At 44.1% G+C, this 72,089-nt stretch overlaps 1 non-coding gene and 1 pseudogene across 1 annotated transcript; both read left to right on the forward strand.

Moving 5' to 3' along the window:
- The first annotated feature begins 10,923 nt into the window (after positions 1-10,923).
- LOC136156796 (U6 spliceosomal RNA) lies at positions 10,924-11,028 on the forward strand. The gene has a single exon (XR_010661265.1). It is a non-coding gene; the product is annotated as a U6 spliceosomal RNA (small nuclear RNA).
- A 28,564-nt stretch (positions 11,029-39,592) lies between these two features.
- On the forward strand, positions 39,593-40,689 carry LOC136149270 (PHD finger protein 11 pseudogene; annotated as a pseudogene).
- The last annotated feature ends 31,400 nt before the right edge of the window (positions 40,690-72,089 follow it).

A 72,089-nucleotide genomic window follows, 5' to 3' on the forward strand; every position in this document is an offset into this window, starting at 1 on the left:
TATGGTGTTGGCTGGGATTGTCTCTGCTCAGTACTTTTGCTCACATCTCTCTCCCTCACCCTCTGTCTGTCCATGTCTTTCAATTATTTCCTTAAAAAAAAATGAAAGAAAAAGGAATGTATATTTACACCTTTGACCCACTCTTCTACTGTATTTCATAATTTTTCTTACCACTAGGCATGATCTCTTTATATAATAAAGATTTTTTTAAATATCACATATGTGGCAAATGAATTGCACAGTCTATTTTTTGCCTTTTGTTTCTTAATGATGTTCTGACATATATTTTTAATTTTATATAGTTTGAAAATTTACTATAAAATTTAATTTTGTTTCTATAAATATAGTCAACTACAAACCCTTAAACCTCACAATGAGCAAAAAACTCAATATAGTTAGATCTTTTATACTATAATAATATAAAGCATATTATATTACATAATATATAATAATTATAAAACATATGTGATATATGGTTTATATTATAAACATAAATAATATATAGCCTACTATATTCTTGCTGATTTTCTGGGGTGATGTGTGCACAGAGATTTATTGCACTGTTCTCTCTTTCTGTGACTGTTTTAAATTTTCTCATGCTTGCATGTTTAGTCATTCTGTAGTATCCAACTCTTTGCAACCCCATGGACTGTAGCTGCCAGGCTCCTCTGTCTGTGTGATTATTCAAGCAAGAATATTGGGATGGGTTGCCATTTCCTCTTCCAGAGGATTTTCCCAACCCAGGGACTGAACCTGTGTCTCCTGAGTCTCCCGCATTGGCAGGTGGATTCTTCACCATTGAGCCACCTGTAAATTTTCTCATTGCTGTTCAGTCACCTAGTTGTGTCCAACTCTTTGTGACCCCATGGACTGCAGCATGCCAGGTTTCCCTGTCCTTCACCATCTCCCAGAGCTTTCTCAAACTCATGTCCACTGAGTCGGTGATGACTTCCAACCATCTCATCCTCTGTCATCCCCTTCTCCTCCTGCCTTCAATCTTTCCCACCATCAGGGTCTTTTCCAGTGAGTCAGTTCTTTGCATCAGGTGACCAAAGTATTGGAGCTTCAGCTTCAGCATCAGTCCTTCCAATGAATATTCAGGATTGATTCCCTTTAGAATTGACTGGTTGGATCTCCTTGCAGTCCAAGGGACTCTCAAGAGTCTTCTCCAACACCACAGTTCAAAAGCATCAGTTCTTCAGCACTCAGCCTTCTTTATGGTTCAACTCTCACATCCATACATGACTACTGGAAAAACCATAGCTTTGACTATACAGACCTTTGTTGGAAAAGTGATGTCTCTGTTTTTTAATATGGCGTCTAGGTTTGTCATAACTTTTGTTCCAAGGAGCAAGTGTCTTTTAATTTCAAGGCTGCAGTCAACATCTGCAGTGATTCTGGAGCCAAGGAAAATAAAATCTGTCACTGTTTCCATTGTTTCCCTACCTATTTGCCATGAAGTGATGGGGCCAGATGCCACAATCTTCATTTTTTGAATGTTGAGTGTTAAGCCAGTTTTTTCACTCTTCTCTTTCATCTTCAATCAAGAGGCTCTTTAGTTCCTCTTTGCTTTCAGCCAGAAGGGTGATGTCATCTGTGGTTATCGACATTTCTCCTGGCAATCTTGATTCCAGCTTGTGCTTCATCCAGCCTAGTATTTCACATGATGTACTCTGCATATAAGTTAAATAAGCAGGGTGACAATATACAGACCTGATGTGCTCCTTTCCCTATTTGGAACCAGTCCATTGTTCCATGCCTGGTTCTAACTGCTGCTTCTTGACCTGCATACAGGTTTCTCATAACAAATCTTCTCATAACAAACCATAAAACATCATTTTCATAGTCTTGACTATTTTCTGCTGTCTTTCAAGTTTCATGGACATAAATTTCCAATCTGTCACTTCAGACAAATTTTGAAATCTCTCTAAACTTTGGTTACCTCTGCTACTAAAAAACAAAATCAAACAAATAAGTAAAAATACACCAAAATGTTGAAAGGAGGAAACAAAATAATGCATTCCTAGTATATAATGTTGGGCTTTACCAGTGGTAAAGAATCCACCTAGCAATGCTGGAGATGTGGGTTCAAACCCTGGGTCAAGAAGATCCTCTGGAGAAAAAAAATGGCTTCCCACTCCAGATTGCCTATCTGGGAAAATCCCATGGACAGAGAAGCCTGGTGGGCTACAGTTCACAGGGGTCACAAAGAGTCAGACAAAACTTAGCGACTGAACAGCAACAAAGTATAGGATATAGTGCCTGGATCCAGGAGGTGTTCAGTAAAGGGTTTTCATTATTATTATTATAGACTCTTTACCATCTCAGCCACCAGGGAAGCCCATTATTATGATTATTATGGTTTTATTATTATATTACTGCTACCATTATTTCAATGTTTATGTCTCAGACTTCCTTACTGTTAGAATCAGAAATTAAGTTTATTTCAAAGATATTGGGAATGGCAGAGGACAAGTTCAAGGAAAGTTTAAGAAAGATACTTAGAGACTTGGCCTCAGAAGAAACTTGCTGTGACTGCTGCAGGCCTGCCGAGCACAAGTGCAAACTACCCTGGCGACAGCTAGCCTTACAGAACTGGTCCTGCCCCAGTCCTGGACACCTACCCCGAAAATGACCCTGACCAAGCCCTGCTTCCTCTAGCTGTTCCTTTGGGTAAGTCTGACTAGTGAATCCTTGAAGAGTCAGACCCATAAAGCTTAAACCTCTGCAACCAGGAGTTCAGAAAATGCTGACAACCGGGCAGAAAACTTAACGATGTCTTTTACAGTCTCCTTGCTAGCTGCCCATATTTCACAAAGATCTTCCTTCCATTCTGGAGCTTGACAATGACAACAGTTGTTATTACCCAACAACAAAAAATCTAACACGACGAGGCTCTCCATCCTTGGGAATGTCCTCACCCTCTGCATACAGGAGGTCAACCAAACACTCATCAATTATCATTTTGGGCGATGCATCTGGCGTCTCTGGGTAATGTTTCTTCTCCTCTAGTTTCATCACAATTCTATCTGAATGTGCTAGAACCTGTAGACAAATCTGTAAAATTCACCACCTCCACCATGTACCAGTTAAACCATAAGAGAACAAAGGGGGAAAAGGGAAATTTGTTATAATACAGCATGGCAAAAAAAAAAAAAAAAAAAATCCTAGAGATATCTTCAATAACTCGTCATGAAATTATAGTTAGGAAGAGTGAGGGAGAAAGAGAAAATTAAATACTGTGTTTGTTCCGCTCCCAGCTAGCATCTCAGCTGGTCAGAACTCTTGACTCTGTGGGGTGACCCAAACCAAATCTTCACTCCTGAAGGATCTGAGCCATTGGTGGTCTTAGCAGTATGGAGGCTTAGAAGTTGTTTGTTGTTGTTGTTGTTGTTGTTTGTTGTTGTTTTTTTCAAACTCCTGAACTTTAAAAAAGAAAAAAGAAAGAAACAACTGTAGAAGACCCCACAGAGGAACTTAATTCCAGATATACCCCTCCATGCCCAATTTCATTAGCAGCAACCTTATTTTCTTTTGGTCATCAAGATTAACTACCATAAAAGCACAGTAAACTCCTTTTCCACCCATTCATTGAGAGTAAGAAGGAGCCTGAAAATATCCAGGTGATGATTCAGCTTCCAGCCCCAGGACCCATTGCTGAGAACGCTGATGAAAGAACACCTCCCTTGGCACAAAGACCTCTGCACACACAGAACCCAGAGTCTCAGGGGTGGAAAGTACAATCCCATAATCAGAGGTCATTAGGCATGGTTGCTCTGACAGGTCCTGTCTGGGGAGACAGAAGCTCTAACAACTCAAACATCAGGGAACTCAATTCCAGACTGCTATGCATACAATTTAGAGTTTCGGGGTGGCTGGAGCTGGTCCCTTAAATCTAATTAATGTATGCTACTGGGTTCTCAAGGGTGCACATGCCTCTAGAAAATGCTCTGGGTAACTTGTTGGGGGAACCTGGGATTAAACAAATGTGTTTGACCAGCAAATCCTTACCTGTTAACCTGGAACTATATTCCAGGTAGAAAGGAATGTTCTAACAAATAGTTGAGGACATGCTGCTATAAAGAAATCCAGAGTTGGTTTTGCATCTGTCAATGGCATGGAATTGTTCTGAGGATTATATTAAATGACAGATGGTAAAGTGTGTCATATAGCAGGTATTCCATAAAAATGAAAATGTGTCACCCCATGCTTCTAAACCATGTTAGGGGTGAGGAGGCTGGGTGTTCATGTAGCCATTTTATAGATTAAAAAGCTGGGGCTCAGAAAGGATAGATTAATGAGGACACAGGAAGTGGAAGCAGCAATGGCAGGAACTGACCTTGGCCTCCTGGCTCCAATTCCAATTAATTAGACTCACCACTTCCTAAGACACACAGCCTCAATCTGGTCTTAATCACCCCACAAGTTAACATTTCACAAATACTGAGTCACAGCTTCCCCTCCTCTTGGCTGCCTGAGAATCCCAGCACACTCCATCCCAGGCCTGGCAGCTCCCACCCTTTTCTGGGGCCTCTGATGGGGATGCTCGAGGCCCAGCCTGCCAGGAACTGAGGGAGTAGGTGAGCCATCTGCGCCAGTGGAGGGACTGACCCGTGTGAGCTGGCAGAATCTGAGATGCTGCCAAGGACCACATCAGAAAGATAACATTTGAAGAGTGAAATGTTCTCCAAAGAATGTGAAATTCTTCAAGCAAGTAAGAGCCTGAACTTCTCTGGGCATGACTCACACTAGATGGGCCAGAACGTGAGCTGTAGACAGCAGGTGAAACAGGGCATGAGAGAGCAGGGTGTACAAGCTGAAAGGGGTTTGGGAGATTATCTGTCCCTTTAGCAAATAAGAAACTGTGGTTCAAAGCAGGCTGACACATCCAAGGTCACACCACTGAGGGATAGCCCTAGAACCTAACCCAGACTTTCTCGTTCATTTGTCCAATATTAATTGTGTGCTTCCAGTGTGCCTGGAGGACTATTAGGGAGCACTAAAAATCCAGCAGTAAACCAAGTCAGCAGGATTTCCGTCTCCCCAGAACTGACTTTCTAGACATGAGGAGAGAGAATGTAACATGTCACTGTGGTGAATGAGGGGTGCTATGGTGGGGTGGGGAGAGGGGTACAGAGGCTGTGGGGGCACAGGGGAGGGTGGTCTCATCCAGTCTGTGGAGTCAAGAAGGGTCTCCTGGACCAAGTGATGATACAGCTGAGATCTAAACACTGAGGAGGCGTGAATCAGGTGAATGGGGTTGGGGTGGAAGGAAGGAGCGCACCGCAGGCAGGAGGGAGTTATGTAAACTAGGCACAGAACTAGACCCTTGTTTCAAAGAAATACATAACCTACGGATGCCCCACACTGAACAAGTACCCAGGTACAAAGAGAGCATGAGAAAAGACCACCTGTCTACCAAAAGGAGGCGACATCTGCATCTTGACGGATGGGTAGGACTTCAGCAGGTACAGAGAAAGCAGATGGCTAGTCCAAGACCAAGGGATTATGTGGGAAAAGGCACTGAAAAAGAACTTATGACAGGATGTGCCTGGCACAGGAATTGACCTTTATGTAGGAGATCAATACATGTTTGTCAAATACTAAACCTCGGGACTAATGGTCGTTGGTAGGGCTCAGAGAAGCACAGAGGGTGTCCTGGTCTCCCGTGGCTGTTAGCAGCCCTCCCAGCTGTAGATTTAGAACAGTTGCTGCTTAAGCACAACACAGAGAAGGGGGTGACCCAGCATCACTGCCCACACCCAGTTCCCCATGCCGCTCCAAGGTCTGTACTGCCCCTGCAGCCCAGCAAGCAGCTGGTGTCCATGGATCCCAGGGTTTCTCAGCCCCGAGGACCCCAAGTGGGCAAGGAGTAGTAAGAAGGAACAGTCTTTCAGCTAACCAATTTTACTTTGATTATGGGATAAATCTTTTGTCTTTTCATACTTTCATGGAGTTCTCAAGGCAGGAGTGCTGAAGTGGTTTGCCATACCCTTCTCCAGTGGACCACGTTTTGCCACAGGATTGGAAAAGGTCAGTTTTCATTCCAATCCCAAAGAAAAGCAATGCCAAAGAATGTCCAAACTACTGAACAATTACACTCATCTCACACTCTAGCAAAGTAATGCTCAAAATTCTCCAAGCTAGGCTTCAACAGTTCATAAACCTAGAACTTCAAGATGTTAACCGTGGATTTAGAAAAGGGAGAGGAACTAGAGATCAAATTGCCAGCATACACTGGATCATAGAAAAAGCAAGAGAATTCCAGAAAAACATCTACTTCTCTTTCATTGACTACACTAGAGCCTTTGACTGTGTGGATTAAAGAGATGGGAATACTATCTTCTCCAGTAGCTCAGCTGGTAAAGAATCTGCCTGCAATGCAGGAGGCCCCAGTTCAATTCCTGGGTTGGGAAGATCTGCTGGAGAAGGGATAGGCTACCCACTCCAGTATTACTGGGTTTCCCTGGTGGCTCAGATGGTAAAGAATCCACCTCTAATGTGGGAGACCTGGGTTTGATCCCTGGGTTGGGAAGATTCCCCAGAGAAGGGAACAGCTACCCACTCCAGTATTCTGGCCTGGAGAATTTCATGGACTGTATAGTACATGGGATCGCAAAGAGTCAGACATGACTGAGCAAACTTTCACTTTCACTTTTTCACTTACCTGCCTCCTGAGAAACCTGTATGCAGGTCAAGAAGCAACAGCTAGAAACAAACATGGAACAACAGACTGGTTCCAAATTGGGAAAGGAGTATGTCAAGGCTGTATATTGTCACTCTGCTTATTTAACTTATATGCAGTGTACAGCTTTAGAAATTCCAGGCTGGATGAAACATAAGCTGGCATCAAGATTGCCAGGAGAAATGTCAATAACCTCAGATATGCAGATGACACCACCCTTCTGGCAGAAAGTGAAGAGAAACTAAAGAGCATCTTGATGAAGGTGAAAGAGTAGAGTGAAAAAGTTGGCTTAAAACTCAACATTCAAAAAATGAAGATAATGGCATCTGGTCCCATCACTTCATGCAAACAGATGAGGAAACAATGGAAACCGTGATAGATTTTATTTTCTCTGGTGCCATAATCACTGCAGATGTTGACTGCAGCCATGAAATTAAAAGAGGCTTGCTCCTTGGAAGAAAAGCTATGACAAACATAGACAACATATTAAAAGGCAGAGACATTACTTTGCCAACAAATGTCCATTTAGTCAAAGCTATGGTTTTTCCAGTGGTCATGTATGGATGTGAGAGTTGGACTATAAAGAAGGCTGAGCGCCGAAGAACTGATGATTTTGAACTATGGTGTTGGAGAAGACTCTTGAGAGTCCCTTGGACTGCAAAGAGTTCAAATCAGTCCATCCTAAAGGAAATCAATTCTAAATATTCATTAGAAGGATTGATGCTGAAACTGAAGCTGCAATATTTTGGTCACCTGATACGAAGAGCCAACTCATTAGAATAGACCCTGATGCTGGGAAAGATTGAGGGCAGGAGGAGAAGGGGACGACAGAGGATGAGATGGTTGGATGGCATCACCGACTCAATGGACATGAGTTTGAGCAAGCTCTGGGAGATGGTGAAGGACAGGGAAGCCTGGTGTGCTGCAGTCCATGGGGTCACAAAGAGTCAGACACAAATGAGTGACTGAACAACAACAGTGGGATGAATGGAGCAGACAAGATGAAATAGAAAGACAAGAATCCCTAACGTCCCATCCAAGAACACAGGGAGACACATCAAAGAAAACAGTGCTAAAAATAGCCTCCCTGTGGAAAATCTTTGTGGTACAGGGTGGCAACAGAATAAAGATGGTGTAGCTTCCAGTTCGTTGCTTCACCACTTGCTTCCATGGGAACTGAGATGAAACAGCTGAGCTGGGTCACAGCTTCATCTTTGAGGCCTGGGGATTGGAAGCCTGGGACACAGCCCCTGCACAACAGCCATGGCCTTTAACAGGAACTCAGAAGGAGGACAGACTGCAGCGTCAGTACCCTGTGGCCAGTCCTTGTGTGCCTGCCCCAGAGACAGAGTCCTTGGGCTGTGCTCGACATAAGATGCTGTGCCCAGATGCACTACTTGTGGAATGCTAAACATTCAGACTTGTAAAAAACCTTTTCTAGATTGGTTTTCATGTCATGATTGCTGTGTGTTTTTTGAATTTGAATGTCATGCTTATTTTACTGGAGGATTTACTTTAATTTTAAATAGAAATTGATGTTTTACTTAAACCAGTAATAATTACTAAGACGTTTGGAAGACTATGTTCAACTGATCTAGATGCAGCGTGACTCCTGTTTACAATAACCCTGCAAGAGAGCCTCCCATGTGTACAGGTGAGGCCTCAACAGGCACGGGAACAGGTCTCTCTGACTCCAAAGCCCAGGTCCCACGAGGCAGCACCAGACGAGGACATGTGTGGGTGGACTGCTGCCCAGGATCACAGTGGTCTGGTTAGTTGACATTTGAGGCATAGGATGGAGAGCAGTGAGGGATGCACTTAGAGAAACAGAGACTTATCCCAGGCCTGCACAGTCCTATGGAAGATTCTGCAGGGACCAGAGAGAGAAAACACAGGGTCTCTCCCCAGAGAGCTCACAGACTCAAAGGAGATAGACAGGAAGCCCAGCCTTGAGACTGAGGCTGAAGGCTCCCTTCAGGAAGGACAAGCAGCCCCACTTCCTCAGCCAGGCAGAGCCAACCACAGTGCCAATGACTATGACCCACAGGCAGTCCCTGCTCCATACTGCTCATATCATCTGGAACCCTGGTCAGACCATGCTGTAATCCTCTGTTTTCCTGTCCTCTGGGTCATTGCTCTTTCCCCCTGTCCCCACTCACCCAATATCAGGCAATGCTCAGGAAGCATGTGTGTGGTCCCACGGCCCTGACCACAGCCTCCACGTCAAATGTCAGCTGAGGACTTGCACACACCCCACACCCCACCCCACCCCCAGTTCTCCAATAACCACTTAAGCATGCTAAGCCTCTTGGTTTACATTTCTGCATCTGGTTCTGAGTGAATAGAACCTCTCTGTCTGGGAAGTAGGGGACAAGGCAGAGCAGCTTGTCCCAGCGGCCAGTCAACAGTCCCTAACCTGTGGAAAGTGAAAATTCGATTTTTTTTTTTTTTTTGGCCATACCAAGTGGCATGTGGAATCTTAGTTCCCCAACCAGGGATGGAACCCATGCCCCCTACAGAGGAAAAATGAGGTCTTAACCACTGGACCACCAGGGAAACTGCTTAAAGGCATGGCCCGCGTCTTGTCTCTGCATGCTCAGTGACCAGTTCTAGGTCTGACATTTAGTAGGTATCTAGACAACATTTGTGGAATTGAATTAAAAATTCATCCTGGGAATTCCCTGGCGGTCCAGTGGTTAAGAATCCACCTGCCAATGCACAGAACATGGGTTTAATCCCTGGTCCGGGAAGATTCCACATGGGGCAGAGCAACTAAGTCTGTACGCCACAGCCCGAGTCCGTGAGTCACAACTACTGAAGCCCATGTTCTCAGAGTCTGTGCTCTGCAATGAGAGAAGCCACTGCAATGAGAAGCCTGTGTACCACAATTAGAGAGTAGCCCTCACTCACTGCAACTAGAGAAAGCCCATGCAACAAGAAAGACCCAGCACAGACAAAAGTGAATTAAAATTTGTTTTTAATTTTTTTAATAAAATTTTTTTTAAAAAAAGAGAAAATTCACCCTGACTCTCTGAAATCTCTAATTTTTAGACAGTAGGGTCCACTTAACAAAATTCTTCCACATATCAGCTCTTTTGGGCAAAAGGAAAGGGGTGAGGTGGGAATTAAGCATTTATTGAGCATTTACTAAGTATCAGGACTACATGGTTTCCAAATGTGGCTTCATTTAATCTTCCAACAACTCTCTGAAGTAGTTCTTTTTCTTTTTATAGAAGCAGAAATAAATCTTACAACAGCCCCTGGTTACTATCCTGGCTCTGCCATTTATTAGCTGTGTGCCTCTGGGGATACTTCGAGTCTCTCTGGCCCTGTAATCTTTTTAGTTCATCACTTTGCCTCCTAGGGCTTTGAAGACAACAACTGCATTCCCTCTGAGACTTTTCTTATCTCCAAGCAGCACATCACCAGCTATTTTCAATGTCTTTCATGGTACAGTGGTCAAGGGCACTGGCTCTAGATTTAGAATAACTAGGGTTTGTCCCTAACTGTGTCATCTTGTGCACCTCTCTGAATGTTGACTTTCCTATCTGTATGACATGGGATACTCACAATATCATCCCACAGAGTTGTTGTGAGGATTAAATAAGATCACAAGTGTAAGTACCTCACACATGGCACACAGTAGGTCCTCGTGAGATGCTGGTGCTTCTGACTTTGAGTTCCTCCTCCCTCCACCATTTCAACTGAATTCAAGCCAGATTGCTGATGTCTGATTCCCATCATGTGACATCAGAACTGAACATTCTCGGGGGCTTTGTTTTCCAGAGAACATCACAATCTGCCATGTCAGCCCAGATCCAGCCTCTTGAGGAGAAGTAAGGATCCAGAGCATGTGAATAGGACTAGGGTCATACCACTTCCAGGAACCCACACAAGATCTGCTGATAAATCATGACTCAAGAACTGGTGATAAATAAACTGATGTTTACTCTAAACACAAGAGCTAAGACAGTGATTTGATCTAAATAGTTGGATTTTTGTTACATTAACTGTTTAAGAGCAACCATCAGGGAAGCCTTCTCCATCCCAGGAGATTTAGTGAATATAACACCAAGAAGCAGATCACCATCCTGGGGTGTTTTCTTAAGTCTCCAAGGACATTTTTTCCCATGTAAATGTTCTAAAATCACAATGTATCTGATAATCAATGGACAACAATAATCATTAAAATAGTGCCAAGTTCCTCCTTCTAAGAATTTATGATTAAATTGATGATGGTGCTCTCTTGGGCAGCACACATACTAAAATTGGAATGATACAGACAAGTTGACACAAGATTGCACAAGGATAATGAACAAATTTGTGAAATATTCCATATTTTTTAGAGAAGAAATATGGTTGCCAAGGGGGTGGGGGTGAGGGAGGAACGGATTGGGAGTCTGGGATTAGCAGGTGCAAACTATTTTGTGTAGAAAGGATAAACCACAAGATCCTACTGTATATCACAGGGAGTTATGTTCAATATCCTACAATAGACCATAATGAAAAAGAATATGGAAAAGATGTATAACTGAATCACTTTGCTGTATACCAGAAACTAACACAACATTCTATATCAACCACACTTCAATAAAATAAATTTCTTAAATAATAAAATAAATTGATGATGAACATTAGAACAGAAGAGGCAACCATTAATTGAGTACCTACTATCTACTAGATCCAAAGCTGTGTTCCAGATCCTTTCGTTTTCGTTCTTTCTTTTATGCTCTTTCAGAATGTATTTTCCCTTTATAAAAACTAATAAACATTGAAGAAACTTTAAAAATACAAGCAATTCAAGTATCCTGGAGTTCCCCAGTAAAGAGGCATCTAAAGAGCACCTTCAGAATCTCAGGGGCTGTAACACAGTGAAAATATTAACTTGCATAATTGTAGGAGCAAAAGCACACTCCACCCACAATACCACCTGCTATTTCTGAAGATCCCAGGATAACTTACATTCTTTTGGTAGTCCCCTCTCTCTGAGACCTCTGCTCCAAGCTTCTCTACCATTCAATTCTGCCCATCCAAGCTTCCCCAAGCTGCCACTGGATCTTCCCCAACCTTCCCACACCTAAACATTGATCTTCCCTTAATTTCCCAAAGTACAGGTGACACTATACCTGAGTGTTTGACCAAGTCTATTCAAGTCCTGAAGGGACTACAAGGGCACTACAACACTGAAAAGTAAAATGGAAAAATGAATCCCAGATGGCACTGAATCCAAAGACCGATGTCCTTAGTCTATATAAGGGACCACCATCCTCAACCAAAGCAGGGCGCCATTTTGTTCCATCTAGGCTAACCTCATGATAGAGAATTCCCCCTTACCTCCTCTCCCCTGGGTTCCGTGGCCCCAGTTCTCTCCCTCTGGATACTGCTGAAGAAGCCAAAATGTGTTACTATATTAGCTAAGATTAAACTAGCTACTTTAACAGCAAAACTCTGACATCCCATGGGTTTAAAAGAAGAATTTTGTCTACCCTTACAAAGTCCAGCCAATGAGAGGCAGGGGCTCACGGAGCTGTGCTCCATAGAATCGTACAGGGACCCAGGCTCAGAGGATCTGCTGTCTTCTACACAGCTTGCTGTGGGCATCAACACCCAGTCTGAAGACAGAGCAAGAGAAGGAATCATGTGTAAACCATTTATGTGGCCAGTGTTGCAAGTGGCATGTGAAATTTCCACCCATATTCCACTAACTAGAACACATGGCCATGCCTTATTGCAAAAAAAGGCTGGGAAACATGAAACAACTTGAGCCCAATAGGAGAAGGAAGCAGATTTCTCAAACAACAGTCACTCTCTGCCACAGGCACTATTATCATATGTCCTGTACCCAGGAAGCCGACAGCACCTTCTAGATGATGATGCAGAGCAATTTACCACCTATTCCCTTTGCTTCAGGGCTTCCCCGGTGGCTCAAACATTAAAGAATCCATCTGCAATGTGGGAGACCTAGGTTCAATCCCTGGGTTGGGGAGATCCTCTAGAGGGAGGCATGGCAACCCACTCCAGTATTCTTGCCTGGAGAATCCCCATGGACAGAGGAGCCTGGCGGGTTACAGTCCATGGGGTCGCAAAGAGCTGGACACGACTGAGCGACTAAGCACATGCTCTACTTCAAGATCTCCTTACAGACTGGCTTCTGGCCACACTGCTCCAGAATCAAAAGCCGAGTTCAGTGTTTTTCCTAAACAATAAAAAAATCTCCCTTCCATAAAAAAGGAAAAAATCAATTCTGCTGCCAACTCTAGAACTCAGAAATACTTGCTACTTTTTTTCATGTGTGCTTGTCCCCCTACATTGAAAAAATGTTTAAAGAAATTACTCGCAATCTTATAACTCTAATAATTTTAATGTATTTCTTTCCTTAATATTTCTAGATGCCCAAATCTTGTGTAAACTTCAAAGTCTTTTTCCAGTGATACATTTTTCTTGAGCCTGAGGCTCAGAGAGATTAAGTAACTTGCCAGAGGTCACACAGCTAGGAAACAGTAGAACCAGATTTTGAACCATGCTTTCACCCCAGAGTTGAGACTCTTGCCAATGCATCATGCTGCCTCTGCATAGTCCTTGTAACTGTCCCTGGCCTTTTACTCACTCATGTCTGCTGGATGGTAATTATCTGTGTCTAAAATGACCCCAAATTTGTGAAGCTTTCCATATATTAGGGTTAGGATTAGGGTTAGGGTTAGTGACTTCTGTAAAAAACCTTATCTTCCCAAATGTCACCTCCCAAAATTACATAGCTGTATTTGATTCCTCTTTGCAACCACAGGTTTCCCTGATAGCTCAGTTGGTAAAGAACCCTCCTACAATGCAGAAGACCCCAGTTCAATTCCTGGGTCAGGAAGATTCCATGGAGAAGGGATAGGCTACCCACTCTGGTATTCTTGGACTTCCTTTATGGTTCAGCTGGTAAAGAATACTCCTGCAATGAGGGAAACCTGGGTTTGATCCCTGGGTTGGGAAGATTCCCTGAAGAAGGGAAAGGCTACCTACTCCAGTATTCTGGCCTAGAGAATTCCATGGACTGTATAGTCCATGGGGTTGCAAGGAGTCAGACACGACTGAGTGACTTCCACAAGGCTTGGTTCATAATAGCTGTTTAATTCTCTACCGCCCAAAGAAGCAAACATCAAATTGGAAGCTACCTAAAAGGTTCTGCTCCAATCTACTGCCTAATTCACAGCCTTCCTTCCCATTCCACCCATGACCACAGCACAGACTTTGTTCATTTCCATCAGCACAGATCCAGTCCAAGTTCATCTTTCCCTCCACCACCGTGTGACTTTGGACAAGTTACTGAACTTCTCAGTTTGTGAAACTCAAATAAGTTAACACACAACACATTGATAAACGGTAATGATTGTACAATTATTGTATTGGCCAAGAAGTTCATTCAGGTTTTCCATACATCTTATGGGAATAATATTACTTATTAATATTATTACTTATTTTTAATATTAATTTATTACTATTCATACTATTACTTATTATTACCACCATTATCCACCCTCTGATTTTTCCAAATTGCTTACCATAGAAAGAAGTGAATAAAAATTTTAAGGGTTGGCAACAAAAAGGTGAGATTTTGAGTGGCTTCTCATGACCCTCGGAGAACAGATTGGTGCAAGTACACTTTGGGGGAATTCTTGACCCTTCTAAAATCCCATTAAACCTAAACACACATCTGTTAGCATACACCAAGCATGCAGTGTCTGCTTTCACCCAGCAATGAGTAGTGCAAGAAGGAATATTATATCCAGTAACTCATATGGAACTATTTATCCCCAATCACTTTGTGCTTTTCCTTCAACTTTTCCATAGTCTTTAGTTTCAAAGTCCATTTTAGAATGACTAAATTTCCTTGCAAAGTAAGTCTCCCCCTGCCCTCACCACACACAAAAAAAAGAGAAAGAGATTGTTTTAGGAAAATCTCCTCGGGGTGTAAGGGCTATGAGTTTCCAAACTTGCTTTCTCCTGCTTTCCTTTTTTCTTTTAAATAAAAATTGCCCAGGAAACCAAGATTCATTAAGAGTGATGGGGGAAAAAAAGACTGAATTGAAAGGAGTCTGAGGCTTCAGGTTTAGCAGGGAACTCACAAGCCTCTTTTAGGAGAATCTTTTAAGACCGGAGGATATGGGGACAGGAAAAGACTTCAGACGTCATATAGCTCCAACTCCTATTTTGGAAATAGAAAAATTGAGGTCTAGAAGAGAAAAATTATCCAAAGTGACACAGCAAGTCAGCCAAACAACTGAGATTTGAACTCAGGTCTCCCCTAATTCAGCCAAATTAGACCAACTTCTCTAGAAAGCAGAGTCTGCCAAATGCAAGGACTACATACAGGGTTGATGCTTTACCTGGCAGACACAGTCCAAGCAGTGAAAGTGAAGAAATGGTAAATGAGATGAAAGGTGGCCAGTCGTGCAAGGTGATGCCGTGAGAAGCCCTCTTGTGCCTGCACCAGTCAGAAGACCAGTTTACTCGGCACTCGGGACATCTCAGGAGCTGTAAGGAGAAACTGCCTCCCTAGGTTGGGCATCTAGAAACTGCATCATCCCTGACCAGTCAGAGGGAAATTGGTGGATTACGAACAGTTCGGTTTCCCCAACCTCAGTTGGGATAGCTTAAACATATGTGCTACACTGACTCCCAGACTGAGTGACCGATGTGTCTGCATTGGCCTGGGATTTCCCTGGATTCTGGTGGCTCAGCCAGTAAAGAACCTGCCTGCATTGCAGGAGACGCAGGTTCAATCTCTGGGTCGAGAATGGCCCCTGCAGAAGGGAATGGCAACACACTCCAGTATTCTCGCCTGAAGAATTCCATGGACAGAGGAGCCTGTGGACTCCTCCACCAGCCATGGATGGTGGCACAGTCCATGGGGTCACAAAGAGAAAGAGCTGGACATAACACACCTGAGTGACTAACACTTTTCTCATACTTTCCCTGGATTTTGCACTGAAAGTTCCTCATCTCGGCAAACCCCTTAACCCCAGGTAAAGTGGGTCAATTGTTCACCTTCTCCCAATGGATCCCTGTGTAACTTGGCTCCAGCTGTCCATAGTAACTCCCTACTGGTTTCCTTTCCTTCCCTATTGATTGTCCTGTGTGTGTTTCCTAGGATCATAACCCAGTTAAACTGTTTGCCTTGCAGTCTTCCTCTCAGGGGTGTCTGCTTCTAGGGGAACCCAAGTGTCTGGCACATAGCATGCGCTCAATAAATGTCATGAGAAATCATATTGAAACAGCATACACTGTCTTTTTCTCCCTTCCAGCTGCTTTGGGAACTCGAGCAATGCAGTCTTGTCACCACTGGTCTGCTCCTTGGGCACCCCACAAGTCAATAGTCTGAAGGAGAGCTTGGCTCTGGTTTTGCCTGCTCTAGACAGCAGCGTGGTAATGGAGATTGTCAGGCAGGATCTAACCTGCCTGAGCACATATTTATATACCACTGTAATTGCACAACTGCTTTAACTAGGGACTTTTTATACAGTGGAGAATGACTAAACTAGGCTATAACACTATATACAATTTATCATACAGTTAATTTAAGTCCCTTGTGTATATAATAATGCAGAGTTCCCTACAGTGTGATCAGCAGTCCACTACCTACATCCTAAACACGGGGCTGGCTGGCTTCTTCAAAAGATGGTCCAAGGTCCTATGCAGACGCCCCCTGTTGAATGCTGCCGGTGCAGCCCCATCATCTCCAAGAGATACTGAGGCCCGTTAAACCTGGAGCTTCACCAACCTGAACAACTAACTGACGGAGGCTTTTTTTCCTCCTTCTCGTGGGACCAGTGAACTTCCTCTCCAGGCTTAGTTTGACTCCCATGGACTCCTCCACTTGTACCACCTGATTTCTGAAGTTCCTCTTAGTGAAAACCCCTTACTGCTCTTGACCAATGATCCAGGCTGATACTGCCACTGCCTAGGGGTTTTCAATCTCTGCTTCAAAGCTTGTTCAAGGTTGACTGTAAGCACAAGTCTTTATCCATCATGGTGTCCAGAGTAAATGCCTACATCGTATGATGAATTAACCCAGCTGTTACTTGGCCAGTCCTTCCTGCCCTGGGCCTCTGTGTCTTCCTGGCCTCAGGTGCAGAAAAGGATCAGCATACTTTGAGCCTCAGTTGCCATCATCAAAGAATGTTTTATTCTACTGCCTGTGCTGGCAAAAGAATTTCATCTCTGGGGCCCAAGATGGAAATGGATTTTCCCCATTGGGTAGAACCCAAAGACCCCGATATCCCCACATGATGCAGTGAGTATCCCACCACTGCCCACCCCGTCTTGCCCAGTTGAAACAGTGCCAGTGTTCCTGATGAGCCACTTAGCTCCCATGGTGGGGTCTCCTCATGTATCTTCTTGTGTGTACATAGGTTCCCTCTACCACATTATGAATTTCTTAAGGGCAAGGATCATGCCTGAGGGACCTTGCAACAAATCTAAATGAGTCCCAGCAAAATACCTAAATCTTGGTTCAGAAAGGTGTTCCAGCAATATTTCCTGGAAAAAAATATATTTAAATATTTGCTATAATATACAGATAATACATAATAATGAGTGGTTAATTTCTATGCCATTATCTTGTTTTTATTTTCTTTACAATACTTATCATTATCTAAAATTGCCAAGTTTGGGGACTTTCCTGGCAGTCCAGTGGTTAGGAAGCTGCCTTTCAATGCAGGGGATGTGGGTTTGATCCCTGGTTAGGGAACTAAGACCCCACATGCCTCTAGGAAGCCCATGGGCTGCAACTACTGAGCCTCTGCACCACAATGAAAGATCCTGCACACTGCAACTAAAATCCAATGCAGCCAAAAATAAATAATAAATAAATTAATATTTTTAAATATTTTAAATAACATTACCTGGTTTGTTTATTTGTTTATTGGTATAGTCTTTTGTTGCCCCGCAAACCTGACACAGTCTGTAAAGAATCTGTATTGCTTGTAATGCAGGAGACTTGGGTTCAATCCCCTGGGCCAGGAAGATCGCTTGGAGAAGGAAATGGCAACCCACTCCAATATTCTTGCCTGGGAAATCCCATGGACAGAGGAGCCTGTTGGGCTAGTCTATGGGGTTGCAAGAGTTGGACACGACTAAACCACCCACCACCAAACCTGACACACACTAAAATGTAAATCCCCAGCAAGTGCTATGAGCCAAATCGTGTAGCCCCCAAAATTCATATGTTGAAGTTCTACCCCCAGTAACTCTGAATGTGACTGTATTTGGAGACAGGATTCTAAAAGAGGTAATTAAGTTAAAATGAGGTCATTACAGTGGGCCCTAATGCAGCATGATGGTGTCTTTATAAGAGGAGTAACTAGGGTAGAGATAAATACAGAGGGAAGACGCTAGGAGGACCCAGAGAGAAAATGGCCATCTACTAGCCAAGGAGAGAGGCTGGAGAAGAAGCCAATCCTGGGACTTCCCTGATGGCTCATCAGGGTAAAGGCTCAGTGGTAAAGAATCCATCTGCCAGTTCAGGAGACACAGGTTCAACCCCTGATCTAAGACGATCCCACGTGCAAAGGAGCAACTAAGCCCCTGCATCACGAACATTGAGCCTGTGCTCTCGAGCCTGGGAACCACAATGGCTGAGCCCATGTGCCACAACTACTGAAGTCTGCATACCCTAGAGCCTGTGCTCAGCAACCAGAGAAGCCAGCACACCGCAGTTAGAGAGTAGCCTCACTCACCACAGCTAGAAAAAGCCCACACGACAACAAAGACGCGGCACAGCCAGAAAAAGAAACCAATGCTGCCGACACTTCCATCTCAGACTTCCAGCCTCCAGATGTCAAGAAAATAATTTTTGTTTTTCAAGTCACCAGTCCACTGTACCTTATTGTGGCAGCCCTCACAAACTAGTACAGCAAGAAAAAGAAATCTGCCTTGGTTACTCCTGTATCCTGAGCACCTGGAACAGTTTCTGCCACATAGTATGTGCTTAAGAAATAATCAGTGGGGACTTCCCTGTAGTCTAGTGGCTAAGACTTCGCCTTCCAATGCAGGTGGTTAGTGCTCGATCCCTCGTCAGGGAACTACGATCCCACATGCCTTGAGGCCAAAAAACCAAACCATAAAACAGAAGCAATATTGTAATAGATTCAATGAAGACTAAAAATGGCCCACATCAAAAAAAAGAAAATATTAAAAAAAAAAAAAAATCATTGAATGAACACTCTGAAAAATACAAACTATTCACTGTTCCCCCTCAAATGTACAGGCTTTTCCATACATCTGTGTCTTTGCTGTTCCTCAACCCAAAACTCCCTTCTCCATCCAGCCAAAGAATTCCTATTCTTCCTTCAAAATTCAGTTCAGATTCATATTCTCCTTGACCCCACCAGACAGAAATGACTACTCTCTTCTCTTTGCTTTTCTGAACTTTGTAGGCATACATCTACGTCATTGTAGCTGCCAGGCTGCGAGCCTGACTTCAGAAACCATAGTTGGTTCTGATCCCTGCCATCCAGTTTGGGGCATGGTCCAGAGGACATGATCCATCATTAAACCCCCAAACCCTTTGAATCCTTCTTATCTGACTGCAAAGCAAACAGTCCTTGTCTGCTAGTAACCTTCTGTCTGAGGCAGGACAGATCCATAAACTCACATCTCTGGCACATACTGGTGTGGAAATAACTTTCTCGGTCCAAGATGAAGCCCCTCCTGCCCAGGGTGCCACATCAGGAAACCAAAATCTGGATAGTTTTCATGTTCCTACAAATGCCTCACTTGCCAAGAAACACAGTATACCTGTTCAGCCTGTCCCCAGATGCCAAGCCAGCTCTAGGCTGTCTACTTACTTCCTTGTTCCTTCTCACCACAAACAAAGTTGACAGGTGACCCCAGTCAATGAGATATTTTCTATTTTTCTCTTCCTTGTTCTTTATTCTTTACCCTGTAAGCTTCCCGCCTACTGCCCCCACTTTGCAGTACTATGGTTGGAGACTGTCCTGCTTCATAAAGTTTGTTTATCACCTACATTGTCTTCCTGAATCACTTTTAACATTATTGAGTGAAGTAAAAGTCGGTCAGTCAGGTCCAACTCCTGGTAACCCCATGCACTGTAGTCCCTCAGGCTCCTCTGTCCATGGAATTATCCAGCCAAGAATACTGGAGTGGGTAGCTATTGGCAGATTCTTTACCGTCTGAGCTACCAGAGAAGCCCAAGAGTACTGGAGTGAGTAGCCATTCCCTTCTCCAGGGGATCTTCCTAACCCAGGGATTGAACCTGCGTTTCCCATATTAGAGGCAGCTTCTTCACCAGCTGAGGTACCAGGGAAGCCCCATTTAACACTAGATACTCAACAAATACTTGTTGGATTGAAATTTACCAAGTTGTTGATAAATTTCACATTCCCACTATGGTGTTTGCTTAGAATGTCCACCTTTATCCTCTCCTTCTGAACAAATCACCCCAATTTTTCAAGTCCTAACTCTTCTAGAATTCCCTACCTGGCTCTTCTCGAATTCGCTGAGTTCTAAGAATTATGAACATGAGTCACAGTAAGAAACATGAACACAGCCCAGCTGTGAGGGGAGCACAGTGCTTCCATCCTAGATCCCAGAGCACTTCTTAACTCTGAAGCCAGCAACAGGCAGGTCTCTTCCTGCCCTGCACTGACCCAGCTTGGGGTGGGGCCCCTCCACCCCCCAGGGACTGAGGCAAAACCAGCCTGGGTTGCACAGCCTGAGTTTTGCCTTAAGGAACAAAATCTGCGTGGAAAGAAAACACTGACAGGAACCATCTGCCCTCCCCCAAAGCTTGAAAGAAGCTGCATGTGGACCCCTTAATCCTTCCTCTCTCTCCTCAGCCAGGAATGAATTTCATTTGGAAGGAAAACAAGGGGGGCTGTGAGGGAGAGGGAGCAGAGAGGTAGGCCAGACACATCTGGACAGCTTTGCTCTGTAAATTCAGAAGACTGTAGGGAATCACTTTCTCCCCTTGACAAAGGAAATGGGCCATGATCAGAAATTGATGACTTGCAAAACTCATGCAGGCGAACAGGTTATTGTGCCTCGAGGTCTTTGGGGCTTAGGAAAAAAAGGAAAGAGCAAATAATTTAAATGGGGCGGCGGTTTGTGTGACCAGAAACTCCACCACCAGCACCAGTCAGCAGAGAGAGCAGTCTAGGGTCCCCAGGGTCATTCCTTTATTGATTTGTTCAGTTATTCAGCAAAAATATTTTCAAATATGCTTGAGGTTTTTTGTTTTTTGTTTTTGCCAGGCAGGGCTTGGTATTAGGGAAATAGTCAAGGGCTTAGATTCATCTTCATCTCTAATACCCTCACAGGGGAAACAGTCACGTAAACAATAATATGCAGACCAACAGTCACAGGCAATCATCCAGAAACCAGGACAGATTGGGTGTGAAGTACTATAAACAAAGTATCTGAAAAAATGATTCCCTTAACTAGTACCTAGACTTGGGGAAGGGGTGACAAAGCTTTGGAAAACAGGGCACAAAGCTGGATTCTGAAGGCAATTCAGAAAGAAAACAATTTACAAGCGAGAAGACAAGAAGCATAGTAGTGTGAAAGTCAGCGCACACTTGGGGAACAGGAGCAGTTGGGTGTTGGGTGTGATCACAGCTGGGAAATGTTGTGGAAAGTGGTGGGAGACATGCCTGTAGAAAGAAGCAAGCACAGCTTCCTGGAAGCCAGGGTGTGTATCAGTACATCAGTGCCGTGCGACCTTACCCGTGAAAGTACTGATACCAACTTCAGAAGACAGACTGAAGGAAACAAGGAGGGGCTGAAGTCCAAAGCAGCTCTTTATAAACATAAAATTCATTTGGAATTATCATTTCTCCTTTCAAAAAAAAAAGCATGTGCATTTTGCAATCTGCTTCATAATTTTGGCTGTAATTGTTTTTAAATGTTTTCCTAATTCTTCAAGTAGAATGAATATCCAGCAGATGGTTTCATGTCTTCCACCACATGGCCGTGTAGCCCTAGGCATATGTAAACCCTAATCTGGGAAGCAGAGCTTGTTGAAGGTGGAGCCCCAGTCAAAGTTTTAATCAAAAGAAGATGAAGGAAGAAAATGAAGCCTTCATCCCTAGCTCTACCTTGCTTGATCCCAGAGCCCCCTCCTCCAACAAGCAAGAAAATAGCAGTAAAAGATACAGTTCTCTCTGTGCGTGCGTGCAAGTCTCTGCAGTCGTGTCCAACTCTGTGTGACCCTATGGACTGTAGCCCCTCAGGCTCCTCTGTCCATGGGGATTCTCCAGGAAAGAATACTAGAGTGGACTGCCATGCTCCCTCCAGGTCTCTCTTCTGTAAGTGAACACAAATCCAGAGCAGCATAAAGGAGGACCCCTATCCACTATGCAATGCACATTTCCCCTCTTCTGCCAGTACCACAACTTATGAGGGATCTTCTCTAACAAAGTGACCCAACTCTTCATTCTCAAAACATCTCAGTCCTTGGTGGTCCTGTTCCTGTAAAGGTCTAACAGTCTAACAAGGGGGCATGGTAATACGACAAGAACAGAGGAATCATTACAGTTCCCTCCATGTTCCTCTCTGCCCTCACTTTGTATTCAAATACAGTTTCTTTTCATTGATCAAGGGCAACCACATAAATCAAATTCTATTCCTTTGTTTTCTGCATGGCTCCTAGAGCCCAGGTGGCCAGGGATTCTCCCCCCCCCCCCGCCCCCATAACTTCTAATTTAGTAGAAGAACGACTGTTTTCCCAATAAGATTATTCCTTCCTTGGGTACTTTCTAAGGTTTAGCAAACAACAGAACCCCAAATTAAGAAGCAACATTATGAGCATGAATCATTCCTTTCAGTTATAAAAGGTACCACCCCACCTCCACCTCTCAGTTCCTAAATCTACAGTCACCCATTCAGAATATGTATTACATTCTGAAAAAAAGCATCCTAAACTTGTAGTCGGTTACCTCCCACCTGTTGTCATATCCAAATCTTCAATATGATATTCACTGTACTTTAAGTTCATCCAGAAAAGGAGACATTGATAAAACCAGTGATTGTCATAATAATCAGTCCACTGCCTTATTTCTTTCACCATATGTATCAGGGACTTAAATTTGGTCTGTGGGACTGAAAAAATAGGTATTAGCAGTGGCAAGAGACATGGAGTGGAGAAGCCATGAACCCTTGCACAGTGTATCCATCACCTCTTTCGCTTGCCTCACATCCTCTCAATTTATCTTCGTTTCCACCTATTACTGCAGCAACAAGCCTGCAGACTTAGCCTGACAGATAATGGCCTCAACCCTGCCACTCACCTCAGGCTTTTGCCCTGGCATTCTCTGACACTGTGGTGTAAGATGCCTACAGGGGCCCTTTCAGGTGACAGGCATAGGCAAACCTAGAAATAAGAGGGTAGCAGCACTCCATGGAAGCAATAGACAAACGCTTCCTTTTCTTCATCACTTGGGTGGAGAATTCTGAAGTTCTCAGAGGGTCCCGGTGGAAAAGCCCCAATCACCCACCGTGGTGATCAGCTCAATAGCACAACCTGATATTGACTTTCCTTTCATCCCTGTTTTCCTCTTCCCAGACCACCACCTATTTTCTCTGGAGTCACATCCCAATATCAATAACCTGCCTATAAACATTTTGTCTCTAGATCTACTTTCAGGGATAACTTAATCTATGAAAGTTGCTATTAAGAAGTGGTCTTGAGGGCCTCCCCTGGTGGTCCAGTGGTTAAGACTTCACCTTCCAGTGCAGAGGATGCAGGTTTGATACCTGGTCAGGGAGCTAAGATTCCACATGTCTCATGGTCCAAAAAAGAAAACATAAAAACAGAAGAAATATTGTAACAAATTCAATAAATACTTTTAAATGGTCTACAACAACAACCAAAAGAATCTTCAAAAAAAGAAAAGGTGTGGCCCTGGAAAGCAGGACTTCCAGGTGGGATTCTGGAACTGTAACACTCACTGGCCAGATGGTAAGAACCCATTGCTGGTGGTGGGTGGGGTGGTGATAACCCCCAGAAGTACAAAGTACCAAGACAGAGGTAGGTTGGAAGGAGTTAAAGAAAGCATGGGAACATTGAATGACATGACAGTGGTGGTAACTGTAAGGACTGTAGATATGGCTACTTGTGGTCAACAGTTTTAGAAGCCCTGTCAAAAAGAAAATGACAGCTCAGTTAGCCAACCATCTATCCAAGACTTGCTATAAACATTCAGGAGGCCTCAAAGGCAGCTGGGATGGCTCTTTGAAGCTTGGACACAAATTTGGCCTATAGTATCAATACATGAGAAGGAGATACCCAAACTGCCCCTGCAGAATACTGAAAGGGCTGGAGGCTCAGGAAGTCAAGAATATCAGAATGGTGTTCTCATATGAGACCATTTAGGACCTTTACTCACAGGATACGCATGAAGCCTGTTGTATCCCCAGGTCAGAAGAGTTGATCAGAGAGCCACCCAGATTGCATTTTGGAAGAGCTCAGAGATCCTTTTTGCAATCTGGACTTCTCTTAAGCCTTCTAGTTTTTTCAGGTCACTTGGCAAAAGGATAAGAAAAATATACCTAAATGTGACATTAACTGAATTCCAAATTTTTCAGAGACCCAGTTACCATCATGCCTCCTTCATAGTGGAAGGGAGACCAGGACCATTTTCTCCTCGGAGGAGCTATCTGACATGTGCTAAATCAGGGAGCGGTCTGCAAACTAAGATCTGCAAACCAAATCAAGCCCACAGCCTGTTGTTGTAAATAAAGTTGATGGGAACACAGTCAAGCTTATTGTTTGCATATTGTTTATGGTTGCTTTATCACTACAATAGCAGAAATAAGCAGTTGCAAGAGACACTGTGTGCCCAAAGCTAAAATTATTTCCTATCTGACCTTGTGCAGAGCACTGGAACTGTACAGGCACTCGGTTTCACAGAATGTACAACTCACCCTCTGCACAAATGTATCTTGCCAAACATCTAAGGAATCTGTTAGTTCTAGGTCTTACCCACTGTAGGAGAGGAAAAAGTTTTCCTTGACCCTTTTAGGGTCCCTGACCAGGTCTGAAAATTAAACTGGCAAAGACAGATAACAGGAGAAAAGCATACAAGTTTTATTGAACTTTTTACATGTGCAAGGGAGCCTTCACAAGAAAATCAAAGTCCAAAGAAGTAACCATGGAAGGAAGCTTTTATATCTTTTAAACAGAGGAACAATAAATTTGTGAAGAATTGAAAAGACAAAGGAAGTCCAAAAGTGAGGGGCTATATGTGTGTGTATTATTTATTTTGCTGTATAGCTGAAACTAACACAATATTGTAAAGCAACTGCATTCCAATAAAAATTAATTTTAAAAGTTTTAACATTTAAATCTAAAAAAGGGAGGTGGTACTGGGGCTTGGATAATAAATAGTGAAGAGGTAACTGGGACGAGAAGAGTGAGTTAACAACGTTTGACTGCACAGTTCTGTACAAATTTCTTAACCTCAAATCCCTCATCTCTTATGAATGTCTTCCTACCTTCTGGTATAGGGAGGGTACAATTCACAGAGGAGTTTTACCTGTTTCAGGGAGAAGTAAGGGGAGGGGTGGGGGAAGAGGTCAGAATGGCCTTCCTGCTTCTTCCATTTTCTCAAACTCCTTCAGCTTAAGATATTCAACGTGCCAAGGTGCCATACTGTCACCAAGCTACTGGACAAACATGATGTCCTATAAGATAATGAAGCCATCAAGATCCAGTAGAATAAATCGTAGCATGGATCGGGAGAATTTACACATTCCTAAATTAGGATAGTAAACAAATGAGTGCTCTCCCTACTAGATGCACGCAAATTGCCTGATGTTCACTGTGACTCAGAATGGGGGAAAATGTATCTGCCTGTTCATTGGCTGCACATCCAATGTCAGGGGTTGTGTTTTTTAGTTCCAGGAGGAGACCACATCTGAAACAGCAATTCAGTTGGGTTCTCCACCTAATCACATGTGTGATAAACCATTATCAACTCAAGGATCCTTTAACCCTGGCAAATGGAAAAATTAAGTGGGGATGAGCTAGGAGGCAACATGACTGTATCTTTCAAGCCTCTGATAGCTCTGATAGTGTCTTCAGCTCTGCTCAAAGATGCAGTATGACTGAATTTGGTATCTCTCTTTTTTGTGTAACTGGTGAATATTAATGTCTTCTCTGTGATCCTTGCTCCATAGTAGGCCTTCTCATGGTTCAGGAAGCAGTGTGTAATTGCTGTCAGTTGCTGAAGATATCCATTCCAGCTATGTATTCAGACGTGGGTAATCATAACAAGGAGATTTAGTGCTCAGCTTTCCTCCTATGAAGAGAACTCAAGTGAGATCTCAATTTATCTCTTGGCCTGCAAAAGTCCTCCTCCACCCCCCAGTTTAAATGGTAAACCATGGTACAGTTCTGAACTCCTAGCTTTAGCTTGGAGTCAGTATCAAATAAAATTCCAGAAGGTTGGCTACATCTTTTTCCTTGGGATACAGTTACTGGGCTTAAATGGCAGCAGCTTCCTTTGGGAAAGATTGAGAAGATGTTCACAGGGATATTAGGTGTCTATGGAGCCAGGGTCCATTGTCAATGGTTCAAAGGTTCCAGGTCTCCTGTTCAGCCCTGGAACTCAGGGACTGTCTACTGGGTCAGGTGCAGGATTGGAGAGAAGGGTGGGCTGCATTGGGAAGTGTTTACCTGCCTAAGTGACAGTCCAGCAGGAGAGCCAAAAATTATACATGGAAATGTTTAATGTCTAATTGCATTGTGATACAGCATGATATGAACATGGAGTACTGTCAGAGCATGCACCCTGCTCCAGTCAAGAAAGCTGCCAAGGAAATAACATGTGAGCCAAAATCTGAAGGATAAATAGCTAAAGAATCAGAGTACAAAAAGCATGACATTATACTCCCAATTTTTGTCCCAATTTTCTTTTATTTTAAAAGTTCGATGTTTAAATGTATGATTGGAGTATCCCACTACTCAGTTTGAGGAACATCATTTCTATTCTGAGAACTGACCAAGTACAATGTGAATGTTTATATGCAACATATACATACACATGGGCTTCAGTGGGGCTCAGATGGTAAAGAATCTGCCTGCAATGCGAAAGACCCAGATTAGATCCTTGGGTTGGGAAGATCCCCTGGAGAAGGGAATGGCTACCCACTCCTGTATTCTTACATGGAGAATTTCATGAACAGAGGAGCCTGGAGGGCTACAGTCCATGGGGTTGCAAAGACAAACACAATTGAGCAACTAACACTTTGACTTCACTTCATACATACATATGCATAGAAAATGTCTAGAAAGCTATGCAATAAAGTGTTAAGGGTGGGTATCTCTGTAGGTGGAATTATAAGTGGGTTTCTCTCCCAAATAAATTGTTCTACGATTATTTTTCACATACCCAAAAAAAAGCAGTTACTGTTTTTGTTATAAGACAAAAAGAGATTCATTTGTTTTCTTAAAGAGAAGGCTCTGCATCAATTTTTAAGTCATTTGCCCTCTTGACTCTCTCCTCCAGCTGGGTCTGGCTGTACACCTGTCATCGTGAACTTCCAGAACTGAAATCTAAACCCTGGGAGCAGTGAGCGGTGTCAGATTTGTCCCAAACTGCAGCATTTGGGATTCCAGTCCTGAGCCAAGGGCAGAAGCTCTAGTGCTGGGAAGATGCTCAGCATTCTGACTTTCTGGTCCATCTGGTACTGACTACTGCCCAGGCAGTGTGAATCCTGGGGTCAAGAAAGAGACAAACCATCAGTGTCCCTCTATGCATCTCCCACTTCACCTAGGAGACTGGGCAGGCTGCTGTGGTCCAAAACTTCACTGACTTCAGATACAACAAATGCCTGGGCCAACAGCTTAACCATTTTTGCATTGAGGATCATCAAAACATCTTGAACTCTTTCTCTAGTATTTTGAGTTTGTCAAAACTTTCAGTCATGCTTGGCTGATTAATTCTAAATGCATGCAGCTTAAAAAGAAGCAGGGAGGGAACAAATGGGATCCTTATGGTTTTCATTCATTCACACCTAATTCAGCCAGATGTGGGAGAATGGTGGGGGAGGGGAACCAGATGCCCTGGGTTCAGTCATGGAGTATTCCATCAAGGCAGGGGGCTGACAGGGACCCCGGGGGCCAACAGGGAACCAGAAAACCTGGATTCTTGTCCAATCTTTTCTAAGTGCCTCCTCTCATGCCAGGTCCTGTGCTGGATACTGCAGATACAAGGTGAGCCAGGCACATTTCCTGCTTTCCAAGGATTCAAAGTTCGATGTCAGAGATGAATATATAAGGAGCTAATTTCCTTAAAGAGTGTCAGATGCACAGGGTATAGTGGGACTTCAAGGAAGACGCAGTCTGTTCTTCCCAGAGTTTAAAGAAAGGCTTCAGACAGTACAATAAGGCTAAATTGTTGTTTAGTCACTAAGTCATGTCATGTCCGACTTTTTGCAACCCCACCAGGCTCCTCTGTAGCCAACCAGGCTTCTCTGTCCACGGGATTTCACAGGCAAGACTACTGAAGTGGCTAACCATTTCTTTCTCCAGGGGATCTTCCCGACCCAGGAATCGAACCCATGTCTCTTGCATTGGCAGGCAGTTCCTTACCACTGAGCCACCAGGGAAGCCCCAGTAATGCTAATGCTCGCCCTGTATTGAGTACTTGTCATATGTATTAGTTTCCCAGGGTTGCCTTCACAGACCGCCACCTACTGGGGAGCTTAAAACAACAGAAATGTATTCTTGCAAGTTCAAGATTCCGGATATCAAGGTGTCAGCTGAGCTGGCTCCTCCTGAAGGGTCTAAGGAGAATCTGTTTCACACCTCTCTTCTAGCTTTAGGTGGCTCCAAGCAACCTGGGTGTTCTTAGCTTCTAACTGTTTCACTCCAAACACTGCCTCCTTCATCACACAGCTATCTGCTCTGTCCTGTGTGAATCTTGTTCCTGTAAGACGTCGGTCTTCAGATCTAGAACATACCCTCAATTCGATATGATTTCACCTCAAAAGTCTTATTTCCAAATATTTTGAAATTCACAGTACAGGGAGGTTAAGGCTTGAAGGGCTTTTGGAGGACACAGTTATACTCTATCACATTGCAGCCCCTTACATACATTGTATGATTTAATTCTTACAACAGACCTGTGAGACAGGTACTATCATTAGCTCTGTTTTATAGATGAGGAAACAGACATTCAAAGGTAAAGAACTGGGCATTCAGTAAACCTGCTAAGTGAAACAAAAATTTGTTCAATCGACCAACCGTATGACATGCCCCAGCATACACAGCTGACCTACTGCAGGGAGAGTATATGATGCACACTGAGCTACCTGTGTATGAAGATCAGAGGTTTAATCTGTATTTTAAGGGTGACAGCTCACTAATAAAACAATAATGCATTCCAGTAAAAAAAAAAAACAAAAAAAACATAACCAGTAAGACAAAAAGCATGGTTTGAACACAGGTCCAACAGACCCCAAAGCCCTATCCTTAGTCAGTGTGTTACTCTCTTAGGTTGAACCTTGTATGGTGGCTAGTTGTTTATCAGGGAGATGACAAAGTACCTGGGAGTTACTCTTTCAAACAAGCCAGAGCATCTGGGGGAACCAGTGACCTCGGGCTTCCAAAAGCAGGGCCAGAAACATGTGAGATAATGAAGAAACATACAGCCTGAGCTCAAAGTCCAATGTGAGCCCCTCCGGTCCAGTACACAGCTAAGGGGAGAGGCTTGCAAGGTAAGTGTGGAGCTCTGGGCTGGGGCAGGTGCCTGGATGCAAGCGATAATGAAGTTCCTTCAGCCTGGCTGTTTCTGACAGTGTTTTCTCACAAAGCCATGGCTGCCGTGGACTCTGCTCATGGTGACCATCTTTGCTCAGAGCCAGGACAATGGACCTCAGGAGCACAGAGCCTGACATCCTCGTGGGTGCCCTTCTCCCTGCCCTCACTGCCCTCCTCCCTCTTTCCTTTATCTAGGCTTCTTGGAGAGCTTTTTACCAGCTCTCACTTAGAGGAAGCAGAGGCTGCACCAACGAGAGGCATTGTTTCCAAAGCTCTTGGTTCTCATTCTAACTGAAGCCCATGCCTGGTCCTCCTATGATGGGGCTCTGTTATCCCCAGTATGGCAGCCCTGTGGGCTCCTTCACTGCACTGGCCACATCTTCCGTATCTATACAGTCCAGCTTCTTCCACTGACTACTGGGCTCCTTTTGTGCTTGGCTGACAGAACCAATCATGCGAAGAAGCAAAAATCACCTACTCCCATCAGGGGTTAGTATCTCCTGTCTGTTTCACAGCAGACAATGTGCTTGTGACTCTGCAGTAGGTAAATGCAGGTGCCGAGTCACCTGAATGTGAAGTGAAAGTCATCTGAAGGTGCTGTGTCTCTGTGTCTTCCTTTCCTTCTACCCCACCCCCAAGAGTGCCCTATGTTCTTGCCGCAATGAGCCAACTTGACATTGTTTTCTAGACAGGACACACCCAAGCATTCCTCCGGGCCTTTGCTTTTGTGACTCCTTCTGCCAGGAGCACCTTGCTTCACCTTCAAGCTCGTACTGGTCCTTTAAGACCCAGCTGAAATGTTATCTCTCTGCAAATCTCTCCTGGCTTTCCCAAAGTGACTCACCCAGGTTCTGGGTTTCTAAGTCTTCCTTCTTATGTAAAGCACTTGCGTCACATCTGTTTCCATTCTTTTCTCCCCCAGATAGACTCATTCCTCCATTTCTATTTTCCCAAAAGAGAGCAGAGTGACTGGCACATAGTTGGTGCTAGGTACAAGTTTATGGAATGGAGGAACAGGCGGGAGGGAGTTAAATGTGATTTCACTCCAAGAGTATGGACACCGGCAGACCAGATGGAAACCATTTAGGGAATGCAGCTCTTCCTCCCCAGCCCCACCCTCTCCAGCCTGGGGCCCACCTCCCCGGGGTCTCACCTGAGCTTGAATCACCCAACAAGGACACTGCCCACTTTAAAGCAGACGCTGTAGCCTCTCTCCTAGAAGCATGTTCTCTGAGCTCTTCTGCATGTTTCCCACTGTTGATCTCATTTCCAGCGTGAACTGCCTCTAGGCTCATGACAGCCATTTAACTCCTGAATATCTGAGGCTGTTACCCCTCCAATAGAGATGGAAAATGGAGTGTTCACTTATCATCAGCCAACAACAGGGGGCACTGGGCTGGACTGGACACAGAGATAAATGGGACTCAAGCTCTAGCCTTGGGGAGCCCTCCTTCAGAGGGGTTGACAGCCTACTAAACAAATATACATAACACAGTGTGGTTCACAGTGAAAAAGAAGAACCGCCAGATCAGGGAGCAGGGATGGGAAGGTGTATGTGAGAGATACAAAGGAAAGGAAGGGCATCAGACTTGAAGTGTTCAAGGAAGGCTTCTTGGCAGAGGCAACACCTAAGCTGCAATTTTAACCACGTGCAAACACAGGATCTTAAATAATTTTAGATCCAGACTCTTGGGGTGTCTAGAGAATCCCCAAGGCAGTGTTAGGAATGGAAATATGATGCTGTCATCTACAGACCCTGGAGCCTGCCATTTCTATAGGTAGGGGAGACCCATGGCATAAAACTCTTCAACAGGTGCATGGGTTTATCTGTCCCTGCCACTGGCATCCCTCAGGTCCCACAGCACAGAGCCTCAGAATTCAAAGCGCTCTAATTCTTGGTCACAGTTCTCACTTTTAGTCTCTGTAAAAGGTCTTACCTTTTATCTGACAGAGGCCTTGTAAGATGTGCTATGTGTTTTCACTGGGTTTAATTCATTGCTGGGTGTGTGACCTTGGGCAAACTGCTGAACTAGCTCAGTTTCATGCTCTGTTAAAGAAAGGTAATAGTTAATAATATCTCCCTTATGGTTGTTGAGGGGGTGAAAGGGGATACAGGATAGAAACCTCATCTTCCATGCCTCTTTGCTCCCTTGATCACATCATGCTCTTTTCTGCCCTCTTTTCCACCTGTTTCTCTCGGCGGGAAGGTTCTACCTCAGTTTAGTTGTTTAGCCCCTCCTGTCTTCTAGGACCCTCTTGAGGTCACTCCTCAAGACAGCTTTCCCTGACACCTCAGACCCAAGTACCTTATATCACAAAGGCTCATAGTAGCTGGAATTTCTTGTACACCAGACTCAGTGACCTTGAGCATCAAGCAGGTCACGACATCTTTGCCAGCCAACTCTAAGATCAAGGACATCGATCTCTCTTGTTCAATGCTGTATCTCCAACTAACTCACAGGGTCCGGCACACAGTAGGTACTCAGTAAACATTTACAGAATGAATGCATAGGTAAACAAGTAAATGAGAACTCAGTGATGATGGATATTATTAATGATACTATAACCTCAGCCCACCACTTACTACCTATATGACTTTGTTGCATCATCTGTAAAATGAGAAGAGTGAGTATTCAGACTCTGCAAACTAGCTATTGACTTGATGTAGATAAAATGCTTATCTCATAAAATGGAGTTAAGCGTGTCCAAAATGGGGTCACTTGTGCTAAGCCTCATGTCTTGATTTGGTGCACCAAACCAAGACTTAACTTACAGTTTTGGTTCTCCCAGAAGTAGAACCTCAGTCAATCAGAAATTACCTGACCAGCCCTAAGTAGGTAATCTGCCTGATATACCTCTGCCAGGTATAACTTCCTTGTTCCTGCTCCCTTCTGCCTGTAAGTCTTTCGTTTCATACAACTCTTAGAGCTCATTTCCATCTGCCAGATTGGATGCTGTCTGGTTCAAAATGATTTTTGCTTAAATAAACTCAAAAGTTTGAACGTGCCTCGGTTTATATTTAAACAGGAGGGGATCACCAACTGACAGTGACTCTTCTCATTACAAGGGCAAAGGGGAACTAGGGCCTCTTTTTCAGAACCCAAAAGGATCCTTTCCCAATGTTTCCAAAGGTCAGAAGAATGCTGTGATCCTCACCCCCATATAACCTGGCACTCTCCAGGAGAGCTTGAAAGGAAAAAGATGCCCGTGGCCATGCCCGGTCTGCTGCCTTGACAACCGAGGCTGCCTCAGCATGGGGGCTACTGCAAATCTGCATGCTCCTGCTCCCAACCAGAGCAGAGAGGCAGACAGGGGATCATTGCCAATAGCTTCGTGCAGATTCATCATTTCAAATCCTCATTCTTAACATGTGTTTTCGATCGCACGCAAAACATGGCTTTCTGGTTTCCATTACCTTTGTTTCATTTTAGAATATAATGTTTTTTATAGCCTTGGGAAGGGAGGGAGTTGCAAGCAAGCCAGTAAGAGTGTGAGTATATGCTTTTTATGTTTCATCAGAAGAAAGAGGGGATGAGAGAGCCAAGAAACCAGCGATGGCAGGCTTGCCTCTGACTCCTTCAAGTCAATCACTGATTCCCCAGACAAGTATTGAGCACCTACTCTGTGCACACAGAGAGAGAGGATAAAAAGATGACCCCCCTGTGGTCCCTGCAGTCTAGTAATTTGCAACTGAATGAAGCAAACTGGCTCACAGCACCACAATAGGAGACAGATTTTTCTTCTGGAAGGGAAGGGGAGGAAGTGGAGAGGGAAGAGAGGACGGGAAGAAAAGGAAAAGAAGAATGAAGGAAGGGAGAGGTAGGAAGAAAAGGAGAGAAGAAAGGATGAAGGTAGAGTGGAATAGGGGAAGGAACGGGAATTTATGACTTCCTGTGTTCCAGGCACTAGGCTAAGTACCTTCCATCTTGTATTCTATTTAATCCTCATAACAGCCTTCTAAGGAAAGTTCATTTACCATTTTACAGATGAGAAAGCAGAGATGGAGCTGATGCCCAACATTTCATGGCTGGTAGAACAATCTGAAGGTGTTGCACAGGCTCTAGGGCTGGCGGTGCCAGCCCAACTCTGCTGTACAGACTAGAACCTCCTTGAGTGCACGAGGCGCCCACAGCCTGAAAACCTCTGGATCCTTGAAGTTCTCCCAGAAAAACAGAAGTTTAGAATCGATGGAACTTAGAAATCATTAATCCAGCTCACTGGAGGAGAGGCCAAGATCCAGAAACAGGTGGTGGTCACTTGCCTGGGGTCCTGTGGAAGGTTCATGGAAGATCTGGGGTCCAATCCTTCCCACCAGAGCCCACGGGGAAGTCAGCAATGCCAACAGCCATGGCATTTAATTGTTTCCAGACTATGGAAGACTGCAGTCCACCCTCCTCGCTCTGTCCCATTCTGGCTCAAGCATTCCCAGGTCTGCTGAGCAGAAAGGTTTGTTTTGGCAGAAAGCTGGGTGCTGTCCAGCTCGATAATCACCCGTGTTAACACACCATTATGTGTGTCGTTAACAGACTTGGCAACTGGGATTTCACTTTTTTTTCCCCGTTTTCTTTTTATTTTCAAAAAATAAAAAAATAAAATGCAACCCCCGTGTGTGAATCAGAAGGACCAGTCACACAGGTGCATGTTGACTCTGCCTGGAAAAGGAGGCTTTTCCAAAAGCAGATCTTTCTGCCTAGGACAGAGATCACAGCTTTGCTCTTGAAGGAGGCGCCATCTGTCATCAGGAGTAGGATTTGCCGCTCATAGCTGGGGTCCCCACATCCAGTCTTTCCTCCCATGCCTTACCAGCACCTTCTCTATACCAGCCTAGTTGATAGAATGGAAAAGGTAAGCTATGAGCTCAGACAGACTTGAGACTAAAGACTGGCTTCATCACCTTGTGGCTTGTGAGGACTTAGTTGAGATTTAACCTCTCTGAACTTCAGTTTCCCCATCTAGAAAATGGAGTAACAATAAGATATCATATATCATCCTTCCCTCCACTTATGTCATGCTCAGAAACTTAACCAATTTTTAAAAAGAAAGAAAAACATTTAAAAATAATATTGTACTCCTATGATTTGGCAGGCCTTGTTCTAAGTACTTCGAATAGAAAGATAAATCAGATACAGATCTTGCCTTCCAAAAGTTTACAAAAGACTCACAGGGGAGCTAAAGAAATTTAATCATTATTCCACAAATACACACTAAGCCAATGTTAACCCATTTCCAATGCTAACACCCTGGTCCAAGTCACAGGCTCACTCTCCTTGACCCCTGCAGTTAGCCAATCAGCCTCGAGTTTCCTCCCTTGCTCCTTTCCAGTCTGTTCTCCACAGAGCAGCCAGCATGAGCCCTTAAAACACCAGTAAGATCATGTCACTCTGCTATTCACAACCTCTTAATGGCTTCCTTAAATTCAGGGGGAAAACAGCTTAAGTACTTAGACTGACCTAGAACGCCCTAGGATCTAGGCCCCTCACGTCTCACTGCCCACCTCATTCACTCTGCCTCTGCCCCACTGGAATGTCTGCTGGCTATTCACTGAGCACTCTTAGAAGCTCCCACTTCCAATTCTTCATTCTTCCCAGAGATCGGAGGTCCCCTAGGTATCTGCACCTTCCATCACTTCACTCAGGCTGCTGCTCAAATGTCATCTCATCAGAGAGACGCTCGATTCACACGAGCATTCAGGTGCCTGCTTTGTCCTTACTCTGTTTTCCTTCCTCCGTAGACTTATCACTTCCTAAACGATAGTGTTTATCGATTTGTTTGTTTTCTGCCCTTCTCATCAGAATACAAACTGTCAAAGGGCAGAGATTTTGGAGCAGCACCCTTCTCATACTATGTCCTCAATAAACATCTATTGGGTAGAAAAGTGATACAAAACAAAACATACTGTCTGAAAAACAACTGCACGAAGCAGTAGGGAGACCAAAGGGACAGACAGAGGCCACCTTTCCTAGTCTGTGTGGGGAGGACGACAGAGGGAGCTCCTTGGGTCTTCTGAGGAGGTACTTGACCCCGCTGTGGAAGGTCAGAGAGAATTCTTTCAGAAGGAAAATATTTCTAAACCCGGCTGTAAAGAATGAGTTAGGGTACAGAGGAAGATAGGAAAGTTGGAGATAGGGGAAGAGTATTTCAGTTAGAGGAAACAATGTGAGAAAAGAAATATAGGAAAGAAGCAGGTTGGCATGGTTTGAGACCTCAAAGATTCCAGTTTTGCAGAAGCCATACCTGTGTGTGTGTGTGTGTGTGTGTGTGTGTGTGTGTGTTTGTGTGTGTGTGTGTGTGTGTGTGTGTGTGTGTGTTGGAGGTAGTGTAGAATAAAAAGAGATGGAGCTGGAGTTATAGAAAGGAATGGTTCATGGAAGGTTTTCTATGTCGGTTAGGATATGCAATCTTACCTTACCGGCTAGGGAAAGCCATTGAAGAAGAGTGTCAGGGTCAGATTTGAGTTTTAGAAAGATCTTCTCACCAGAGGATGGAAGACAGAATCAGGGGATCTCAGGGTGCGAATCACAGAGGTGACTTAGCTAGAATTGAAAAGTTGTCTTGCTTCCTATAACTCCAGCTATCATCTAAAGAGCTAACCCTAAAGAGGACAGATCCCACTAAATGGGAACAATATCTTATTTCAGCTAAGACATTCTATGATTTTGGTTATATAGTTTTGCTGACAATACCTGGGGAGAGCTAAATTCTCTGTATCATATGAGGAAAGAATTTTGCATTTCCCCAGAGGATCTCAATGGGAATAATTAGGAGAAAGGGAAAGAGGAACCAGTAAGACAATGGATGCTAACTACTGAGCAAAGTACATTTTCTTTTTTTTCATTTATTTTTATTAGTTAGAGGCTAATTACTTTACAATATTGTAGTGGTTTTTGCCATACATTGACATGAATCAGCCATGGATTTACATGTGTTCCCCATCCCGATCCCCCCTTCCGCCTCCCTCCCCATCCCATCCCTCTGGGTCTTCCCAGTGCACCAGCCCTGAGAACTTGTCTTATGCATCCAGCCTGGGCTGGTCATCTGTTTCACCCTTGATAGTATACTTGTTTCAAAGCTATTCTCTCAGAACATCCCACCCTCGCCTTCTCCCACAGAGTCCAAAAGTCTGTTCTGTACATCTATGTCTCTTTTTCTGTTTTGCATATTGGGTTATTGTTACCATCTTTTTAAATTCCATATATATGCATTAGTATACTGTATTGGTCTTTATCTTTCTGGCTTACTTCACTCTGTATAATGGGCTCCAGTTTCATCCATCTCATTAGAACTGATTCCAATGAATTCTTTTTAATGGCTGAGTAATATTCACAATTTGTATGGAAATACAAAAAACCTCAAATAGCCAAAGCAATCTTGAGAAAGAAGAATGGAACTGGAGGAATCAACCTGCCTGACTTCAGGTTATACTACAAAGCCACAGTCATCAAGACAGTATAGTACTGGCACAAAGACAGAAATATAGATCAATGGAACAGAATTGAAAGCCCAGAGATAAATCCACGCACCTATGGACACCTTATCTTCGACAAAGGAGGCAAGGACATACAATGGAAAAAAGACAACCTCTTTAACAAGTGGTGCTGAGAAAACTGGTCAACCACTTGTAAAAGAATGAAACTAGAACACCTTCTAACACCATACACAAAAATAAACTCAAAATGGATTAAAGATCTAAATGTAAGACCAGAAACTATAAAACTCCTAGAGGAGAACATAGGCAAAACAATCTCCGACATAAATCACAGCAGGATCCTCTGTGACCCACCTCCCAGAATATTGGAAATAAAAGCAAAAATAAACAAATGGGACCTAATGAAACTTAAAAGCTTTTGCACAACAAAGGAAACTATAAGCAAGGTGAAAAGACAGCCCTCACAATGGGAGAAAATAATAGCAAATGAAGCAACAAAGAATTAATCTCAAAAATATACAAGCAGCTCCTGCAACTCAATTCCAGAAAAATAAATGACCTAATCAAAACATAGGCCAAAGAACTAAACAGACATTTCTCCAAAGAAGACATACAGATGACTAACAAACACATGAAAAGATGCTCAGCATCACTCATCATCAGAGAAATTCAAATTAAAACCACAATGAGGTACCATTACACGCCAGTCAGGATGGCTGCTATCCAAAAGACTACAAGCAGTAAATGCTGGAGAGGGTGTGGAGAAAAGGGAACCCTCTTACACTGTTGGTGGGAATGTAAACTAGTACAACCACTATGGAGAACAGTGTGGAGATTCCTTAAAAAACTGGAAATAGAACTGCCATATGACCCAGCAATCCCACTCCTGGGCATACACATCGAGGAAACTAGATCTGAAAGAGACAGGTGCACCCCAATGTTTATCGCAGCACTGTTTATAATAGCCTGGACATGGAAGCAACCTAGATGCCCATCAGCAGACGAATGGATAAGGAAGCTAGGGTACATATACACAATGGAATATTACAAAGTACATTTTCAATAGAAAAACCCAGTAGCAATGGAGTGTTTTAAAAATAGGAGCGTGTAATTTGTGGTTTTAAGTTGCTTGCTAATTAATGAGGATACTAGTATGAATATGCCTGCCATCAGTGAAATAAAACAAACAAAACGGACAAAGCACAGAAGGCAGCAGTTTTCTGGCACTGGACAAAAGGCAGCACAAGGCCAGGATGCCAGAAGGAGGGGAGTTCACAAGGTGAGCCTTGAAACTGCCCCAGCTCTCTGTCTGGGGAGGATTCCCCCAGTGCAGAGCAGAGAGCCTGCATGTGTACACAACATGATCATTCTAGTGAGCTGAGGAGGTAGAAATCAGAGCTCAGAACAGCTGGAACAGCGAGGACTGTGAGGAAAGGCACAGAGAGGAGTGAATGGCACAGATGGGGGTCTCCAGAAGCTGTGGAGGGAGGCCTATAAAGTCCTGAGCTTAAAGCTAGGCTATACTCAGATACAGAGTAGCTACAACAGAGCAGAGAACAAAACAGACACTGAAAGTTTAGCAGTGCTAGAGAACAGTTCAGCCATAGGGGAGAAATCTTGTTCACACCCAGGTCTCCAGCTGAGACATGAAGATGATGACATTGTAAGAGTCAGGACCACAACCCAGAGTCCGGCATACTCTTGATAATCACTGGCCATTAGAACTTCTGCAATGATGTTAATGTTACTTGACTGGTCCAAAATGATAACCATGAGCTGCAGGCAGTTATCAAGCACTCAAAATATGACTAGTACAACTAAGGAAATGAGTTTGTAATTTATTTCATTTCACTTAATATAAATTTAAACAGCTACATGTGGCTGTCGTATTTTACAGAACAGCTTTGGTCCCACCAAAATAAAATGCCCTAAATCCAAGACCTCACAATATCCACAATAGACAAAGATTTGGAGGTTGGCTCCATCAAGTTAGAGCAGCTTGAGAAAGATGGGCTTTCCACAGATTCTCCATATCAAAACATACAGTCAAGGTGATGAGCCAGTCTAAATAGATTTATTTTGATAAGCTAAAGAGGCATACTGTTAGCGTTAGAGCAACCACTAAGAAGCAATAAGAAGTACTGATGAGAAGCCAAATAGAGGAAATAAAATGGAATTCTAAAAATATGTATAACTAGGAAAGGATCATTAGAGAAACAATCCTCAAAAAACAAACAAATGAAAACAAATAGCAAAATGATCATCTTAAACCTAAACATATTTATAATCTTACTAAATGTAAAACTCCCCAATTTAAAAAAAAAAAGCAGAATGACAGACTAGATTAAAAAGCAAGATTCAAGAATATTCTCTCTATAAGTGATGCACTTTAAATTTCAAAACACAAATATGTTGAAAGTATATAGATGAAAAAGACATATTATGAGTTATGGGCTGAACTGTATCCTCCTCCACAAATATATGTTTCCCTGGTAGCTCAGATGGTAAAGAACATGCCTGCAATGAAGGAGACCTAAGTTCTATCCCTGGGTCAGGAAGGCCCTTGGAGAAGGAAATGGCTACCCACTCTAATATCCTTGCCTGGAGAATTCCATGAACAGAGGAACCTGTCCATGGGGTCACAAAGAGTTGGACACGACTGAGTGACTAACACACATATACACATACCACAAATATACATGTTTAAGCCCTAATGCCCAATGTGACTATCTTTGAGAGATAGCAACTTTAGGGGGGCAAACAAAGTCCTAATCCAATAGGACTGGTATCTCTGTTTTTTACCTTTTTTATCCTTTTATTATGTGGAAAGGAACTATTAATAACCAAGGGGCGGTACGGACGCAGCGCGCACCACGCAGGACACAGGCTTCCAGGTTGCAGAAAGGTTGCAAAAAAGGATATGTGCACTCTGCCCCAAAGACCTCAAGTGTAGCGTCCTATTCTTTGCACAGTCAGAGAATATAGCTGCTCATGAAAACTGTTTGCTGTATTCCTTGGCACTTGTGGAATATGAGGACCATGACCCATATAATAATGATAGAAATTTTGACGTGGAATCTGTAAAGAGAGAAATCAAGAGAGGAAGGAAGTTGAAATACATGCTTTGTGAGAAAACAGGAGACACGGTGGGATGTGACTTAAAATCCTGTTTCAAGAATTACCCCTTTTTCTGTGCCAAGAATGACCACACAGTTCTACAAGCTGATGGACTTAAAGGAGTTTATAAAGTGTTTTGCCAACAACATGTTGACCCTCAAAATGATCTACCATCAGTAAAGCCTTTGTCTGGTGTCTTCCATTCTCACTACAGTGAGCGGACCAAACCAAGACAAGCCTACTTTTCAGGAGTGAAAACAAAAAGAGGAAGGAGAAAACCTCTCTCAACAGGCAATCATGTACTGCCACCTGAAAGAATGGCACTGAAGAAGGAAATGGACGGCAGACTCACAGGTGCAATTGTGAGAGCTGCTTTTCTTAAGAAACGTAAAGAAGCAGGACTTCTTGGTGATTTACTTGAAGAAATATTAGACAAACTTCATTTGATTCAGGAAAGATTCATGGATGAGACTACTTCAGAATCAGACTGTGAAGAAATCGGGACTTCACTTTTTGACTGGAGATTGTTTGAAGACACACTTGCAAATTTTCAAGCAGCAATAGAGAATCAAATTCATGAATCTGAAAAGAGGTGGCGGCAGTTGAGGAAAGAGATTGAGCTACTCCCGGACTTAAGCCTGGTACTCCCAGCTTCAGTCAAGTTCCACTTCAGAGTCTTCTCTGTCTTCTTAAGAAGGACCATTTCCTAAGCCAGGAATCGAGCACAGTTGCAAACAGGATGAAATCTGGAGATCGGCCTGTGAGAACCACACACCTTCAGCACCAGGCCCCTGGGGTCTCTCTGATCCTTGCCTGCTCTTACCTGTTCTTGCTGATGGGCATCTGATGCCTGTTTCCTGCCTCCCCCTTCTTACCATCATCTCACTTCTACCTCTCCCTCGCTAGTAAAATATTTCTGGGTCTACTTGAGTATATTAAACCATGGCTCTAAATCCCATTAAATTAAATTAAACCTCCAGTAAATTAAACTTCCCATGGCTCTAAAGATCCTTTGGTGGCCTCCTCCACTCCCCTACTCCAGTGAGCTAAGTGGATTCCAGCGCTCCCACCCCAGGCCCTTAGCTTGTCCTGCTGTGAGGTCTTCATCAGGATCTCCTCATACCTGTTCCACCCGAGAGTCCTTTCCCCTCATACCTCTTCTCCATGAAGCCACTGTATCACACATCAAGCCACTGGAGTATAAGCAGCCTGAGGGCAGAAACTCCCATTCCTGTGTTTTCCTCTCTGTCGTATTTCCAGCAGCTAGCATGCTCAGCAAATGTTAAATGCATAAACTGTTCTTATCTTTTGAGACAAGTTCCAGCTCATAATGCCTCTTTGATAAAATAAATTTTAATAGTATACATTACCCAAAAAAAAAGACTTAATCAGGGATTATAGAACACACACAACCACTCTAGTAGTTGGAAAGGTTAACTGACATAATAGAGGATTCTTTTAAAATGTAAGCAACAATCTCATTGCCTTTCAGCACAAAACCCTCAGATGGGAAGATGAACACGGAGAGATGAGAGGGGAAGAGGGAGTGCTGGGGTCTGGGGTGAATCTAGGAAAAGGTTTCGTTGTTGGGAGCTCCCTGGGAGAGGCACAGAAAGCTTCTTAAGAAAGGTAAAGATAAGAAAATTTTGTGTAATAAAACTCTGGTTGAAGTAAAAAAGAAAGGAATGGAGTGAGGGAGGGAGGGAAGAAGAAAAGAAAAAGAAAGAAATGCACATCACTGGCTTCCCATCTCAGACAAAAAGCACAAGCTCTTGAATTGGCCAACCAGGCACCACGGACTCACCAAGCCTGTGCTCGTCTGGCAGCCCCACCCCCTCTGCTCGCCCCCCTGTAGATGCATGGCTCCTGGTTGGTCCTTGGGTCCAGCAGGCACATCCCCGCATCATCAGGGCCTTTGCACTTGCTCTTCTCCCTGCTGCCAAGCCGCCCCCCACCCCTGAGCAGATGCTTGCTCCCTCACCTCCTTCACATCTGTGTGAAAAGTCACCCTCTCATCAGGCCTTACCTGACCCCTCTTCTCTATTTAAAATCCCATGTGCAGACCCTATGCCCTTCCATTCTTTATTTTTCTCTACAGCACTCACCATCCAACATAATATAAACATTACTTACATATTTCATTTATTTCCTGACTACTCTGCAAGGATATAAATGTAAGAACATCAGATTTTGTCCATTATGTTCACTGCTATATCCTGGTGCCTGATATGTGCATAGAACATAGTAGGTGCTCAATATATACAGTTCTCCCTCAGTGTCTGGGGAATTGATTCCGGGACCAAAATCTGAGGATGCTCAAGTCCCTTATATTAATAAAATAGAGTCATATTTGTGCATAAGATATGAACATTGTCTAGATTACTCATAGTAATCAATAAATCATCTCTAGATTGCTTATACTTATTACTGATTATTTTTTTTTTAATATTATTTTATTAGTTGGAGGCCAATCACTTCACAACATTTCAGTGGGTTTTGTCGTACATTGACATGAATCAGCCATAGAGTTACACGTATTCCCCATCCCGATCCCCCCTCCCACCTCCCTCTCCACCCGACTCCTCAGGGTCCTCCCAGTGCACCAGGCCCGAGCACTTGACTCATGCATCCCACCTGGGCGGGTGGTCTGTTTCACCATATTATTACTGATTATTATACTTATTACTAGTACCTAAGACAACGCAATGGTGGTATCCACAGATGCAGAACCCATGGGTGTGGAGGGCCACTATTTGTTGGGAAGAAGGAAGGAAGGAAGGGACACATGAAGCATTTTTCACAGCGCCAAGCACATAGTAAGCCTCTAGGCTTCCCTGGTAGCTCAGTTGGTAAAGAATCTGCCTGCGTGCAGGAGACCCGGCTTCAATCCCTGGGTTGGGGAAAATCCCTGGAGAAGGAAATGGAAACCACTCCAGTATTCTTGCCTAGAACATCCCATGGACAGAGTATCCTGACGGACTACAATTCATGAGATCACAAGAATCAGACACAACTTAGCAACTAAACCAGCACCAAACCTCTAGTGAAGGATAATTTTTATTACTGGATCTAGGAAATGAAGCCTAGAAAAAACAAAAGCCTTGACCAAGGGCCTTGGAAAGTTTTTGATGAGACCAGTGCAAAGCTTCAGGGCCCCTGACTTGTAGCATACGCATATATTCCCTCGAGGTCACTTCAGTTGTGTCTGACTCTTTGTGACCCTATGGACTGTAGCCTGCCAGACTCCTCTGTTCATGCAATTCTCCTGGCAAGAATACTGGAGTGGATTGCCATGCCCTCCAGGGGATCTTCATGACCCAGGGATCAAATCCATGTCTCTTATGTCTCCTGCATTGATAGGCGGATTCTTTACCACTAGCGCCACCTGGGAAAGCCCCAAATTGTAGCATATAATTAAGGGGAAAAAAGTAAAAGAAGGAAAAAAAAACTTTGACTTCCTGTTATGCACTTGGCACTTTCACATTTAATCTTTCTATTAGTTATCAGAGGTGAAGGTGTTATTTTCATTTCAGTTCTGAGAACACTGATGCTCAGAGAGGTCAACTTCCCAAGATCACACAGCAAGTAAGTAGTAGAATCAGGACTCATACCCAGGCCTGTGATTTGAAGCCCAGTCCTTTCCTAATAATTCAGGAGAGAGGTGTGGCCAAAGTGCCAACAGCTCGAAATGAAATCCATCACTCACAGCCCAAATCCAAACCTCCCCTCATTTAGCCTCAGGCAGGTTTTCCTCTCAGTCTTGACCTTTAAGAGAAGTCTGCTGACACTTTGGCATCTGCCTTTGAAAGTCAGCTGCCCAGTTTCTCAGACTCCTAAATTGCCTGCAAGAAGTGTTTCATTATTCTGTCCAGGCGACATCAAGTACCTGGGCCGTATTTCATGAAAAGTTCCCCTTCAGGCCAGGCCACAGGGCAGGGATCATTTCTGTCTCCAGGAAACCCCTAAAATCCACCTTCTGGATAATTCCACTGGAGACAAATTAGGAATGAAAGCAGCTGCCTGCCCTCTTTCATGTTGCTGGGGGAGACGGGTGGGTATGGGCAGCCAGGCACCAAAGAATTCTTTATTCTTCCGACACAGGGGAAATTGAGGGAAGAGAGTAAACACAGCACCTTCCACCCATACATCAGTCACGGGCACTGTGGGCAGGGTGCAGGAGGGGACTGAAAGGCGTCACTCCCAAGGCAGAAAGCTCACAGTCAAGTCACTTGAACTAGAAACATATTTACTATATAAATGAACAATAATATATACATATAGTTGATTCACTTGGCCATACAGTAGAAACTAACACAACATCATAAAGCAACTATATCCAATAAAAATTAATTTTAAAAATTGAACAATGAATGAAGACAGCAACCATGTCTTGACAACAATCAAGTTTGTCACTGGGTTTTCATTGTGATGCCAAATCCTTCTCCATTCCAGCTACACGTCAAGTGTACACCACTCTCCCCAAGGTTTATATGTTCTCATTTCTGTCCTCGAGGAGGTGCCAAAGCCAACACAGCCAGAAGGGGAGGAGGATGCGGGTGGTGCCCTGGCAAAGCTGGCAGCTGTGAAGGGGCTGGGAGATTCCCCTGCGCTGAGGGCCTTCTCTCTGCCAGGTGCCCACGTTAGTTCATTAAATCCCCAGGACAACCCCAACAGGTAGGCATGGTTATTCCTATCCTAGAGTGAGGTAATGGGGGCTCAGAACAAGGAAGTGCATTTCCCAAGAGCATTGACTCTTAAACAAGACAGGACACTGGAACCCAAAGTCAACTCTGTGTATCTCCACTATGCTTGCTTCACCCTTTTTGCAAGGCCTCCCAGAAAACTGGGTGGGAAGCTGTAAGTACCAAAAGGGTTCATCACTTCTAGCTGAGGCACCATAGGAGTGCTGCCTGGAGGAGGAGGCATTTTTTGAATTAAGGGTGAGGCCAGTTGGGGGTTGGCCATATGTCCCCTACACACACAAACACACACACACACACACGCACACTTCTGCATAGACCCAGGGTGGCCTTCAGCCACTGACCAGGCAGGAAGAATGTGTGTACACACTCGAAAGAGAGCTGTTGATTTAGTGCTGGCGACACTCCAGCCATGGAAGTGGGGGGTCTCAGCATACTTATTATTTCTTTTTCCACCAGCAGAAAACATCTGTCCTGTGAAAAATATATTCGCTAAGAGAGCACTGCATACCTGTCGGGAGACCCGCAACCCTCCCCCAAGCCTCCCTGTCAGCAGAGGCTACAGCTTGTGCTCTGATGGAATTGACCATGGACCCCTAAAGGCTCTTGAGCTGAGTGAAAGGAAGGAAGGTGTCCTTGGACAGGGGCATCCCTGAGGACCACTGACATGGAACTCGGGACTCTCATGAAGAGAACATTGACTCCCCCTGAACTGCCTCTTGGAGAAGGAAATGGTTACCCACTCCAGTATTCTTGCCTGGAAAATCCCATGAACAGACGAGTCTAGCAGGCTACAGTCCACGGAGTCGAAAAGAGTCAGACATGACTTAGCGACTAAAAACAACAGCAGCAGAACTGCCTCTGGATCTCACTCAACTGACACATTAAGTCACCTAAATAGAATTCCTCTAGCAGAGTAAAAGGAAACACAATAGAAAGAAGAGTAAAGAGGACCAAATTTTCAAAGACCCTAGTATGTCCCAGCATTGTACAAACTTCTCTCTCTCTTCCCCTCCTCCCCTCTAGAGACCATGACACTCTTCTTGTCTTTCTACCGTTTGCAGGACTGGGGGGGGGGGTGGGGGGGGAGCGGATAAGGTGGCGAGTAGCCTACAGGAGACCAGAGAGACAGCATGTTATCCTGGAAACGGCTTAGGTTTTAGAACGATGAAGCGAAGGCCACCCAAGGAAGCCAGGAAAACTGACTTGGGATGCAGGTGTGGGTTGCAAGCTCCCTTAAACCTTACCCCCAACCACTTCCTCCAGCAAGTAGTCCTAGTTGACTATACTGTCAAGGACATTTATGGGTGTAGCAGAAAGATAAGCAGCACCCAGATTGGGGAAATTCTTGAAAGCCAGGATGCAGAGATTGAGCTTAATTCAGGAGGCACTGGGGAGCTACTGAAGGTTCTGGGGAAAGAGGCAGAGTTTATCAGGCTTGTAGATACAATCCGTTATGAAAGATACACATATACCTCAAGGGTGCTAGTTTACAGAGAGGTCCTAGAGACCATCCTGATCAGCCGACACTGTCAGTCACCTTTGCTGGTCTGTGAAGAGGCACCATTTAGCCCACGAGTCCACTGATGGAGCCTAAGGACTAAGCAGGCACGAACTGGGGCAACTGCCAATGTCAAGCCCATCTCAGAAGCAAGGTCCACTTCTAGCCATGAACACCTTTCTCCAAGACAAAGGGAAATGGGCACGTGGGACCTAGCATGAGCACCCAGAGCGACCTGGAGCCACATGCTCCCTTCTGGGACCTGCTTCACTCCAGGGTGGACTGGGTGGTCTGGACAGAAACTGTAGTGCTCAGTAGCTCTTAGGTGAGTCACTGGGGGTCGAGCCCCTGCTTCGTGGCAGCCACGTGCCAATCGTATACTATACAGTTACTTCTCTCTCCAGATACTGCCTTCAAGGAGAGGGCCTTCTTAGGCAGGGGTCCTGCCCACCAGCTTCATGACCTCCATGCATCAGGTAAACTCTGGGCCCCAGTGCAAGCTCTACCATTCATGAGCGTGTGACTAGGGGCAACTACTTCATGGCCTAGTCCCTCACTTGTCTTACCTATATAGAAGTAAGATAAACGCCTGCCTTGCAGGGTGGTTGTGAGCAGCCAAGTTAGTCCTTAAAGCACTGAGGGTGGTGGGAAGACTAGCACGTATAAACAACTGATGCCTGTTAGTCATTCATACTGTGAATTAGGGCTACAATAGAGTGACCCTAGATGCCTGGTGGGGAGAAGGCAATGGCACCCCACTCCAGTACTCTTGCCTGGAGAATCCCATGGACAGAGGAGCCTGGTAAGCTATAGTCCATGGGGTCACTAAGAGTCGGACATGACTGAGCGACTTCACTTTCATTTTTCACTTTCATGCATTGGAGAAGGAAATGGCAACCCACTCCAGTGTTCTTGCCTGGAGAATCCCAGGGACAGAGAAGCCTAGTGGACTGCCGTCTATGGGGTCGCATAGAGTTGGACATGACTGAAGCGACTTAGCAGCAGCAGCAGCAGCAGCAGGTGTCTGGTGAGATGCTGGGAGATCCTGGGGAGGAAAGGATAACCCAGAAGAGGGCATTTGATATTACCAAGCAGAAAGGCTATAACAGGAGGAGCCCAGGCAAGGGGAACAGACAGTTGGGGGAGGTGAGTAACAGGTGGGAGGGAAAGGTAGATGGGGCCCAGACTCTGGACAGCATCTGAAAACAGGCTAAGGATTTAGACTTTGTCCAGTGGCAGTGGGGATCCATCAAGAGGTGGGGCTTAAAAGAGGGGTCTGGCCTGGTTAGACTTAGAGGGGACTCTGGCAGTCAGAAGAAGATGGATAGAGGAACCATCACAGCTACAGAGGGGCCAGACCCACAGGAGAAATGAACAAGGTTGGATGGTGCGACAATAAATGCGGCCACTTGAAGGCTTCTCAAAGTTTCTTGCAGCTCCCTTCCGGGTTGACATTCCAGGATTGTGGGATTCCTCCAAGACCTCTACGTGGCTGCAGCTGGGCAGTACATACACTTCAGGGATCTCCTGCCAGTTGCTTGAAGCTGAAAAGGCAAAAAGCTCCACAGGGAGATGGTCAGAAGCCCTGCATTGGCTATGAGGTCTCCTCCCATCTCTCTTCTAAGAATCCAGGGAATGACAGAACCAGAGTCAGGCCTGGCCAGGGAATCAGAGGGGTTGGGGCCATCCTCTAAATCCAAAGGGATCAGCACACCCACAGGGATAGTTCTGTACCCCCAGGTTCCATCAATCATCCCAGTGGCCTTCATCCCAGCTTCGTGCAGCTCTTTCTGCTGTAAACACTCTGCTGCTCCAAGAGATTTGTCATGCTTGGAGAGCCGTGCAACAAGGGCCACTGGGGCCTGGGTAAGGGAGGTCCGAGGGGAGGATGAGGGAGTGGGGACAAGGCAGGCTGCAGACTGGGTGGGAGATGCGCTCTCTGCTGGAAGCCTGCCCAAGGGGCTAAGCAGAAGGGAACTGCTGCTGACTGAGAGCTGATCCTGGCTGGGTGCTCTGCTGGTATCCTCTAGGGCTTCCCAGGTAGCACCGTGGTAAAGAATCTGCCTGCCAATGCAGGAGACACAGGAGATGTGGTTTCAATTCCTGGGTCACAAAGATCCCCTAAGGAAGGAAACAGCAACCCACTCCAGTATTCTTGCCTGTAAAATCCCATGGACAGAGGAGCGTGGCAGGTTACAGTCCATGGGGTTGCAAAGACTCAGATACAGTTGAGCATGTACACACACAACTCATCACCCCAACAACACAGCAAGGCAGCTTTCGCTACTGTCCTTTTAACAAGATTAAAATTAGAACATCAAATTATTTGCCCAAAATCTACACAGCTATTAAAAGTCAGACAAAGGTCTGTGTAGTCAAAGCTATGGTTTTTAAAGTAGTCACGGACAGATGTGAGAGTTGGACCATAAAGAAGGCTGAGCACTGAAGAATTGCTGCTTTTGAATTGTGGTGCTGGAGAAGATGCTTGAGAGTCCCTTGGACAGCAAGGATATCAAACCAGTCAATTCTAAAGGAAATCAATCCTGAATATTCATTGGAAGGACTGATTCTGAAGTTGAAACTCCAGTATTTTGGTTATCTGATGCGAACAGCTGATTCATTGGAAAAGTCCCTGATCCTGGGAAAGATTCAAGGCAAAAGAAGAAGAGGGTGGCAGAGAATGAGATAATTAGATAGCATCACTGACTCAAAGGACATGAATCTGAGCAAACTCCAGGAGATAGTGAAGGACAGGAAAGTCTGGCATGTTGCAGTCCGTGGCATTTCAAAAAGTCAGACACAACAACAGCAAAAAGGCAAACACAGATTCAAGCCCAAGTTCATCATCCTCTGAAAAATATTCATTCATTCATTCATTCATTCTCCCAACAAAAGTGTATAGAGGGCCTACAGTATACCAGGTCCTGTACCAGACACCAGAGATACAAGTCAGACATATTCCCTGCCCTCTTTCAGGAGAGACCAACGATACCAACTTCATAAATGAGCAAGATAATTCCATATGGTGATAAATTGTAGCAGGGATTATCAAAATATAGCCCAGGGCCCTAGTCTCACCTATGGTCTGTGTTTACATCAAGCTAAGAATGGTTTACATCTAGCTAAGAAAGGTTTTGAGATTTTTAAGGGTTATAAAGAAAGCAAAGGAGAACAGGAAACAGAGATGGCACATGCCCCATAAAGCCTAAAACATTCACTATATAGTCCTGTGCAAAATCGCCAACCCCTGGAAGAGAGAAAGCCTGGAGGGGCTACCTTGGCAGTGAGCAGAGAAGGCCTCTCAGTGATAGTGACTTTGAACTGAGACCCAGTGATGTAAAAGAATCACCAGATGAAGAGATCCAGGGAGAGAGAACAGCAAGTGAATGCAGAAGCCCTGGGATAGAAATAAGCTTATCAGTTTCAAGAAACAGAAAGAGGGCCAACGTTGTTCAGGCACAGGAAATGAGAGGAGAAGGGGTGTCAGGTAAGCTCATGGAGAGAAGCTTGGAACAGATCCTGCCAGGCTTTCTGGCTCAAGACTGAGAGTGTCCTCTCCACTCAACCTTGCTTCTGGTGTGGCAAAGTCAAATGCAAATCCAGCAAGTGTCAGGATGCTCAGGGTCCAATCTAGTGGCCCAAGCATAGTAATAAGAACCCAGGGACCATGAGTCGGACACATGGTAGCATCAGCTTCCAGGGGATGTGATCACCCAGTGGTCAGAGGGTACCAGGGAGATGATCCAGGCTAGACCAGGCTGCAGGAGCTTGGCAGGCTACCAGGACCCTTGCCAAACAAGCTGCCACCCAAAGAAGGCCTTGAACTCCAACAGGAAATAAAGGGATTAAAAATCAAGAGCAAGGATGAGTGATGATCTGCCAAGGATGGTGCTGAAAACAGTGACTTCTCAAGCATTTGGCTACCCAGGCCTCACCACTGCACATCAAATGCTGGACCCTTGGCCAGATGACTTACACTGGCCCCTCCCACCCTCACTACACCCTCTTCTGATCAGCAAGGTTCAGGAAACAGGAGGAGCCAACTAGAGAGAGAATGGCAAAAGTGGCTTCTTCTGGAAGGAGCCCGTGAAGTGGACGCTGGTAGGACTGTGCAGAAAGCGAGTGTGTTCAGTTGATGGACAGCGCACACGTGGTCCTGGCATCATGCAAGCACCGCAGGGGACTGAACTCGCGCTAAGTTCTCTGACCAAGGGGAACGAGAGAGGCGATCATCAGTGGCCATCGCTGTAACAGTTTGTACTTTTGGCCACCGCTTAGTTTAAAATGGCTCTGCTCCTAAGCATGTCCCCAGGCAACGTGTGTTTTGTAATTTGATTTTTTTTCAAAACAACTTTTATTGGGTTTTTTTCCTTTTTAATAAAGGCAACACATGTTCCTTTCAGGAAAATCAGGAAATATACAGATACCAAAATGAAGAAAAGAAAAAACACTTATCCACCTACTCAGATACAGCCATTGTTAACATACCTTGAAGTCTATTTTTCTAGGCTTTTCTTTGTGCATATATAATTTATCAAGTAAATGTAACCCAAATATCCTCCATGTCTTACCAGGTGTGGGGTGGGGGGTCAACTCAGGTAGATGAATAGTCACCCTGCTGACTTGATAGCTTATACCTGCCTGTCACCAGGCCCCTGGACCTCTTTCCGAGATTCCTCCCCCCTCAGTATCCCTGGACATCTTCAAGAGTGTCCCACACAGCCTCCCAAGCCAGTTCACACCTTTGTCAGTGCCTGCCACTGCCCACACCCACGTCACCTTGTTGCTGCTCCTCACAGGCCACTGCCCTGAGTTGCTCCCCCAGCTGAACTTCAGCAGTAAGAGGGACACAACACACATATGCTCTTAGAACCTTTTTTTTCACTTGTCAATATATTACAAACATCTTTATCTGTATGTATGCTTCTACCTGGGGCTTCCCAGGCGGCACTAGTGGTAAAGAACCTGCCTGGCAAGGCAGGAGACATAAGAGATGCAGGTTCGATCCCTGGGTCAGGAAGATCCCCTGGAGGAGGCCATGGCAACCCACTCCAGTATTCTTGCCTGGACAACGGAGCCTGATGGGCTACAGTCCATGGAGTCACACAGAGTTGGACACAACTGAAGCGACTTAGCAACATGCTTCTACACCATGTTTAATGGTGGCATAGTATTCTATTATATGCATTTAGCTTAATTTCTGTTAACAAACCCTATTATAGACACAAAGATGCAACCAACCCATATTAAAAATAAAATTGAGAAACTTTACTTTTAAGTGAAAAACATCCCTTGGCAAAAACTCCTTATCAACCTTCAAGCTTCAGAGGAAATTCTCTTGGTCAACTGTTAAATTCAACTGTGTTGAAGCGTTGGTTAATGTGTCCTGCACCACAGTGTACTCTACACTGAACGATCCCGAAGGAGGATGTAGAGATTGAGTGAAGGCAGTCTGCATCCTGAAAGAGCTCACAGTCTCCTGAGACAGGCCTGAGACCGAAGTGACCTGACGGGAGGCAGAGCGCATGCTCCTGGTAGAGGACGGCCACAAGGAGTGTGCTTCAGAATGTCTCGGCCCGGCATCTGCTCTGCCTTGGGTTCGAGGAGGAGGTAGCACTTCACCTGGGCCTGGATGATAGCTGTGATTTTATTCAGGAGGGAGGAAAAAGACAAAGTAAGCTAGGAAATGAGTTGGTCAAAGCTGAGGTGTGGAAACAGTGAGGGACAGGGTTTGGCAGGAACAGGGAGGAGTCTGACTCTGGAGAACAGAGAGCAATGAAAGAGAGTGATAGAAACAAGTCTTGAAAAATAAACCAATCATGAAGCAATGTGGAGCCATTGATGATATCAAGGTCAGGAGGGGCAGAATGGGAAATTAAAGAGGAAAACTCAGCTTTGAGGTGGTAGTCCTTAAAACATTGCTCCCCCAAATAAAATTTTTCCTCTGTGTCATTATTCTTATGTCAAATACTATCATCATATAAGTGTAGAAAATTATACTAAATACATTTTTATAATCCTAAAACTGACCATGTTGATTTTGATCTACAACAATGCTAAAAAATAAAATTCTATACCTACAATCTACCCAATAATCTCAGTGGTTATTTTTTCTCATAGAAAAGTCCTGAATATTCCAGTCTTGGCTAAGACAGAAGTGCTCCTGGTGGTACGGGTACACTGACCTTCCTTTTTACTCTCGCATCTCAGGGCCTTTGCAACTGCTATTGCCAAAGCCTGGAATTATTTTTCCTTTTCCACTTCACCTACCAATCCCAATATACTTTTCAGATTTCATTTCAAACTTCACTCTTCCTAACCCTCCAGATGTGGATTAGGTCTCCCTACGCTACGTTCTTGGGATAGTCGGTCCTCCTTTTTAGCATTTATCATGATTAAAATTGAATAGTTTAATGGTGCACTCATGCCCATGTGTTTAAACTCAGGAGGTCAAGGCCAATATCTCCCACTTGAACGTAAGCTCCACGAGGGCAAGGGTTATATCCTTGCACATAGAAGATACCATTAGGTGTTTCTCAAGTGAGTGAGTATCGCTCATAATCTATGTGTCCAAAAATTATTGATAATTTCAAGATTTTAAAAAACATATTTTCTCAGAACAACAGTCAGGTAAAATTTTATAGCAATCATGTCTTTTATTTGTATTTGTCTTTTCATAATAACCGACCTACTTCTAGAAAGGATTTAAAGGAAATTTGCATAAAAGACAAAGTTGTGAAGATATTAAAACTCAAATGGGTGGGTCCATACTTGATTGACAAAGTGATTTAAATCCACAACCTCAATACCTTCTGAAAAACTATGGGAGGAATTTTTGTGGGGTGGGGCTTGTCATCCCCAATTAGATGGGGAAACTAGGGTCAGAGAAGTGAATGAACATGCTCACCTCACAAAACCAAGTAGAACAAAAGGAGGCTTGTCTAGGGCAAGAAAACTAGAAGTTACTGCTCTCTACTGCCCCTTGTTGGTGTGAAGAGGAAAGAGCAAGGCTCTCTGGGTTTGCTAAAGAAGCCAGCCCTGCATTCCTGCGGGGGGTCACTAGTGCTAAGCAACCTGGCAAGACTCCCCAACCAGCTCCTGTGACCTTTCATCTCCCCAACTTTCCACTTGGCCAGATTCTCGGAATGCCTAATTACTCCAATTTACACAGAGGGCACTAATAGTAAAGAACCCTCCTGCCAATGCAGGAGACATAAGAGACACAGGTTGGATTCCTGGATCAGGAAGAATCCCTAGAGGAGGGCATGGCAACCCACTCCAGTATTCCTGCCTGGAGAATCCTATGGACAGAGGAGCCTGGAAGGCTACAGTCCATAGGGTTGCAAAGAGTTGGACATGACTGAAGCGACTTAGCACGCACAGACTTGCAACCAGAATCCAAGAATCAGATTGATGGCCTTCAGAGTCCAGACTGGCTGGCTGGGCAGGCTGTGTGGTCTCACGTCAGTCGATGCTTCAAGACCTACCCTCTGAGAGGTGATCTCTGAGCTAGGTGAACATATCCCAACTGTGTGTCTTCATTCCCCTGGCCTCAGTTGCCTTCTCCTCAATAAAACCAGGATGCACGTGGCTTTACTAGGACATTGTGACACTGAAACTCAATTCAAAGGTAGGCATATAGAAAACATTTGCTTCCCTTGCTTCCCTCTATGTTTTTGCTGGCAGTTTCGGCAGTGCCTGAAATATCTATCACTCTCCTACCCTGTGCTTTGGCCGGAGCTTTGGAGCCTGTTTCCAGGTAGTGAAGTCACTGGATGCTGAGCCAGGGGGATGAGTAACTGCCTCTCTTTCCAGCTGAACTTTGTCTTATACAGGTGTCCGGAGCAAGGCAGCCCAGACTCCTCTGCTCAATCCCGAATCAGGCCATTACACCTCATGTGCTATGAGGCAACAGACCAAGCACAGCCAATCATGGCTATAAATCCAGGGCGTTTATAAAGTCTTTGTGCACCTCTAAACCCAAATAACCTCGAATCCCACAGGACTGAAGGAAACAAGTTACAACTGTTGTTTGTTCACCAAAACCTCATTCTTCAGAGGAATAAGGAGCCAGGACACAGGTGTCACTCAGTAAATCGCCCAGCAGCACCTGGGGAATGGTTGCAAGGTGGGGGAAAAAACTGATCAAATAATGAGCTGGAGGAGAGAGCAGGGCTTGAAGCAAAGAAATCAGCCTGGATAGGGCAGGAACCCAGAAGATTCCTTCTCTCTGTGCCATTTGCAAATGTACACATTCAGAGTGATTCACCTTAACGTTTCATGAGGAGGGGGCCAGGGCTGGCTCAACTCCAGATCCAGGTGGTCACTAAAAGTAAGCTACCAGTTCAGAGTTGTGGGACAAATTGTCTTTTCAGTGAAGGCAGAGAAGTACAAGGTAAGCATCCTGCTAACAGAAAGAGCCAGCATAACAAGGGTGGGAGTGGGCTGGGGCTCATAGAGCTCACCCCAGATACCAGCAAGCCACTCAGACTCAGAGATGCCCCTCCTGCTAAGGCAGAGGGTGCAGAGTCCTGCTGGTCCTGCACAGGCTTGGCTCAGAAGGGATGGTGATATTAGAGAAGAAGGGCATTTTGAGAGGATGTCTGAGACAAAAGCAACCTCTTCACTTTAAAAACATAAACGGCAAAACAAAACAATGACCAAAAAAAGAATAAATTGAGGCCAAGAGTGAAGAAAGTCATTGGCTGATCTCGCCATCCATTTGATGGCTATCAGTCACGCTGGAGGGGCTTCCCAGTACGGCAGTGGTAAAGTATCTGCCTGTCAGTGCAGGGTTTGATCCCTGGGATGGGAAGATCCCCAGAGAAGAAAATGGGAAACCACTCCAGTGTTCTTGCCTGGGAAAACCCATGGACAGAGGAGCCTGGTGCTCTACAGATCAGTTCAGTTCAGTTCAATTTAGTCGCTCAGTCATGTCCGACTGTTTGCGACCCCATGAATCGCAGCACGCCAGGCCTCCCTGTCCATCACCAACTCCCAGAGTTCACCGAAACCCATGTCCATCGAGTTGGTGATGCCATCCAACCATCTCATTCTCTGTCGTCCGCTTCTCCTCCTGCCCCTCAATCTTTTGCAGCATCAGGGTCTTCGCAAATGAGTCAGCTCTTCACATCGGGTGGCCAAAGTATTGGAGTTTCAGCTTCAACATCAGTCCTTCCAATGAACACCCAGGACTGATCTCCTTTAGGATGGATTGGTTGGATCTCCTTGCAGCCCAAGGGACTCTCAAGGGTCTTCTCCAACACCACACTTCAAAAGCATCAATTCTTCGGCGTTCAGCTTTCTTTATAGTCCAACTCTCACATCCATACATGACTACTGGAAAAACCATAGCCTTGACTAGACAGACCTTTGTTGGCAAAGTAATGTCTCTGCTTTTTAATATACTATCTAAGTTGGTCATAACTTTCCTTCCAAGGAGTCAGTGTCTTTTAATTTCATGGCTGTAATCACCATCTGCAGTGATTTTGGAACCCAGAAAAATAAAGTCTGACACTGTTTCCACTGTCTCCTCATCTATTTACCATGAAGTGATGGGACCAGATGCCATGATCTTAGTTTTCTGAATGTTGAGTTTTAAGCCAACTTTTTCACTCTCCTCTTTCACTTTCATCAAGAGGCTCTTTAGTTCTTCTTCACTTTCTGCCATAAGTGTGGTGTCATCTGCATATCTGAGGTTATTGATATTTCTCCCGGCAATCTTGATTCCAGCTTGTGCTTCCTCCAACCCAGCATTTCTCATGATGTACTCCGCATATAAGTTAAATGAGCAGGGTGACAATATACAGCCTTGACGTACTCCTTTTCCTATTTGGAACCAGTCTGTTGTTCCATGTCCAGTTCTAACTATTGCTTCCTGATCTACATACAGGTTTCTCAAGAGGCAGGTCAGGTGGTCTGGTATTCCCATCTCTTTCAGAATTTTCCACAGTTTATTGTGATCCACACAGTCAAAGGCTTTGGCATAGTCAATAAAGCAGAAATAGATGTTTTTCTGGAACTCTCTTGCTTTTTCGATGATACAGCAGATGTTGGCTATTTGATCTCTGGTTCCTCTGCCTTTTCTAAAACCAGCTTGAACATCTGGAAGTTCACAGTTCACGTATTGCTGAAGCCTGGCTTGGAGAGGGCTACAGTTCATTAGGTGGCAAACACAACTTAGCAACTAAACAATACCAACAAGTCATGCTGAAGGTACATGCAGGCCTCTTGAGTGACAATTTGCTATGCCATTTACTTGAGCTATTGACACATAAGAATAGAATTGAAGAGTTGTAAGGACTTATCTAATCATATGATGGAGAACATGTGGCCTGTGTGATACCAACTGCCTCCCACTAACAGGCTTTCTTCTGCTTCAGTGGCTTTTCCAAACCCCTTCTGCTGGGATTCCCTCCTTGGCTTTCTTTTAAAACAAAGACTGGAACCTAGAAGAAAAGCTCTTCTACACTAAAGATAGAACTGTTGCAGGAAGGGTGACTCCTTCCACCCAAGAGTGGGTTCTTGTCTAATACTCAGAAATGAATTGTTTGAGGAGATATGTGCTGCCAAAGCACCAGTTCTTACCAAAGCAAGAACTAACAAGCCATCACCAATTGGAAGAATTTGGGAAAGGTCAAAAGGAAATACCACATGTCTACCATCTCTCAGAATCCTCACTGGAATCCATTTTGGCTGAACAATGCAAGCACCACCAGGATGGACCCTGAGTCAGAATTATTGACCAGAAACAACCTGGATACTAATACTATCACCATGGGCTTCTCAGGTGGCCCTAGGGGTAAAGAACACATCTACCAATGCAGGAGACTTAAGAGATGTGGGTTCGATCCCTGGGTCAGGAAGATCCCCTAGAGGAGGGCATGGCAATCCACTCCAGTATTCTTGCCTGGAGAATCCCCATGGACAGAGGAGCCTGGTGGGCTACAGTCCATAGGGTCGCAAAGTCAGACATGACTGAAGTAACTGAGCATGTGCTGACAAAGCAAGAGACTTTATTAGGAAGTGGTACCCAGGCAGAGAGCCGGAGGGTAAGGGAAACCAGGACTGCGCTCCATGTGGCTCGAAGTCTCCAGTTTTATGGTGATAGGATTAGTTTACAGGTTGTCTCTCTTGGACTGCACTCCCTTGGGCTGCAAGGAAACCCAACCAATCAATCCTAAAGGAAATAAATCCTGAGTATTCATTGAAAGGACTGATGCTGAAGCTGAAACTCCAAAACTTTGGCCACCTGATGCGAAGAACTGACTTATTGGAAAAGACCCTGATGCTGGGAAAGATTGAAGGCAGGAGGAGAAGGGGACGACAGAGGATGAGATGGTTGTATGGCATCACCAACGCAATGGACATGTGTTTGAGTAGGCTCCAGGAGTTGGTGACGGACAGGGAAGTCTGGTGTGCTGCAGTTCATGGGATCACAAACAGTGGGACATGACTGAGTAACTGAACTGAACTGAACTGAACACAGGACTGGGGGAAATAGACTTCACTTTTAAAGGGTGTACACAAAACCTCACACATACTGGGACCCAGGGCAAAAGAAGTAATTCAATAGGTGTCTGGGCCAGACATACCCGGTCTTAGAGAATCTCTTGGAAAGGTGTGGGGAGGGGTGCGCAGCTACAGCTTACCCTGGGGACTAAGACACTGGTAGCAGACATATTTTGGAACATTCAACCATGTAAACACTCCTGGTTACTGACATACTGGCTGTAACACCAAGACCTGGCCCCACCCAACAGCCGGCAAGTACCAGTGTTGGGATGCTTAAAGCTAACCAATTAACTAGGCAGGGACACAGCCCCACCCATCAGCAGACAGGCTGCCTGAAGACTAAAGAGCCCATAGCTACCTCTAGACATGCCCCTAGACTTGGCCTTGCCCACCTGAGGGTCAAGATCCAGCTCCACCAGCGGGAAGGCACCAGCACCTCACACAAGGAAGCCGGCACAAGACTCTAGACCAGCCTCACCCACCAAGGGACAGGCATGAGAAGCAAGAAAGCTATGACCCCATAACAAAGGCCAGACTCTACCCGGGGACCAGCTGGACCATGGTCTTGCCCACTGACATGCCAACACAACCCCATACCCCACTGTGGCAGAAACCATCCCCCCACCCCCACTCTATGAACAATCTGAAATGAGCTCTGGGATCCTGGGCCCTGCAGCCAGACTCCAGGAACCAATTGCCTGTTGGTTCTAACTAACTGGCACTATCTACAGGACCAGGCTTCACCAGCTGCCAGTGGGTGGGCAACAGCCTCAGAGTCTTCAGGACCCTGACTATGCCCCAAAGTGAGCCAGCACTAGCCCAGGACCCCCTAGGATTCCACAATCAGCCACCTCATGATCAGCTCTGCTAAAGAGCAGGCAGCAGTATCTGCACCAGGCAAGACCTAGCAAACAACCGGGCTAGGAGCCAACCAAGCCTACCAGACCACACATATAGTCAACCCACCACAACAGAAGAACCCATGCAGCGCTTATAGGGGGAACTCCTAGAGCATACAGCTTGGGTGACAAGAGGGGAATACACTGCTGGGATGCATAGGCTGTCTCCTACAGAAGGCCACTCATCCATGGTTGAGAAATGTAACTAAGATGCCACATATATAAAAATATAAATGGCAACTTAGACAACATGAGGTGGCAGAGGAATAAGGTAAAACCCCAGAGGAAGAACTAAGTGGGACAGAGATAAGCAAGCTATCTGAGAAAGAATTCAGGGTAATGAATGAAAAGATGATCAAAGAGCTTGGCAAGAGAAAGATATACAAAGAAAGAAGATTAAAGTCTTTAACAAAAAGTTAGAAAATATAAAGAACAGTCAAACAGAATTCAAACAGAATTGCCCTCTGTATAAAGAACAGTCAAACAGAATTACTCTCTATATTTTCTAACTCTATGTTAAAAACTTGTACACAATAACTGAAATTAAAAATACACCAGAAGGGTACAATAGAACCAGTACAACATTGCAAAGCAATCATACTCCAATAAAAATTAGTTTTAAAAAACACACCAAATGGAATCAGTATTAAGCTAAATGATACAGAAGAATAGATCAGTGAACTAGAAGACAGAGTAGTGGAAATCACTACCACTGAAAAGGAAAAAGAAAAAGGATGATAAGAACTGAAGACAGTTTAAGAAAACTCTAGGACAATGTCAAGTGCACTAATATTTGCATTGTAGGAGCTTCAGAAGGAGGAGAAAGGGAAAATATTTGAAAAGATAAGAGCTGAAAATTTCCCTAACCTGAGAAAGGAAATAGTCACCCAAGTCCGGGCGGCAAGCAAAGAGAGCCCCATACAAGATTAACCCAAGGAGGAGCACGCCAGGACACAGTGTAATCAAAATGACAATTTAGGATGTAGTGTAATCAAAACAATTTAAGATGACGTGAAAGTGAAAGTTACTCAGTCATGACCGACTCTTTGTGACCCCATGGACTATACATGGAAATCTCCAGGCAAGAATACTGGAGTGGGCAGCCATTCCCTTCTCCAGGGGATCTTCCCAACCCAGGGATCGAACCCAGGTCTCCCTCATCGCAGGCGGATTCTTTACCAGCTGAACCACAAGGGGAGCCCAAGAATACTGGAGTGGGTAGCCTATCCCTTCTCCAGGGGATCTTCCCAATCCAGGAATTGAACCAGCGTCTCCTGCATTGCAGGCGGATTCTTTACCAACTGAGCTATTAGGGGGAAAGCACCAAGAGGAAAGCAATAAATAACATAGATGGGAGCTCCCGTAAGTCTATCAGCTGATTTTTCAGCAGAAACTCTGCAGGCCAGAAGGGAGTAGCACAATGTATTTAAAGTGATAAAAGGGAAAAACCAGCATCTAAGAATGACTTGCCTGGTGGCTCATACTGTAAAGCGTCTGCCTACAATCCGGGAGACACAAGTTCAATCCCTGGGTTGGGAAGATCTCCTGGAGAAGGAAATGGCAACCCACTCCAGTATTCTTGCCATGGAAAACCCATGGACGGAGGAGCCTACAGTCCATGGGGTCTCAAAGAATCAGACACGACTGAGCGACTTCACTTCACTTCACTTCAAGAATACTCTACCCAGCAAGGCTCTCATTCTGATTTGATGGAGAAATCAAAAGCTTTACAGACAAGACAGAATGTACCTCCTCATGCTATAAAGTCTAGTTGGGGCTGTTAATCACAGTGCTCCGCCCCTTGGCATAAGACTGAGAACACACGACCCAGGACTAAAGTACTCTCTCTCCCGGCCATACTTTTTGGTTTGGATATGGACTAATTACCAAAACCTATCCAATCAGAAGCCACCCAGGGCTTTTCTACCAAGGTTAAATAGAAAAATGTCTCTTTCCCTCAAGGTTGCTAAGTTAGAAGCATCCACATGTCTGGGACTGCCAGCAATCACATTGCCCACCCAATAAAAAGAGCCTTTGTGGGAAAAGCAACCAACCAAAATCAGGCAGAGCCAAGAGACGGAGAGGGAAGAGCTTCAACAGCTTGTGTGCCCTTCCTTGGGTCTCAGGCAGTTCTCCCTGCGAGAAACCCTGCTAGTGAGCCAATACACTCTCTTTTTACTTACAGCAGTTCCATGTGGATTTCTGTCACTTGTTGTCCTGAGTAATATCACTCGCCACTTACAAAGCTCTTTATTGTTGAGCCCAGACATATTCTCATGCTTTTTCTCAACATGATGCCTCACAGAGTTGCCATGTTTATGTGATACAATCAAATGGCCTTCCCAGAGTCTAATCTAATGCTTTCATTTGGCAAATGAAGAAACAGAAGTCCAGAGAAGGAGAAGCACTTCTCAAGCCCAGCTAATAACAGAGCCTAGTTCATGCCCAGTGGGTGCTGGATATTACTTGATATCAACCCATTTTACAGTTTAAAGACCAGCTGCCAAAAGTTGAATAAAAGCTCATGAAAATCTCTGCACCTTTGGTCAGCATTTAGACCCTCCGTACTGCACATTCCCCAGTCTCTTAGCTGTATGCCTTCGCAGGCTTGAAGTTTCCTAGGATTTCAGTGTGAGAATTTGTGTGCCCTCTAAGATTACAGTTTTGAATGGGACTCTGGAGAAAGCTATTTAAAAGCATAAAGAGAGGTCCAGTTTACTTCTACATTCCTCTATCAGGAAGACCAGTTCTTTGAGAGGTCCTTTTCTAATGTTCACTTATTTCTCTGGTTTCTTCACACCTCATAGTCTCAGCGCTGAATCTTTTTATGCCAGAGGTGGTATGACCAGAAGTTAAAATTTCCCCTCCTTTAATTCAGGTGTTATATTTCTTTCAGTATAACCTAACAAATCATTAACTTTTGGAGCAACCACATGATTCACTGTGAAGAATCAAAAAGTGGGAGAAAAAAGCAATTGAAAGAATTTTTAGCCTGAAAATGAGAGTACTTGGGGAAAGTACACTGTGTTTTTAAAGGATTACCATGAGTCAGGAAAACTAGATTTCTGTAGAATCCAAAGGGAAGAATAGGAGTGAATGGGCATAACCTACAAGGAGACAGATGTATAGATCCAGAAACTGAGGCTCAGAGAGGGTGAGTGACTCACTGCAGTCACACAACACATTATTTATCAAGTAAGAATGTCAACTAAGACCTCTTAAAGGTTCAAGCATCCTGAGAAAGCTGAGCAAGACAAAACCTGGTTCAAATCCAGTTTCCACTAACTTCTCCCTTGGGCAAGAAGCCCCTGAAGTTCTCTGAATCTCCTTAACCATAAATAGGGCTTCAAATGTTGAGGTTCCAAAATCAAATGACAGAATGTGGATAGCAGGTCTGCCATGGTAAAGTTTAGCCACTACTGGCACTCAAAAAAAATTCTTATTTCTCTCATCTTTCTTCTTTTTACCTCACTACATCGCCACCTCTTTTCCTGCAATGTGAACATCACAGGGTCCAATCAAACACAGTGTCCATAGTGGAATTTTCTTGCTCTAATCAAAAGGGCAATTCTATTGAATTCACTGAATTCCAGGTAGCACAGTGATAAAGAATCTGCCTGTAATGCAGGATACCTGGGTTCAGTCCCTGGGTTGGGAAGATCTTCCGGGGTAGGGAATGGCAACCCACTTCAAAACTCTTGCCTGGAAAATTCCATGGACAGAGGAGCCTGGTGGGCTGCAGTCCATGAGGTCACAAAGAGTCAGACACGGCTGAGCTCCCACACACATCCGTCCATCCATATTTAACTCAACCCAGGTCAGTGGAAGGGCAGTGCCCAGAGAGAATCTGGCAAGACTGATGGATATGGAAGATGATGCTTCCACCTCTCCCGGAACCTTGCTGGCCCCCTCTTTGAGCACCTTGTCCATCACTTCCCCAGCAAAAGCAACTGTCGGCTCCCTTCTCTTGCCCAAGCTGGTGTTCCATTCTGCCTCAGCCATTCCAAACTGAGTTCCCAGAATGCACTTTTCCAAATCCAACTTCCAAACCTTTACTTGTGCTATTCCCTCTACCTGGAATTTTCCTCTGTTTTTCCCATTCATTCTTCACATTTTATGTGACTATACATTATCCTTGCAGAAAGCTTTCCCCGGAGCTTCCAGGCTTGGCAGTCTTGGTTTTGTTTGTTTAAAGTAAATTAAATCATCAAGTACAAAAGACTCAACAAAACCTCTTTTCATCATCATTGCCAGCCTCATTATCACTGGCTAGAGTGTAGTCTGCATTTGGGCAGAGCTTAAATAAAGTTTTGGGTGCTGGCATGGCAACCAAAGGAGTGAGCATAGCGTGGTGGTTTCCTTACTTTTTTAAAGCAGTCAGGACACTAATAGGGAAGTAAGACTGACCAGTCTGGAAGGCTGACACAGTGGCTTCTATTCCCTTAGTAAATATACCAGTAGTCAGGGGGTGAGGAGGACCTAGGTAGGACTGATATATAAACTGTGATGAAGAAAGTAAAAGTGTAAAGTTGCTCAGTTGTGCCTGACTCTTTGTGACCCCGTAGGTTGAAGCCTGCTGGGCTCCTCTGTCCATGGAGTTCTCCAGGCAAGAATACTGGAGTGGGTAGTCATTCCCTTCTTCAGGGGATCATCCCAACCCAGGGATAGAACCAGCGTCTTCTCTATTGCAGGCAGATTCTTAACTGTCTCAGTCATGAGGGGAGCCCATAAAACCTAATACCCTTGACCTTACTGACAAGGCGTGGAACTGCTAAGGAGCTAGAATATTTTTTCTCCTCTGACCTGCCTCCAGAAGGATGTTCAGTGAATAGAAGGTCAGGACCACAGAGAACAACATTGTAATCATTCAAATGTTCCCTGTCATCAGCCTTCCCCCTAAAGATATACTCTCCTCAAAGATCATACTGACCATGTCCTTGAGCAATTTGATTCCTATGGTCTTAGCTTAGTCTGCCATAACAAAGTACCATAAACTGGGTGGCTTAAACAACAAGGATCTATTTCTCACAGTTCTGGGAGCTGCGAAGTCCAAGATCAAAGTGACTGACTGATTTGGCTGCCAGTGAAAGCTCTCTTGCTGAATTTCAGAAGGCCACCTTCTCAATGTGCCCTCACCTGACAAAGAGAGAGAAAGATATCTAGTGTCTCTTCTCATAAAGACACGAATCCTACCATCAAGGCCCCACCCTCATGACCTCATCTAAACCTAATTACTTCTCCCAAAGATCCCACCTCTAAATACTATCACAGTGGGGCTTCGGGTTTCAACATATGAATCTAGGGATCAGTTCAGTTCAATTGCTCAATCGTGTCCGACTCTTTGCAACCCCATGGACTGTAGCATGCAAGATTTCCCTGTCCATCACCAACTCCTGGAGCTTGTTCACACTCAAGTCCATCGAATTGGTGATGACATCCAACCATCTCATCCTCTGTTGTCCCCTTCTCCTTCTGCCTTCAATCTTTCCCAGCATCAGGGTCTTTTCAAATAAGTCAGTTCTCTGTATCAGGTGGCCAAAGTATTGGAACTTCAGCTTCAGTATTAGTCCTTCCAACGAACATTCAGGACTGATTTCCTTTAGGATTGACTGGCTGGATATCCTTGCAGTCCAAGGGACTCTCAAGAGTCTTCTCCAACACCACAGTTCAAAAGCATCAGTTCTTTGGTGTTCAACCTTCTTTATGGTCCAACTCTCACATCCATACTTGACTACTGGAAAAACCATAGTTTTGATTAGTTGGACCTTTGTCAACAAAGTAATGTCTCTGCTTTTTAATACTTTCTAGGTTTGTCATAACTTTTCTTCCAAGGAGCAAGTGTCTTTCATGGCTGCAGTCACCATCTGCAGTGATTCTGGAGCCCAAAAAAATAAAGTCTGTCACTGTTTCCATTGTTACCCCATCTGTTTGCCATGAAGTGATGGGACCAGATGCCATGATTTTAGTTTTCTGAATGTTGAGTTTTAAGCCAGCTTTTTCACTCTCCTCTTTCATTTTCATCAAGAGGCTCTTCAGTTCCTGTTCACTTTCTGCCATAAAGATGGTGTCATCTGCCTATCTGAGGTTTTTGATATTTCTCCCAGCAATCTTGATTCCAGCTTGTGCTTCACCCAGCTCAGCATTTCCTATGATGTATTCTGCATACAAGCTAAATAAAGCAGGGTGACAATATATAGCCTTGACGTACTCCTTTCCTGGTTTGGAACCAGTCTGTTGTTCCATGTCCAATTCTAACTGTTGCTTCTTGACCTGCATACAGATTTCCCAGGACACAGGTAAGGTGGTCTGGTATTCCCATTTCTTGAAGAATTTTCCACAGTTTATTGTGATCCACACAGTCAAAGGCTCTGGCATAGTCAATAAAGCAGAAGTAGATGCTTTTCTGGAACTCTCTTGCTTTTTCGATGATCCAACGAATGTTGGCAATTTGATCCCTGGTTCCTCTGCCTTCTGTAAATCCAGCTTGAACATCTGGAATTTCATAATTCATGTACTGTTGAAAACTGGCTTGGAGAATTTTGACCATTACTTTGCTAACGTGTAAGATGAGAGCATTGTACAGTAGTTTGAACATTCTTTGGCATTGCCTTTCTTTGGGATTGGAAGAAAATTGACCTTTTACAGTCCTTTGGCCAATGCTGAGCTTTTCAAATTTGCTGGTATATTGAGTGCAGCACTTTAACAGCATCATCTTTTAGGACTTGAAATAACTCAGCTGGAATTCCATCACCTCCACTAGCTTTGTTCATAGTGATGTTTCCTAAGGTCCACTTGACTTCAGACTTCAGAATGTCTGGTTCTAGGTGAATGATCACACTATTGTGGTTGTCTGTGTCATTAGATCTTTTTTCTATAGTTCTTCTGTGTGTTCTTTCCACCTCTTCTTAAAATCTTCTGCTTCCATTAGGACACAGTCCAAAGGACCTACTATTCACCAAGATCTACGTGGTGGTGTTTTGTACTGTTGAATTTTTTAACTTAAGCATAGTTGATTTACAACATCATATTAGTTTCAGGTGTACAACATAGCAATTCAACATTTTTATATATACTCCATTTAAAGTCACTACAAAATAATGACTATGTTTCCCTGTACTGTACAATACATCCCTGTTTCCCAACCAATTTATACATAGAAGTTTGTAACACTCAATCCCCTACCCTTATCCCATCTCTCCTCTGACTTCCTCTCCCCACTGATAACCAGCAGCCTGCTCTCTACATTTATGAGCCTGTTTATGTTTCACTATGTTCACTCATTTATTTTTAGATTCTACATATAAGTGATAGAATATGATACTTGTCTTTTGCTTTCTGATTTATTTCACAAAGAATAATATTTTCTCAGGCCATCCATGTTGTTTCAAATGGTAGAATTTTGTCCCTCTTATGGCTGGGTAATATTCCATTGTGTATTTATATACACACATCAAGAAGCCATCTGGTTCTATATCCTTTGGAACTGGCCCAAGGGAGAGCATAAGTAGCCCCTTGACCATTCCAGCAGTGTTCCCTGCATTTAGGAGCAAAGCCTTGAGAGCCCCACAGCCTGCATCTGATCTGGGATCCAGTATTACTCATTTGGCAACCCTATCCTTCTGATCCTCAGTTCAGTTTCTTTATCTTTAAAAAAGATAGTAGTGCTACCTTCCTCCAAGCTGTTTTGGATATTAAATGAGATACCCTATGACACCATTGCTGGCATAAAAATAGATGCTCAACAAACAGGAGTTGATGCCTCCCAGCATCAGTCAGCACATGGGCACTTGGCTTCGTAGATCTAGGATACTCTCCTGAACTGAGTTGGAGTTTACACTGCCTCAGAGACTTGTTCATATTGATGTTCTTTGATATGCAGACTTTCTTACAGCTGGTTCATTCTATGTTGATGGTCTTCTGATCCTCATGTCAGCCTACTTTACAAAGGTAACTTTGGCCTATTGGCATCTAAAATGTTTTGATTTATAGTCAAACTCACAGAAGACAACCCTCCCTCTCTTATTTTCAAAGTCTTTGTGGGTACCTCTTCAGCAAAACCTTTCAGCTCCCTATGATTCTCAGGAGAGGAAATTCCACCCTTTCTGCAGCCAGTGCCAGAGAAACTATTTCCTAATGGTTTCATTATAGCTGGCATGAGGTTATGAGTTTGGTTTGGAGGTTGTAAACGAGCCCATAGAGGGCAACTTATGGGTAGGTGTGCCGCCCTCAATGAGGTTAGGCTGCTCTCATGGGTTGAAGAGCTTCATTTCACTCGGGCATGCATCACTGTGGTGGTGGCTGTGGTGATGGTGATGGAGGTGTAATAGTAGTAGAAGTAGCAGCAGCAGCGTAAGACTAGTATTTTTTCAATTCAGTTATACATTTCCTGTAAAAGAGCTAATGGGCTCTTTGACGTAGTAGAACACTGCAGATCATCCTATCTAGCCCATCATATTTGCAGATGAAGATGTAAAGAGTCACTAGCCCAGCCAGCAAATGAGGGAAATAGCTCTGGTGAGTAATAAAGGGATGGATATGGATATGGATGTCCCACATTCAGCCGTCTATTTCGCCAAAAAACAAGGCCAGAGAGGTCATCACACAGTTAGAAAGGCACAATAAGATCATTAATTCCCATCTGGAGAGCCTTTTCCCCTGAGCCTGAATACAACCATGAAAATACAATGACAGCACGGCAAAAGTTGCATGCCATATTTCTCAAACTTGTGTCACATTACCAGTCCATATCATCTGTAGTTTATCGTAAAATAATATTTATAAATATGCTTATTCTTAATTGTTCTTAACATGTGCTCAATCATGTTTCCTATTCTTTGCAACCCTATGCACTGGAGCCTGCCAAGCTCCTCTGCCCATGGGATGTTCCAGGCAAGAATGCTGGAGTGGGTTGCCATTTCCTTCACCAGGGAATCTTCTCAATCCAGTGATCAAACCCACATCTCTTGCACTGGCAAGTAGATTCTTTACCACTAATACCACCTATTATCTTTAAACTGCACAGTCATACGACTATAGCTATACATCACTCATAATCTATTTTTGTTTTAACTGATGTGAAACTGTCTCCTCAAAATTTTAAATGATACAATTTTGCACAAAAATATTTTAATTAGTATACTTTTTGCTGACTGAGAAACAAAACAGATTAATGAAATATGGTATTTGAGGTGTTAATTTGTTAAATGTGAAAGTCACTCAGTCATATCCAACTCTTTGTAACTCCATGGACTATACAGTCCATGGAATTCTCCAGGCGAGAATACTGGAGTGGGTAGCTGTCCCCTTCTTCAGGGCATATTCCCAACCCAGGGATTGAACCTAGGCCTCCCACATTGCAGGAGGATTCCTTAGCAGCTGAGCCACCAAGTAAGTCCAAGAATACTGGAGTGAGTAGCCTATCCCATCTCCAGCAGATCTTCCTGACCCCGGAATCAAACCAGGGCCTCCAGCATTGCAGGTGGATTATTTACCAGCTGAGCTATACAGGGAAGCCCAATCTGTTAAATATAACCATTTAAAATATGATTTTTTTTCATTCTGTTTTGGTGTTTCTTCATTTTTAATCTACTTTTGATACAAACCTCATAAAGGGGCCCACAATTCAGATTTGCTTTGGAAGATCCTTGGTCTTTACATGCCAAGTCTTACATAACCCAGCTCTTCTCCTCACATGGCTATGTGACTTTATCACTGTCTCAGTCCAGGCTATTCTAACAAAATGCCACTGACTGAGTGGCTTTAGAAGCAAACATTAATTTGTCAATGTTCTGGGGGCTGAGAAGTCTAAAATCAAGAGACCAGCAGGGTTTTGTTCTGGTGAAGACCCTCTTGCTGGCTTGCAGATGACTGCTGCTTGTGATGTCCATACATTCATGTCTATCTCTCTCCCTACAAGGGCACTAATCCCATCATGGGGCCCCATCATTATGGGCTTATCTAAACTTAATTATATCCCAAAGACCCCACTTCCTAATAACATCACTTTGGGAATTAGAGCTTCAACATATGAATTTGGTGAGAAGACACAATTCATAACAACTATGTTACTGACATTCCTAAGCCTCATTCTCCTCACTTATAAAGCAGAGATCATAACAGTCCCTTCCTTCACAGGGTGGTTGAGAGAATGATGGTTATCTGGGGTCCAAAAAAGGGGAAATAAGTGTACTTATTTCCTGGGTTTGTTGCCTCACTTATACCTGGTTTTGTTGGAGGTGATGGCAAATTAAATAGTCTGAAATTATCTTTCAAATTCTAGAGGGTTATAAAAACTTTAGCTACCGACATTATACTCAGACACCTCTCTGCTCTGTAGTTAGATATAAACATTAAATAATATTGTTGTTGTTGTTCAGTCACTAAGTCATGTCCAACTCTTTGTGACCCCATATGCTTGCAAGGGGAAATAAAATAATAAAAAGAGAAAAATCTGTAAAAATCCAAATGTCAAACCCCAGTTAAGCCTTTTTCCCAGGGTGCTGCATTCTTAAAACACTCCTCCTGTGCTCTTCCCACTGCCAACTTCCCAGGATGATACATCATTGGGAGTAATAGTTACCAAATGGATAAAGAAAGAGAGCCAGCGTGGACAGTGGGAACAGTAGGAAGTGAGCCGCCTCCAAGTAATGGAAGGCTAGACACTCTGGGACAGGGGTAGACATTCCAGCCTGGTGCTGTGGTTTTATTTTTGAAGTCAAAGTGAGTTATTTCTCAACCTCATCCCATCAATGATGTGGTCAGAGGAAAAAAACCATCCCAGAGACCTGCCAATTATTTATGGAGGTCATTCCTTCCAGACTATTGCAACTTTAGGTCCTATTGTGTGCTTGAGAGTATTTATATGGGGAAACAAGGATGATTAAATTAGGCACTGCTGGAAAGCCACCGTCATAGCCTAAACACCCTAATTCTTAACCATTAAAAATGCTGTTGAAGAATGTATATTATCTATGGTGAAACAGATCACCAGCCCAGGTGGGATGCATGAGACAAGTGCTCGGGCCTGGTGCACTGGGAGGACCCAGAGGAGTCGGGTGGAGAGGGAGGTGGGAGGGGGGATCGGGATGGGGAATACGTGTAACTCTATGGCTGATTCATATCAATGTATGACAAAACCTACTGAAATGTTGTGAAGTAATTAGCCTCCAACTAATAAAAAAAAAAAAAATGCTGTTGAACATTTCCTCAGTTTTAATCCAATTGATCATGTGGATCTGGCATGTTTCCAGTCAGTTTGATGCCAAAAGCTCTTGCAGGAACTCTTATTTATTATTTTGTCACCAACATACTTCCAAATCAGATGTATGAGATCTAATGTGTGAGGCTTTCTCCAGTCATGAGATTTCTCCATAGCTCTTCCCTTCATTCAGCAAACCTTGGTGAAAACTTGCCGTATCTCAGGCCTTGGTTTAACCTTGGGATTCAAAGATAATTAAGTACAAACATCCACATTTCTCCTGACGATGTGGAAGTCATATCGTGTATACAGCCTCTGTCCTATTCTGACTTCTAATGATGAAGCATTATCTATGTAATCATTCATCATTCCTTTCCTTTTTTGCACTAAAGTCTGTCCCTAGACGATCCTCAAGGATGGATCTACTGAGATTCAGTCCAATATCCAGATGTGTGAGTACGTTTAGAAGAGTCGCCAGACCTTTGGAACAAAACTTGCAATAACTTGATTCAACTACAGAAACCTTTCTGAGACCCTGTTCAAGTTTAATATTGCTTTCCTGAGGCTCATCCATTCTCCGGTGCCTCACAGGTTCTTCCAAGCCACCTGCTGCAGCTGACCCAGGTTCACTAACCCAGAACTGGAGAGTCATTTCCTGTTTCAAGTATTAGAAGAGATTTGAATAAGATGATACAGAGCAGCTGTTTTCTCAAGCCACAGAAGGGAGAACAAAAGAAGGAGCACTGATCTGGCGTAAAAAGACGTGTGTTCTTAGCCACACCATCTCCAGCAAGCTGAGTGAGGATGAGAAGTTTCTTAGGACTGGACCCTGCACTGTGATCTCCTTCTGAGCTTCACTCCTCTCCTCCACCCCAACAACCCCCTTTAGAGTCTCTTTTCCAAGATCTTAGCCAAGTCTCATAAAGGCTGAGAGGAGCTAATTCACTCTGAAATGTTACTTTATGACCAGGAGCCAATAGAAACCAGTAGTTTGGGGGCGGGGGTTGTTGTGTGGTTTGAGCAAACACCCAGTTTACACCTTCTTGATCAAACACACTTCTCTTTCCTAAACATTGTCTTCTGACTAAGGCGACTTGCTGAGAGTTGGAAAGACAATGATGAAGTGAGGTTTTGACACAAATATCCAAACAAACTCTGGAAATTCAGAGGCAAACCTAACTCATCTTAAGAGAACAAGGAAAACTTCCTAAGAGAGAGAAAGTGTTGCCTGAGGTGGCTCTGGAAGGAAGGGCTGTGGGTTGGTTAGCCAGAAAGAAAGAGGGGGAAAGATAATCATAAGTAAAGGAAACCATGAGCAACTACACTATGGTGTGAAGAAGCAGCATGTACCTACCAGAAGTGTGAAGTTATGAGAAGAAAAACTGAAGCTGGGGGAGGTAGGTGAGGATAGGAAAGAAAGAAGGAGACCAGTTCCAAAAATCCATGCAAGCCAAGAATGAGATCACCCCTCAGCTAAAAACCTTTCAGTGACTTCCTCTGTACTCAAATTAAGATCCAAATTCCAAGGAATAATGCATCCACTGGACCCTCGAAAAGAATCAACTAATTGCTTTTGTTTCTTTATCAGGTTTTTTAGAGGTTCTTTAGAGAAGTGAATCTTTTTTTTTTTTTTTTTTTGAGAAGTGCAATTTTTTTCAAACTGTGAGTTGGAAAGCTGTGTTTTTTCATTTTTTAAACCACAGGGAAATGAAATGCAAGTATTGTTGTTATTATTATTATTATTTCAAGTGTATAAAAATATCAAAAGACAGTATAATGAACATCTTCATATCCTTCACTGGTATTAAAAATTAAAGCATTTCAGAAACTGTTGATGTCACCCTCCCTAATCTCATTCCCTTCTCTGCATCCCAGAGGAAATCACTGCCCTGAAGTTTATATATGTCATTCTGTTTTACATTTTTAACACATATGTCCTTGTCAAAGTAAATATTGTTTTCACATGTTTTAAAGCTTTAACAAGTTGCTCTGATTCTTCTACAACTTGCTTCTTTCACTCAACATCATTTTTGAGATATATCTATATTGCTGTATATAACTCAACTTCATTTGTTTTAAGCTATATAGTATTACATTGTATGGATACAGAAGTACACCACCATTTATCTTCTCTATTCTCCTCATGATGGACATTTAGGTTATTTCTAGTGATCTGCTATTACAGGTAAGGTTGCCATGACCATTTTCGTACACATCTCTCTATGGACACGTACAGGATTTTCTCTGGGGGATGTCAGTACTCTTGTCATAGGGTATACACA

Source organism: Muntiacus reevesi, chromosome 1 (genome assembly GCF_963930625.1).
Source record: "Muntiacus reevesi chromosome 1, mMunRee1.1, whole genome shotgun sequence".
In the NCBI taxonomy this organism is placed as follows: domain Eukaryota; kingdom Metazoa; phylum Chordata; class Mammalia; order Artiodactyla; family Cervidae; genus Muntiacus; species Muntiacus reevesi.